Below are 72,089 nucleotides of genomic sequence, written 5' to 3' on the forward strand. Positions count from 1 at the left end.
GTAGGAGAAGGATGTCTGGGATTTCGTAAGGCATATATGACCGAGAGGCTGTCTGTAAGAATATTAATAGTGGATCCTACTGGGGGCTTGTTGACTCGATAGCTTTGCGAATCGCAATTGCTTCAGCCTGGAAAACTGAATTATTCTGTCCCATATGACCTTTCCATGTTATCAGCGTTTCCTTGTTCTTAGTTACTATAAGGCCACAGCCTACTTGTCCGTCAACTTTTGAACCATCCGTATAAACATAATATTGATCCTTTATGTCAGAGTCATCTTTCCATGATGTGCATGCCGAGACTCCTTTTCCGTAGTTAGACGAATGGATGACATTTACTGGCCTTATTTCTTCATGTTAGCTATGCTGAGAGGTGGTGTGTGCTATAACCCCTTTTCCATGGTGTGAAGGATGGGTTGCATTTATGAGACGTTTTGTTTCATACTACTCTGGATCATAGCATAGCAGTCCAAAAGTAGTTCAGAGATGTAATTGGAGAACAGTCGTTACTGCTGCTTCTTGTGCTGCTCTAATATGTAATGGCAAAAGTCCCGCCAGTATTGTGGCTGCCGCTGTCGATGTTGTACGGTATCCTTTTGTAATAGCCAGAGCCAAGGGGCGTTGTATACTACTGAGCAATTTCCTTTTCCTTTCGTTCATTGGAGTTGCCCAGATTGCCGCTCCATAGAGGGCCATTTTTTCCACAACGGACTGATAGAGGATTTTTAGGATATGTGGTCTAAGACCCCAGTCTGAGCCTTGAAGCCTCTTTAAGGTATTTGCAATTGCGTGTGTCCTCGCGCGGATTGCTCTGAGATGAGGCAGCCAGGAGAGCTTTTCATCGATTATAAGCCCCATCAGATACGCTGCTTACTTATTCATTTATTTCTTGTATAAATGGCGAATCACTTTTTAAATTGTTGCCACCAAATATTAGAACCCTGTATTATATTTATAGAAATTAAATAATGAAGAATCTGCATAAATGCGTATTTGTTTCTTGTATTGTGATAAAACAACGGTACCTAGAGCCATGAAATTTTGAATAATGTAATCCTCCAAAGAATATGGTCATCTGAAATCCCTAATTTGGAATTTGAACTTTGTTTTATTATCGATTTCATATTTTGTAACACTTTAACGAATTTTTGATTAACAATCGAAATGTGTATCTAAAATTCTAAAGATATGTTAATTTTAAAATATTTCTGTTGAAATGATTTTTATAGTTTTAGTGCAAAGAACATGATTTTTAATAAATAAATGTAACACTGAAAACGTTAAACGCAAGTTGAATTTCGTCAACCTAGCAGAACGAGAGATATAGAACTGTCTTTTTTTTTTCCCCCGAAATGTACATTGCATACGTTTTATGTTTTGAAATGTGCCTAATGACTACTAATGTGTTGTAACACAAAATTAAATACAGATATTTAGTGATAAATATTTGGTTGAATCTTCAAATTAAGTTTTACAGATGCCAACGATATGATTAAAGCAATTAAAACCAAATAAGATTTAATAAGAAGAGCTATGTTGAATATCACTAGGGATGGGAAAATGAAATTTTCTCAATTTAAACTTCACTAATTCAATAATGGAATTTAAATGTCAAAAATTTAAAAAAAAACGTGATATTCACCAGCTACTGAGAGATCGAGAGATATGTCTAAAAACTAGGAGACTCCCAGTTATGACATCCCAATATTAGTAAAAACACCTATTTTCAGTACAGCAGGAACATTTTCTGAGAAATTTTCAATTTTAGTAGAGTCACCAAGTAGGGATTATTACATAACCATCTATTCTTGATGCCATTGATCATGCAGGACTATTTTCTTGGTATTTTCTTTAGATAGTGCACATTTCCCGTTTACTCATTTCTATGAATTCAATGTTGTGTTTTCCAGTTGTTTTAATGTTCACAGGTATATGATTTCTTGATGATTTAGAGAAGGATTTCCTTCCAGACGTTTTTGAATCAGATAGTGGTGAAGACAGAGCAAGATACGTCCTGGCAACCATCCTTCTGTAATGCTGCAGGAAAACGTTAGCGTTTGTGAAACAAAACAGCTACTCTAGTACTCATTTTGGACATGCGCCAATCCATCTTGTCCATATGCTGTGATCAAATTTTGGTGGAGGGATGTGAACATCTTGTTTTAAAATTCTACTGCAAATCAAATGTGTAGTCGAATATTCCATACACTTTTTCTTCCTCTCTCTGTTTGTCAAAATACAGAACTTGTTCATGGGAACGTTTTCTGTCGCTCCGAGATCAATATCTTGCAAATGTTTCATCAGAGAAAATCCTGTAAAATAATTATCAAAGTAAATAATTTCTGAGCTTTGGATGTCTCTAAAATAGAAATCCTTCTCAGAACAACAGATGGCCGAAGACCAGACACGATTCTAATTCAGGAACTTTTGATTTGCATTCATACACCTGCATGTGATGACAATAACCTATTCCTGAACAGCAGATCACTCATACTTTGAACCCAACCCTTACGGGTTTACTATGTATAAAGTACTTGAGATATTGATGCCCGTAATATTGTAATATTGAACCGTTTGTTTATCAATGCTCAAATTTTCAGAGAACATGCCAAATTTCAGAAAATTTTCCTTTAGTTTGTCGGTCACTGGGTGAATTTTGAAAACTTATCTTCTTCTTCTGGACTTATCCTCTTCTTCTGGAATTTCCAAGAGCTCTGAGTTCCCACTGAGATGGATAAAGTGCTTAACTTTAAGATACCTGTTTCGACTCATTTATTGGACATCCATGTCATCATCTTCACACAAATATAAATTTCTTGAGGAAGATAATGATAGCCAGTAAGAAATATTCCAACAAATTTCTTGATGGAGTCATTTGAAAAATGAAAATGTTCTGTACAGGCAACATGTGAAACAATTATACCATCAAACAGCTTTTCAAAACACTCTTTTAGGGCTTTTCCCTTGAGCTCATGAACGAGATAATTCCTCTTTGTCTCTACAGAATCCAAATTTTGTGCACTTTCAAGCAGTTGGGTCTTTTTTCTTCCACATCTAAATCAAAGACAACTTTTTTCTTTTTATCTGGTTCTGGGCCTTCATCCTCTTTAGTTGTACTTGTCAATGGCACAGCTAAGTCCACCACAGCAGGTTCATCTCTCCCTGTCACACTGTAAATTTCAGTAATTTTAAGTATTTATGTCTTCGTACAAATACAAGTTACACTAACAAAAAAGGTATTATCACAATCAACACTTACCAATAATATAAAAAAAATCACCACAATCAAAATTAGCCTTGATCCACTAAATCCGTCTTCGAAAATCACGTTTCGCTTTTGTAATAAGAAGAGGCGAGTTGAATGGGAAAATGAACACATGCTCAAACTAAAGCACAAATTCAAAATAGAGCACAGATATTTCCGTCTTCAAACAACATCCAGTGGAAGAGTTGAATGCCCTAGTTTTCTTCTAAAAAAACAGAGGGTTTTGCTAGGTGGGTTAAAGTATATGAAACCTAAATCCCTGGCAGCTAATGGGTTAATATTACATAATTACATAGACTGAAATTTGCTAACAAGTTTGCCCTCGAAACAGAAAAGAAAATTCAAAATCCTGCTCCAGAGAACATTCCAGCTGTCAACACTATTGTTATGAAAAAAATAGCATAATTAGATCGGATCTTTTTGATGAAATTAACAAAATGTATGGTATTAATCAACTATACAATCTTCTGATGTCTATTTTCACTTTGTTAAAAGAACATTAATGTAAAAACAAATTTTTAAAGCACATCATCTTGGAGATTAAATAGAATAGTATAAAATGAAATAAAATAACTGCAAATGTAGTGGAATAAAATATGCAAAACTATGTTACAACCATCACGAAATGTCCAAGGCCATTGTCAGCAGCCTACTTATTTCAACTGACTTTGGCAAAGTCTCTCATTATAATACATGTTAGTTTTCCATAGGCCTGCATCCATCCTGCCATTACTGTATTCCCCCTAGCTTTACAGTGCTGAAAATGTTTTAAAAATTAACATAATTTTAAGGTCATACCGAACCTTTCCCTTGTAACTTTTGAACTTTATGCCAGCTTCACACAAGAACTGACCAACCACAATGAAGCAAACACGTACTAACATTCATTCTATGATTTCATACAGTCAACTCCACACACACCTTCTCCAATTATTTATGGTCTAAAGAGTAGCAAAGACAACAATTAAGTTACAGGCAAAATAGAAATGAAGATTATTTTATTAGATATTGTAATGTTAATATTATTATGTATTCTTAGTGGAAGGCAGTTTTATGTTAAAGAAATAACACTATGAAAATTACCCGTAGTTTACTTATGAGTACTTTTCATTTATTACGTCTTACTGTATCCTTCAGAAATTATATTATTTGAACAATTTTCTTTTCTTGATTTTCGGATTATGGCATTAGGCATGTTTGCACTGACTTATACACTACACTAACAATGTTGTGAATTGGCCTCTAATGAACTACAAGCATAACTTTGTATACTACCATAAACATACAATTATAATATCTGACACAGAATTACGCCAAGAGATAGCAAAATCTCTTGCCTGCAGTATCATTTTAAAACTGAAAATCCTCATAGCTGCAAGTGCAATCCTGTTATGCCATTTGCTCGCACACTACAGAGTCTTCAAAACTTTTTGATAAAGGTTACAACATTTTTGGGGGAGGGAATTCAATGAACTCATCTAACTTTCCACCATCTCCAGTCATTAAAACGTTAACAGTCCCTGTATGAAACTATAAAAAATGCAGCAGTCCTACAAGCAAGTGAACATACAAAATTAACTAATCTTGATTAAGAACGACAGCACATCACAACAAAAGCCGCTGCATTTTGCTGCAATTTTTACGTAATTTTGCACATTCGTTATTTCATTCCGCTACAAATAACAGAAAAATTATATTAAAATTGCTTACAATAAAAGAACATATAATGTTAGGCCTTCTGATTTTAATATTTTACGCTTTGGCTCGGCTGAAGATATAATGTTAATGTTTCTGGCTAAGCATGTTCAATTAGAAGTATTAGCTGATTTCCAATAAATGCTGAAATTGAACCAGATAACTAAAGTACTATCTAGTTTAGGGAACGTTTTATTTATTTCCTTAGCCAAACATTTAACATAACTGTTCATCTGATAAAACATAAAAACATAAAGTGCGTATTAGTTCAAAAAAGCGAATAAGTATATAAACAATACTAATTTGTTTTTCTCAACTGCTCACACAAAGTGATAAATTAGATACAGGTAATAAATAATCCCGTGCGGTATATCAGGAATAAACCAATAATTTTGTACTCAAAATTAAATATTTACGAAACAAAATATAAATCGTACTTATCTAATACATCCAAAAATTAAGGAGAAAACGAAATAATTCACCAGTTTGCGGAAGAAAAATTGAATACACATTAAAATAAATCATTAAATTAAAAGGACTATTTAAATGGAAAAAGTATTAGAATTTTAATTTCAGCCTAAAACTAGGAACAATATACATCACTTCAATACTCAATTCCACACCACCCGACTACGTTCGGAAATAAAATCGTGCTTGATTTTCATGACACATTGAAAATATGCTAATGAGCATATTTCGAAAACATGTCTCTGCGAGTCTAGTCGGACATTTAGCAATTTTTACCATGTATGAGGTAACCGTCGGCTCAGGCAAACATTTTGTTCGCAGTGTAGGTACCCGCGCAACTTGGCGCTACCCCGGTGTATCTAGATGCCGATTTTCGATTATTTGAAGCTTCGAACGTAAGGAAGAGTCCTAATTAAATGAATAAAGATGATAGGCATAATCTTACGGATAGTCCTTGACGAAAAAATATGAGGGACGACTGAGACCAGCGTGCTACGGCTGTAGCCGATCGGCAGATTCAGGCGGTGAAAAGTGTGAGTAAGTACAGGAGGGCCATGCAAAGCAAAGAAATGCCAGTAGTTGCAATGGAGTCAGAGAGTCAAATGTGTGACACACATATATACATAAATAAATCTATCTGATGATATTATACAAAGCAAAAAACAAGATTTGGAAATATATACATAAAATACAAATGAGACATAAGTATATACAAAGTGTGCATAGCAAAGTGACAGGTACGTGGATATAGGCACAAGGTATGAAGTACTTATAGTAATAATTGAGGCATATGAGGTATTCATAGAAATAGATAATACATATACAGTTACTAGATTTTTTTTTTTTCATATGCCCGTGAGGGCCTTTACCAATCCATTATTGATCCCTTGTAGGGTCATCTTAAGTGAGAATAAAATTCCTAAGTAATCATGAGATGCTTAGCACCGTAAGCTAGTACCTCCTGCATACTAAGCATACTACATACAGGTAAAGCGCGTCATTTCTTGAGTTTCGGTAGCGTAGGTGGCGCCATCCTTTGACACCCATCGTAACTAAGCAGAACTGCATGCGACCTATGTGTTGCCATCTGTTGGGATTTCTGTGAAGAAATTACTTACCATCAAGTAGAGCAATTTTTAGCAGAAGCATAATTTTTAAGGCATAATCTTTTTTTCTTGACAAATATTTACATGATAAGCATTACATAGTTCACACAATTCTTGAGTAAAAGCATAGTAAAAAAATTTCCCAGATTAAATATGAGAAGAATTTAAATGCATTATATATGCAAGCCCTTTGCGAAGTTAAAGTTCGGCTAAAGAACGAACCGATTTTGTTAAATACGTAAAACGTTCGTTGGTTAAGACCGCTCGGCTGTGAAGCTCTGTGTAAAAAAGTATACCAATTGCTGTTATGATGCACAGTTCTTGGTTGTTTAAAAGGAGGAGAGACTGTAAAATCATATTTTCCAATTTTCTTGAGAACATCGTATTCACTATTGTCAATTTTTGTAAAGGAATTATGTGAGGGTTTTCATCCGCAGAGAACCCGTTGGCGCTTTGGGAAAGAACCCGTTGGCGCCGTTGCATTTTTACTCGCCAAGCTCGCGGTTAATCCACGATGAGCCGAGCCGTAAACGTGATATTTTGTAAACGTGATTTTTAGTGCATGTAAATTCAAGTTAGCAAACAAAACAATATATTAAGCATATGGTAGTAAAAATTCCCGGATAATAAGTATGTAGATGTAAAACTAACCGGTTAAACGTGATATACGAAAATAAATTTGTATTAAATTCAAGTTAGCACAGAAAAGAATGTATTAAGCATAAGACATTTATAACGAAAATAAAAATTCATTTAAAAATATAAATTAGTTTTAATGTACATAAATTAACCGGTTAAACGTGATAAACGAAAAAAATTTGTCTTAAATTCCAGTTAACACAGAAAACAATATATTCCTTACACCAGCAGTGGTTTGCTAAATTTTGATGACCATGGTGATGCATCAAACTATTCTGTTATCTTAGATAATCAATAATATTTTTTATTTCAATTTAATCATCTATTTATGTCACACCTGCCATCCTCTAAAAGATTATTGTTAGAAAAGCATTAACAATTTATTATCTTGTTAAAATTTTACGCCATAAAAATTGATTTATTCTCATAATTTTAGATGACTATAACCAATAATAAAAAATAAAAGCATTACTTAATTATTTAAAATGCACATGCACATTTCTGCGGCCTACGGAAACAAATTATTTTAGATGTTGGAAACCTCATGATTCTAGAGCTGTTAATAATTAAGAACACAACGTGAACAGCCGTGTTACAAATTAGCATTCACCCCTCCTGCCGCATTTTCTTCCTTTCATCACGAACCGAGAACCGGCATCTATCTACGAAAATATTTCTATCTATTCGTTGTTAAAAAATTCAGAAAAAATAATAATAAATAAGAGAAGAATAATATAAATCTGCAAATGCGAACAACGACAGTGATAATTCAACAAAATGAACACAAGATAAATGCTTGCAAACTTCGAACAAGCGAATAGGATAAATCCGCTGGGTTACCAGGTTTTGACTATTATCGCCAAAGTTGGCGATGTTTACATTTACCTTGTTCTCTGCGGAAAGGCTTCCGTATGAGAATTTCTGAATGTAAGGGCTTAATTTTGAGATTTCGATGAATTGTGGAATTTTTGACAAACCATGGAGAGTTAGGTATAATTCGTATAGAGCTTTCTTTTGAAGTCGCTGAAGAATTTGTCTATATTGCTGCTGACTGTGCAGCCCAGGCTGGTGCTGTGTATAGTAAAATAGGCCGTATGCTTTGTAAATATAAAATTCTTTTGGTGTTAAGACTAAGAGTGGAATATCTGCCGATTATTGGGTAAATTGACATGAGTGCTGTGTTAGCTTTATTTCGTGTCTCAGTTATGTGGTGTTTAAAAGCAAGCTTTTCATCTAAGTAGACTCCTAAGTATTTAGTTTGAGTTTCTCTTGGGATAACTACGTAGCGTATTCGGAAACTAAGTACCGTTTCATTCTAGCGCCGTCGCAGCGCTGTGGTAGGCGTCCCGCGCATGCGCACTAGTCTTTCTTGTTCACTGACTTTCAATTTTCGCCATTTTGGTTGCTCTATGTTGTGTTTTCAGTTTGCTGTGCACATTCAAAATGTTTAAGCCCGTTTCCACTGCTGCGTATGCGTTGCGGTGTCTATGCGTTTCTCCAATCAGCGAGAGAATTCACTTTGATTAACATCTGCAATCCGGTCGATGTGCGGTGACGGATGACATACGGATGGAGTTCAACAATGTTCAACTTCTATCCGTATGTCTGCGGATGCGTTGTGGTCACGTGGTAAAAAAGGAGCAATCAGGTGTTAAGGATCAAGGAAGTTAATTTACGGTGTACGCTAGGCTAGGCCTTTAACTCCACATCATCAGAGATAAAATAATTACATCAAAAGAGGAGTTCATCTAATAAGGGAAAATTTTGAAGCCTAATTATAAAAATAAAAGCTTTTCAGATAATGCCTTCCGCATGAGAAAAAAGGAAAACTCTTAGAAAGTCTTTAAATTAAATTTCGTGTCTAAAAAGAGCCAGGAATAAATTTTGAGAGAGGAGTCAACATTCAAAAAGTTTTGAAAAGAATAAAAAGGTGCAATACATTTCCTTGACTCTTGATATCAACAGCAAAATAAAATCCTTAGGACAAGCAATCCGGAGAGTTGGGCAAAAAGGGCTGGGGGCGAAACCCGTTGGGCGGGTTCTAGTAGCAGTTCAGTGTGATGCAGCTGAGAAGAAAATTTTTGGTCGCTATTCAGTGCGACGTTAAAAGGTCCCCTTAGGGGGTCGAAAGCAACCCGTTTAGCGGGTGGAAAAGAAGCTTTTAAGAAGCTATTGAGAAATTAAGTGCAGTCCCGTGCGGCTGCGGAGATAAGTTGTCCCTTGTTAAAGAAACGTTAGAAGACTCTTCTTAAAGAGTTAAAGAACAGGGTTCCTCCAGTCAATGCCTTTACGCATTGTTAACGCGGGGGCGGTTGGGGTTTAGGAACGAGAGGTAAGCATCCACTTGGACGTCTGTATTCCAATGCCGACGCCGTTTAAAAGGTAGTTGAGCATAATCAGGTTGTAAGATTGCTCTGGGTCGCTTTTTAGAAGAGGCAACCGCAGGATCATATACCGGCAGGGTATGTAATACTGGATTTCCAACAAGATGGATGTTTTCGAAAAATCTTTCCGAAAGTCGCTGTATAAAGCGATTAATGGGCATAATTTTGAGGTCGTTATGAATGTCATCGTTCCTTATGAACCATGGAGCGTTTAATATCTGCCGTAAAAATTTTGATTGAAAAATTTGGACGTGTTTACGGTTAGTCAGAGCAACTGAGCCCCAGATGGGACTCGCGTAAGTGAGAATATGCCTTATGATAGATTTATAAAGCAAGATCTTGTTATCAAGTGACAGGTCGCTGTTTTTAGCGAAAAGGGGGGCGCAGGTTGGCTTTGACAGCTTCCGCATTCGCAATAATTTTTTGAATGTGAAGTTGCCAAGTTAATTTTGAGTCTAGTAAAACACCAAGGTATTTGTAAGCAGTAACCCAGGGAATAGGTTCACCGAAGACAATTAGATTATCTAAACGAGGGATGTTTCTTCGGATGAATAAAGTGGCCGCACATTTAGCGACATTAATCTTCATTTTATACAGTCCAAGCCAGAGTTCTAAGGCTGAAAGGTAACTCTGTAATGTAGAGATTACAGTGGTGATGTTGGTATGTTGAGTTAGGATGGCCGTATCGTCTGCATATAAAGCTAAAGCGACACTACGTGCCTTAGGCACGTCGTTGATATAAATATTGAAGAGCAGAAGTGAGACAAGACTGCCCTGAGGACATCCAGCATGGATCGGGCGGGCAGAGGAGAGTTCGTGGTTAACTCGTACGCGGAAGCTTCGTCCGGCTAAGTACGAGCTAATAATTTTAATGATGTGAGCCGGAAACCCAAGTCGCATGAGCTTGTAAATAAGTCCGTCATGATAAATCCTGTCAAAGGCTTTAGCTATGTCAAGATAGACAATTCCAGTATTCTCTCGCTTACGAAAGCCTTCATGAATGAATTCCACTACACGTAGTAACTGGTGTACCGTGGAGTGTTTAGGTCGGAAGCCGAATTGTTCCGGGATGATTAAGTTATCAGGTGATTAAGCAATCAGGTGTTGTCACCAACAATTAATGGCGGCAGAAGTAGCGATGAACGCTGGCTTAGGGAAAGAATGTTTTGCTGAAAAATACATTATAGCTGAATTAACATTATAAGGAGAAATTTGCGTACTGAAAAAGTCAGCAAGCAGCTGAATTCAGTTAAAAAAAGATAAGAAAAATAAGATAACTGCAACTACAGTACTTGTTCGCAGATAAGATCAGGCGGCCAAGAAATTCACTTCAAGAAAATCAGCGGCCAAAAATTATAATTCCAAGTCCATGAAATAGCAAAATTTGTCCTGACAATTATTTCGGAACTACTCTGATATGTGCCCTCAAGTCGCCAAATTTCTCGCCAAATATTTTTGGCGAGAAACTTTACGCTGCCATATTACTATCTAAATGTTTTGTGTACATTTCGAACTTTTAGCCTAAAATGTCTCCAAAAACGCGGTTTTCGCACATGCAAAAACTACGTTTTGAACACACAATTTAGCTAAAAATCCGAAACAAAAACAAAAAATTTAGATAGCAAAAACGTAAAGTTTCTAACCAAAAATATTTGACAAGAATCCATGTACACAGCGACATGTTTTAACTTAAAAAAACATCTACGAATGGCACAATGTAGGCAACGAACGAATCTACAAACTACGCACACCTCGCTTTAATAAATTAACACAACAACAATAAATTTCAAAGAATACCATGTACACAGCATCCTGTTTAAACTTTAAAAAAATTCTACGAATTGCACAATTTAGGCAAGGAAGGAATCTACGATCTACGCACTCCTCGCTTTAATAAAATAGCGTAACAACAATAAATTTCAAATAATACCATGTACACAGCGTTCTGTTTCAATTTTAAAAACATCTACGAATTGCACAGTCTAGACACTAAACAACAAAATAAACTAAAATAAATTTCAAACAATTTAAAAAAACAACAATAACGATAGAAATTCATACTAAAAAACCAATGAACATAACATTCTACAAAATAAGAACAAGGATAAAATAAAATGCACTTACCATGAATTAATGCGTTTTCGAATAGCAGAAATATAAATTTCATACTCTTATTTATTTAAATTTCCCCCCGCAAAAAAGTTTGAAAATTATATAATACTAATTTAAAGCATACCCTGTACATATATATTTAAATTTAACAAACATTCTCTATTCGTAAAAGGCAAATTTAAAGTTAAGTAAATTTAAATGAAATTTAATGCAAATAAATAAAAGATTAATTATTGCTGCGAACTAATCTACAATATCATTTAAATTCTGAGAGCATATGTAAATCAAGTGCAAATATCAAAATCCATGAATAAATATATAATTCCAAAAATTTATTAATTCTAAAAAATTTATAAAAATGCATAAGTGAATAATGGGATAGATTATTAGTCCTAAAAAAATTATAAAAATGCATAAGTGAATAATAGGATAGATTATTAATCCTAAAAAAATTATAAAAATGCGTAAGTGAATAATAGGATAGCTTATTAATCCTAAAAAAATTATAAAAATGCATAAATGAATAATAGGATAGATTTAATCCTAAAAAACTTATAAAAATGCATAAGTGAATAATAGAATAAATAAATTTTTGGAATTATATATTTATTCATGGATTTTGATACTTGCACTTGATTTACATATGCTCTCAGAATTTAAATGATATTGTATATTAGTTCGCAGCAATAATTAATCATTTATTTGTTTGCATTAAATTTCATTTAAATTTAATTAACTTTAAATTTGCTTTTTACGAATAGAAAATGTTTGTTAAATTCAAATTTCATTCCTTGCAGCAATGGCGCAAGAGAATTTTTAAATTTAATTTATTTTGAAACCCTGTAGATATATATATATATATATATAAATTATGTGAATGTATATGCATGTGCTCAGACTTTGGAATGTTTACGTCTCTAAACTTTCATTCCAATTAACATGAGACAGTATTAATGCCCCTTTAATAATTGCTTTTAAATTCAGTCCTCTTCAGCAGAAGCGCAGGAATTAATTAATTAATTAAATATTTCCATTTTCTTTACCTAATGTGTGTATTATATAAAGAGAAAAATCTTATATTTATAACTTCTTCTATAAAAAGAGATATGAATTAAAAATGTTTAAATTAAAAATAATATTTTATGTATTATGCATAAAATGTAACTGTCCATAGTGCATTTTAAAACAAACGAGATTTCTAACAAATTGTCCAGCTATGACCCTGAAGTCAGCGGTTTACAAGCATAGCAAATTTTGTGTAAATATTGTGAAGCTTTCTTTACAGTTGCTCCTGTATTTTTAAAGTACCAACTATTTTTTAATTTCTTTAACTTTTTTATTTTATTTATTTATTTGTTTATTTTTTTACTAACAGTACATTTTAGTTTTAATAATATATATATTATTTCATTAATATTTAAAGCTTCTAGAAACGCAAGAATTTTTTTTTAATTTACTTCAGCTTCTATGGAATTAGTGATGTTCATAATATGCATTATAACCTTACTTATTTAAAAATTGCTAGCGTACTTTACTTTCGCAGTTCATAAGCAGAAATAAAAAATTCCAATAACATGGAATTTAGTAAACAAAACTTTTCTGCGTTTACGTCAGGATCCATATCAAATCCAAAACACTCACTTAAGCGGGAAAAATGCAGATGTTCAGCGTCGTAACTCGCGAACTGCTTGTTTGGCGCCAAAATATTACAGTGACACCTAGCGGCGGAAAATGAAAATATTTAACGAATTCGCGGCAATGGAAACGCTTGTACGGATATGTCTTCAATTGACGCAACGCATTCGTACGCAGTAGTGGAAACGAGGCTTGACTGTGAGATTCGTGCCGTGATTAAATTTTTGAACGCGAGGAATGTTAAACCGGCCGAAATTTATCGTCAAGTGACAGAAGTTTACGGTGAATACGCGATAAGTGATAGAATGGTGAGAAAGTGGGTAAGAATGTTTAATGCAGGTCGAACAAATGTCCACGCCGAGTCTTGGAGTGGTCGGCCTTCTCTTGTCACCGATGATTTGGTAAGGAAAGTTGATGAAGCAATTCATGAGAACAAACGCTTCACAATGGCAACTCTTTCAGAGGCATTTCCACAAATTTCACGTACTGTTTTGTTCGAAATTGTGTCTGACCGCTTGAATTATCGCAAACTGTGTTCCCGATGGGTTCCAAAAATGCTCACTGATGTTCACAAAACAAAGCGACTTGGTAGTGCCCTGACATTTCTCACACGGTAAGGGAGAAAACTTTTAAACCAAATTGTGACAGGTGATGAAACTTGGGTGTGTCATTTCACACCAGAATCGAAACAACAATCGATGGAGTGGAGACACACTCATTCTCCGAAAAAACAAAAGTTCAAAGTGACAATGTCATCACAAAAAATCATGTGCACTGTCTTCTGGGATAGGAAAGGCGTTTTGCTTACTGAATTTCTTCCCAGAGGTGAAACCATTAATGCGGCACGATATTGTGAGACTTTAACAAAACTAAGGCGTGCCATTCAAAACAAACGAAGAGGAATGCTCAGTAAAGGAATTGTGTTGCTCCATGACAATGCTCGGCCCCATACTGCTGGTGTCACTGAATCGTTAATTCGAGAGTTTCATTGGGAGCAGTTCGATCACCCGCCGTACAGCCCGGACTTGGCGCCGCCCGACTATCACTTGTTCCTGCACATGAAGCGCGAGAGCTTGGTGGCAAGCGCTTTGGATCTGACGATGACACGAAAAATGCTGTGGAGTCGTGGTTATCAAAACTGGCGGGAAGTTTCTTTGACGATGGTATACAAAAACTGGTCAGGAAACTATGTTGAAAAATAGTTTAAGACATGTATTTTCATGTAAAAATAAAATTGGATTCAAAAAAATTGTTTTACCATTTTTTTTCTTTTCTTTTCTTCAAAACGGTACTTAGTTTCCGAATACGCCTCGTATGTCTTCAAATTTGATTTCATAATTATTTTAGCGTTGAGATGCTGTTCTTTAAGAAGGTGGCCTTTGATATGGCAGCATTTATTTTAATCTTCCAGCCCCCATACCAGGGGGAACGTTGGTTTATGGCTACTTGGAGTGTTTGGTGTGCGAAATTGGGGTTTATTGATGTGCACAAAATAGCAGTGTCGTCTGCATAGCAGGCTATTACTGTATCTTGGATGGTTAGGATGTTATTAATGGGAAAATTTCAGAATCACCCACTGCTTGGCGCGTTTTTAAGAATTGCACATACTCGGTATCCATGTACACATCGACCTATTTGTAGTTAAAAAAACCTATGAGTTGCACAAAAATGGCATTGCGCACTCCCTTGAATTTATCCATGTATACATCGACTTATTTTCACTTAAAAAATCAAAGAAAATTGACAAAAATCTAATTCTCTTTGTAAAAAGCGCCAAACAAATAAGTCGGGATGTCGCATTTTACCCGTTATTAATATACAGATTGAAAAGTAGGGGAGAAAGATTTGAACCTTATGGAAGACCACTGGTAATTTTCTTGCTATTGGAAATTTTTTCTTTAATTTTGAAATGAGATACAAGTAGCTACGGATGAGAACAATTAGACTGATAGGAAACTGGTAATTTATCAGTTTGATAAGTTTAATTTGGCCGTAGTGCCAAACATTATCAAACGCTTTTTCTATATCTAAAAAAAGTGCTGCTACTGTTTCGTTTTTATTGAAAGAGTCTCTGTACTCCACGATTCTAATAGTTTTCCCAGGCCCCGTACCAGGGGAAGAAGAGATATAGGGCGGTAATCAGTAGTAATTTTCCTTGATTTTCCGGGTTTCTTTATACTTGTTATGGTAGCACTTTTCCGTTGATTAGGGTAGTATTTTAGTTTCAAACAGGCATTTATAATTTTGGTGAGGAGGACTATAGCTTTTTTGGGAAGTTCCTTAATTGCTTTATTGGTGATAGTGTCAAGGCCTGCGACTTTCTTCGGGTTAAGCTCTTTAATCACTCGTTTGACTTTTAAAAGGGTAGTCGGTTGGTGGAATTCTTCATTAGTTGCGAGGATGTAATTGACGTGGTTAATGACATTTTGGTCGTTTGGGTTGGGAAAATTACTATCTGCGAATTGCTGTTCATAGAGGTATCCGCGCAAAAAGATTTAAAATTTTGTCCATATTATGGATAACCTCATTTCCATGTGTGATGGATCCAATGCTATTATCTGAGTTTCTTTGACGATTTGAAAGTTTCTTTGACGAAGTGCTTTGACGATTTTCCAGACTGAGTGATCAATATGGGACGGAAAGGATCCAGTTTTCCTTGTGATCTTTGATTAATTTTTCGTAGTTATCTGTTGCATTTATTGAAGCGGAGGATGTCTCTGGGGTCTTGCGTATTTTGAGAGATCTTTCTTAAACGATTCTTCTGTTTAATTTTAAATTGTATATTCCTGGGGAGGGTGATATTTTCATTTTGGATGGTGGTTTTGCAAGTATTTATAGTTTGAGTAATCTTCTGTGTTAAATAATTGATTGCATTGCTGACTTCTATTTCATTTTAAGGGCTAAAAGTTGGATTTATGGTTGAGTCTATGATATGGGTATAGTTTTTCCAATTCATTTTACTTCTCAGTGGTGTTAATCCATGCTTAAGCCCGTACAGGTAAACCGTACTGGGAGATGGTCTGAATCCAAATTATTGTCGACATATAAGAAAGGCTATTGTGAAATTTTTGAGGTGACTATTATATCTATAACATCAGAGGAATTATGATGAATTTTTGAATAGAAGGTAGCTTCGTTGGGAGCAGAAATTATGATATTATTGTTGAGGCTGGTAATTAAATAGGGTAATGTCAATCTGAATTATTGCTTTTTGAGTTCCAGGTTACATGCTTTGAATTTAGATCCTCGGCAATTATGGTGGGATATCCTAAATTAATGATATAGTCAATATCTTGAATATTGAAGATTTTCCCTGGGGGTTTGTAGATTGAGACTAATAAGTATTCTTTGTATTTGCTTGGGAATATGCGCGCACAGGCTTCGATACTTGAGAAGATGGGAAGAGCAAATTTAGAACTGTTTAAGCATCATTTAATTGCGATAGCTGTGCCGCCACTTCTGTTATGGAGACGGTCGCTTCTATGGATTTCAAAATTCGTTATTTTAAAAGAATCTTCTGGTTTGAGGTGGGTTTCGTTTAAAAGGATAATATCTAGATTGTTGCTAAAGATATTTTCTTTGGTATAGGCATTTCGGCCGCAGCGCCAAACGTCTCCAAGCGCGCTACTTTATTGTAAACTAGAACGGACACAGAGAATGCCGCCGATAGTAGGAGTGTATATACGAATGGATAATGTGTTTTGTACATAATTAAAGTGTCATTTAATTAAATGCAGTGTCTTGCCTCAATAAGTACCCACTAAAGACATAGTAAGAGTTTTTGTAGCTTCGTTTTTTCCTCTAATGAGTGCTCAAGTACTAAAACGAGGCATCCCCACACTTTTTTAATTAGTCTAGTATTTTCAACACCTCACAGCACATTAGGCTTTCATTATTAGGTGATAGGTCACATGGACTTCTTCAGTATTTAATACATCGTCCAATATTTGACACTTATTGCATGTTAGGATACATTCAGGTTAGGCTTCCTCATGCTTTTATTTAATCTTCTCTATCTTGCTTGAGCCCATAATAATTATTATTTTTATTTAGTCTGAGTTTTGTTTTTTAACCCCCCCTTTTTTTTTTTTACCTGTCTTTAACAATTTCGTATCAAGCTATTTTTCTCTCAACTAAAATGTCCCTCTTTCTATTTGCCTTTCCTTCGCTTGATTTTTCGCCCTGCGGGCATAAGACTTAGCGGGTGCAAAAGAAGACGTCTTTCTAATTTGTCTATTATGTTCAAAAGCAAAGCTCTTTAATACATTAAGCATGGTTACTTTATTGGTTTGTTAGCCATGTATTGGATGTTATGTTTGCAGCATGCCCAGTTTCCACTCGTATAGTCCGTGAACTATCAGCACGATGACCATTACTTTGTCTTCCCTTAACAATGCAGCATAGAGAGACGCCGACTGTGGTGCGTCGAACAACAAAACTGGATACAGGAGTGGCACAGTATCATCTTTTCAGATGAGTCCCGTTTCTGTGTGCAGCATTCTGATTGCCATATACGTAATTTGAAATTTTTCAATGTAATTTGAATTTGGTAATTTGAATGCAGATCGTAACATTTCTGACATCTTACGTCCAGTGGTTGTGCCCTATCTTCAAGGCCTGCCAAATGCCATCTTCCAAGAAGATAATGTAAGACCACATGTTACAAGTTCTGTTCCGACCTTTCTCCATACACAGGGTATTCGATTGCTGCCCTGGCCAGCACGGTCTCCAGATCTGTTACCCATTGAAAACATCTGGTCATGGGCTGATAAGAGACTGGCTCGCCAATACGGTTGATGAAGTGTGTCATAAGCTTGAAGCAGCATGGAATGAGTTAGCCGTTTCTGTCATCCAAGCCCAGTTTGACTCCATGCCTAACCAAGTAAGGGCCTTTTTAGCTGCCACAGTGGCAGCTGTTTCTGCTAATTCCGCACAACTGTAAACCCCCAAACTGCTTAGAATCATTTTGGTCTTCATGCCATATTGTTTACATACAATAAATATCTTTTTTTGTATTTGCTTTCATTCATGGTGTTGCAATTTTAATCGAGCAGTGTATATTTACTCTTTATTTAGGTATTTATAAACAGAGGGTTTAGATGTTCTAAAGTGCAGTATTATGGTAGAACACCCTTGCAAAATAAAAAAGTATTCCAAAGAACTCTAATATACAAAAAACAATAAAAATAGATTTGCAACTAATAAAGTTGGCAAAATTGATAAATCCAAACATCGTGATGGTTTAGAAACTGAAACTTTACCAGAAATACAGGTAATGATTTAAAAATTGCTTGAGAAGAGAGAGAAAACGAGGTGTTGACATAATGGAACTAAGATTCTTAGATGAAAAATATATGCACAACAAAGCCAATAGGTTCAAGGAAATGAAAAGTCATGAAAGAGAGAATCCATCATCAGCAGCATGTCAAATTATGATTTGCAATTTGATTGCTGAAAATTAATGTCATCTCATTATTTCTGTGCAATACTGACTTTAATGAGTATAGAAACAAAGTAAGAAATAATAATAATAATAATAAAAAACACTTTGATATTCATTGCAATACCATTGCTTTGTCAGAAGGATAAGTTATTTTCTTTTCATTTATTGCCAATTGTGTGTTTATATTATGTGTTTGATAAAAACTGCCAAGGAATTAAAAGTCACAAAAGTAAAGCATTGAAAATAAGCATTTTTGAATAATATAGTATTTTCATTCCTCTAAACTTCTTTGCTCATAAAAAGAATGATACTGTATATTAAACAAAATTAACTATAAGAATTTATAAAAAGGATAAAATATATAATTTCAGTAATAAATGTAATTACTATTAAATTATGTTTTTATTTTGTAGGAATTTTTTTTAATTATGTAGTTAGATAATTTGAAACTTTTTTTTTTTTTTTTTCATTTGCTTAGTTTTGAAAAAAAAGTAATTGGCAGTGTTTTGCCATAATTAATAACCCATATAGTAATGACAACTATTATTTAGTATTAAAATTTATTACTGAAAATTTTATTATCTCATGCAATTAAAATAACTATATTCATATTTTAAATTCTCTTCTGTTAACTAAATCTGATCTCATGAAATATGCCACTTGAAGCATTTTTGAATTTTCATTCTAGAGTTCTGATCAGTGCTTTTAATAATTTTCATTAATAAGTAATATTTGTCTGGGTTAATCTTTGTATTATGGTAACTTGGCGATTTTTTGGCGACCAACCCTGCTAGTTTTTGTTTGAACGCCATTTTGTTTTCACGAAGTAAAGGCATGTTTTTTTTTTTTTTTTTTTTTTTTTTTTTTTTTTTTTTTTTTTTTACTCAACATTTCCAACATTTTTTTTTCCAACAATCTGCTAGCCGAATTACGCTTATGCTAGAACTTTTATGGAACAAAAGTGCAAATCATGACGTAGATTAGGTGCGAAATTGGGACAAAGTGCAGAATCGCCCACTGCTTGCCGCGTTTTTACAAATTGCACATACACGGTATCATCCATGTACACATTGATCTATTTTCACTTAAAAAAACATCAAAGAATTGCACAAAAATGGCATTGCGCACACTCTTGACTATATCCATGTACACTGCTAAAGTCCTAGCTAGTAACCTTTATCGCCTTACCAAAATGTCGCCAAACTACCTGTTACCATATTCCAAAGATTAGCCTTTGTCTGTTACAGTTGTTGAGGATCATTGTTGATGAAAGAACTAAGGAAAATATATTCATAAGAGAAAAAGGCATGATAAAGAGTAATATCAAAGTAACTTCATCTTAGAGTCTTAGATCTTGCTTCATAGATGTCCTTTCTGGCACTAATAATGATTTTTAGAAAGTAAGTTTCATTTATAGGACTTTTAGAGTATGTTTCTTCTTTTCTGTTCAATGCATTTCAAAAATTGGTACTTTCTGATTATCTGCAGCTCCCTCCCAGAAAGACTAACCATTGGTGACTAATTTTTTGACAAGTGAAGAGGCAAAAGATAACAGCCATTTTCAAAAATAGTGGTGGACTAAGAATTACATAAAATGGTTACCAATTAACAAAATTAGAAATGCAAGAAACATTGGTAAAAATATATTTACGGGTGGGTGCCCCTTGGCGATTTTAGGCGGTGCATAAACACTGAGTTTGTGCAATTCTTTGACTTGTTATTTTGGCTTTGTGTAGCGCAAAAATTGCCGCTACATGAATCCAAAGCAACAAGTCAAAGAATTGCACAAAAATAGGCATTGCGCACTCCCTTAACTATGAATTTACATGTCTTCAGTGAAACAAAATTCCTTAACAGTATCCAAAAACTTCCTAAAATTATCTGAACTCTGTACTAGTCTAAAATTCTAAAACTCTAAAATTATCTGAATCTTTATACTGGTGTCGCCACTTAAATTCACAAAAATAAGAGTAAAAAATATCCTCCATAGTGCTGGTATCCTCCGACGTTCGACCATACGCATTTCCTTCCTACAAACAGGACACTTATAATGGCTACAAAGTAAACCTTCATTTACACACCAGTCAATTAATGCTTTTTCCCTTTTGTTCCAAATCATAGAGAAATTCAAATTAATCTTACCACATTCAACCATTTTACCATAACCAACACGCACACACAGTCCCTTACAAATCTTTTCCTCACCATTCAAATTCACTGCAATCATGCAACGAATTATGTCATAATAGGGTTTCCATAACATTCAAGTACTCAGGTTACCATAAATGAAACAACTTGGTGATAAATGAAACAACAACTTACTGATAATCCAAGGGGCAACTTTAAATCTACTCTAACCAAAAACATTTATAATAAAACACTTTTTTTTTTTTTTTTTTTTTGTTTCTTCCATGTATACATCAATCTATTTTAGCTTAAAAAATCGTCAGAGGATTGCAAACATTTGGCAAGATGCACAACTTGGCCCTGCATACACTGTTAGTTCTCTTTATATACACAGCAATTTGTTTTCACATAAAAACTTCGCGGAATTGTACAAATTTGGTACTGTGAATGTTGTTGTTGTGTTTTATTTACAGAGCATCTGTTTTGCATAAGAACATCAGAGGGTAAAAATATATTTACGGGTGCCCCTTGGCGATTTTGGCGGTACACGGATACCGAGTTTGGGCAATTCTTTGACTTGTTATTTTGGCTTTGTGTAGCGACGATTTTTGGCACAAAAATTACCGCTACACAAAGCTAAAATAACAAGTCAAAGAATTGCACAAACTTGGTATTCATGTACACATCAATCTATTTTCACTTAAAAAGTCAAGGAGCAGCCAGCAAAAAATATATAATCTCAATAAACTTTATTTTAAATTAAACAATGAAATAACATAAAAAAAGAAATTCATCTTACCACTACACAAGGAAATATCAACTTACCTCACTTAGAAATCCCCCTGTCTTCAGTCAAACAAAATTCCGTAACAGCATCCAAAAACTTCCTAAAATTATCTGAACTAGAATTTGTATACTGGTGTCGCCAAATAAATTCTCAAAGATAAGGGTAAAAAAAGTATCCACCGTAGTGCCGGTATCCTCCGACGTTCGACCATATGCATTTCCTTCGTACAAACAGAACATTATAATGGGCCACTAAGTAAACCTTCATTTACACACCAGTCAATTAATGCTCTTTTCCCCTTTCATTCCAAATCATACAGAAATTCAAATTAATCTTGCCACATTCAGCCATTTTACCATCTAAACCACAAAAGAAGCAACTTACTTCCTAACCAACACACATCACAAGCCCTTAAAAATCTTTTCCCATCATTCAAAAAGTTCATCGCAATCATGTACCCAATTATGTCATAATAGGGTTTCCATAACATTCAACTACTCAGGTTACCATAAATGAAACAAAAACTTCGTAATAATACAAGAGGCACCCTTAAATCTACCCTAACCCATCAGAGAATTGCACTAGTTTCAGTCTTTAAAACTTGATTGTTTATGAAATACAACTTCATGGAATATTAATTTTTCTGCTTTCTGCTATGTAAACAAATACGAAGTTTCGCCAAGTGCCGCTTATGGAAATATCCCCCAAAAATGCACTCTGGAACCTTAAGATAACCAGTTAACCTGAAAAGCACCATTCTAAACACAAGAAATTTTGACAGCTGTAATTCTGCAACCGTTATAAGAATAGATTACAACTAATTTTATTGATCCTTTTACTTCTGGCACATGATTTTAGCAAGATATGGCTACAAAAGACATATTTTGCAGAAGTGTTTTGGCATTTTTTAAGAAACTTTAGTCAGGAAATACTGTGCTGTTTTGTGGAAATTGTCCTTGAATATTTACATTGTTTTCCTACATAAACAAATAGCTGTCTCTTTGATGGTTTTATTGGGTCTTCCAATTCAGCCTTATCAATACAAAATGGTTTATATAGTCTAATTATTCAGCAACCTATGTAAAATAGCATAACTCTAACTGTATAGAAACATACTAAAATATGTGAATCTCCAAAGCTTGACAAATCACCTGCCTTGTGCTGTTCTATCAGAAATTACACTGAGTGTGCAAATGTGTATGTGAATGCAGTATAAAATTTGAGATCCAGAATCAGGATTTTGAAAGTTTCCAGATTTTTAGATTATCTTTCTAAATCTAGTAAAATGGGTTGATCTTTACATTATGGTAACTTGGCGATTTTTTGGCGAAAATTTGGCAACCAACTCTCCTACAGCAACCCTCTACTTTTTTTTCCCCGCCGCCATTTTGTCTTCACGAAGTAAAGACATGTTTCTTTTCTTCTTATCTACTGAACACTTCTTCCAACAATCTACTAGCCGAATTACAATTATGCTAGAAATTTTATCAAACAAAACTGGTTAATCATGACAAATATTAACTGCAAAATTGGGAAAAAGTGCACAATACCATACTCCTTACGCGTTTTTCAAAATAACACATACACTTAAACCATGTACACGCCGACTTATTTTTACTTAAAAAAACATCCCAGAATTGCACAAAAATGGCATTGCGCGCACTCTTCACTATATCCATGTACACTGCTTTTTTCTCATAAATTAGAAAAATTTCACGAAAATACATGACAATTTTCTCAATCTTTAAACCCGGTAAAAAGAACATATATGAAATTACCTGATCGCGAAAAAGTATTTATCCTTTACAAATATGAACATTTCCACATATAAAATAAATAAAATATCCAAAAACTTTTACCTCTAAATCATCTATTACATTATACACGTCACCAACGAATTCATACCGCAAGCATTACAAATACTTAGTATCAAATATTTAAATTTTTTCCATGCACGTTTATTTCAACTTAAACGTATACCAAATTCCTACAAACATAAAATTCACAAAATAACTCATTTAATTAAAATATCACTAAACCATGTACACGTCGACTTATTTTTACTTAAAAAAACATCCCAGAATTGCACAAAAATGGCATTGCGCACACTCTTCACTATATCCATGTACACTGCTTTTTTCTCATAAATTAGAAAAATTTCACGAAAATATATGACAATTTTCTCAATCTTTAAACCCGGTAAAAAGAACATATATGAAATTACCTGATCGTGAAAAAGTATTTACCCTTTACAAATATGAACATTTCCACATATAAAATAAATAAAATATCCAAAAACTTTTACCTCTAAATCATCTATTACATTATGCACATCACCAACGAATTCATACCGCAAGTATTACAAATACTTAGTATCAAATATTTAAATTATTTCCATGCACATTTATTTCAACTTAAACGTATACCAAATTCCTACAAACATAAAATTCACAAAATAACTATCATTTCATTAAAATATAATTAAATTCAAAAACACTACTTAAAATATAAATGAGCACATACATTAAATTAATAAAAATTACCTTACAATCCTAATTACTTTAAACTAAATCATTGCTAATAACAATTTTCCCAATAATACCAAATTCCTTTCCACCTTACATTTAGAACAATGCATAAAAATAATATCCTGAAATAATTAAAAATACTAACTTACCTAATCTTCTTCAGAATCTTGATTACGTGGCGGATACACTTTTCTAATTCATTCAATAAAATTATTGAAAGATTTTTTCTGCGAATTTTTCCTCCATACTTCCTCCGCTAAATAAAAAGCAAACTTCTCTTTATCACAATGCCTAAATACCCATTTCGAATTCACTTTAATTAGGTCCATGGGATCCAAAAATTACACAACACTGTTTCACACAACACAGAATAAAGCTAAATACAAAATTTCCACATTTTTTCCCGATTTCCCCCCCTTTTCCGATTAAAGAACCGTAATTCGTCCATTAATATCACATGACATATCCCATGATCTCTCATTTCCCTCACGCAAAATAATGCGTAATCGGAACTGAGTACTGCTCACATTATTACCAAAGCCCCAGGTAGTAACCTTTATCACCTCCAAAATGTCGCCAAACTACCAGTTACCATATTGTAAAGATCAACCGTAAAATGATATGTAGAAATTATGAAATTAAAAGTGTGATCTAAGTAGTTGCTTATTATTTCTATCAATAAAAATTGCATTCTAAACTGTTTCATTTTTTATGCTAATACTTTCTTTTTAATTTTATAGATAGACATAATTTCTTGTTCAGTTAGAAAGTTCTATTGGTAAGTCCTGTAATTATTTTGTTGAGAACGTCGGTCGAAATCTGTTCATTCTAAACAACTTTTTTGAGATTTTTCTTAACTGTTGGTAGTAATATTTTCTGGATTTAAACACATTATGCAGTCAAAAGTCTTTAATCCGGACTCGTCGGGACTTCGGCGATTCTGATTATCGAATTTTCCGGATTATAGATCATCAGTTTAAATCTGGTAAGATAGCACGCAGAAATTATAAAATTAAAAATATAAAACCGTAATTTATAAAATAATGAGCAATTATGATCTAAAGGGTATTGAAATTTACAAAAAAAGAAGCTTAATATTTATTTGTTTACTTTATTAAACATTTCTTTTAACGCACGCATGCGTAAAGCATACCTTACGCATAGCCGAAATTAGAAATTTGCAACCAGAAAACTATTTGATTTGTATTCGTGATACTTATAATGATAGGGATTTGATTTAAATCATATCAAAAACGGAGTACATCGAGATTAAATACTACATTTAGTAAGGAATTATAAGCCGAATAAAATAAAAACATCTACCCTAAAGAGATAACGATAGTGCTGACAGATCAACTTCCAGTTCATTGCCGGCGCCGCGATGCCCCCCCCCCCCCGCAGAGCAGAGTGAAATTGACAAACAGATTTCGAAACCGTTAGATAAACAAAGGATATACCTTTATTCATTTTTTATAGCAATTCGTTTTTTGTTTAATAGACATCGAAGCATACTTTCGTTTTCTAGATCCTTTGGGAGCTCCAGCATCGAAAATTCTAATTTGACGTAATCGAAACTTCAAGCTTACTTTTATAAAATTGCTCTTACAGTCTGCAAAAAATAATAAGCTAGATCCAATTCGAAGATTAAGGAACAACACAATCATCAACATTAACTGAAATAGATAATTAGATAATTTTAGCTTATACCGTCCGTTTTACATTAAACGCGCACGCGAAAACGTATTTTGCACTTGCGCACACACATATGCGCAGTTGTAAATGTCTTGCACGCACATGTAAAACGCCTATGCGCATGCATCAACGCGGCGCATGCGCAGAAAGATTTTAGCTTTGAGGTCCGGATTATGGGTGTCTGAATTAACGACTTTTGACTGTATAGAGTTTGCTGTTCATTAGTCGATTGAGTTAGTGCATTATCATGATAATGGAAAACTTATGTTATAATATTATCTTCATTTATTATTTCTTCTGCACATTTCTTCACAAATTGCATTAATTGGAATATTTAGCATATGGTATATGATATCTAGAAAACTTCAAATTCTTGGCTGTCATCATATCACCATGATATAATGATAGTTGGTCATAAATAATGTCAAACATTTTTTTAAAAAATATATGTAGTCACATCTTTCCATGACCTTGCAGTGTTCCACACAACAGATTTTATGTAACTAGTGGACAAGCCTGCCAGCTGAGAGGGCTGATGCCCGCTATTCATTGTTCGTGTGTATAAGAATTCCTAATGTAATTTGTTTTGGATGCCATTTTGTTTTCATAAAGTAAAGGCATGTTTCTTTTTTATTACTTAACATTTTTTCTAACAATCTGCTAGCCGAATTACGCTTATGCTAGAACTTTTATGAAACAAAAGTGCTTAATCATGACGAAGATTAGGTGTGAAATTGGGAGAAAGTGTGGAATCGCCTACTGCTTGCCGCGTTTTTAAGAATTGCAGATAGTACACGATATCCATGTACACATCGACCTATTTTCACTTAAAAAAAATCTCAGAATTGCACAAAAATGGCATTGTGCACACTCTTGACTTTATCCATGTACACATCGACCTATTTTAACTTAAAAAGTCAAAGAAAATTGACAAAAATCCAATTCTTCTTACTCTTGTAAAAAGCGCCAAACAAATAAGTGGCGATTCTGCATTTTAGCAGTGAAATTGTTTCTAAGTGCTTATTAGCTAAAATCCCGATTGTAATTTTCCGGGAAAATGTCACATTACATGTCTCATGATCTCTCATTTCTCTGAGACAAAATAATCTGTGATTCGAACTGTGTACTTCTCAGATTATTTCTAAAGTCCTATTCTTACCAAAATGTCGCCAATATTACCATATTCTAAAGATTAGCCACCTATTTTAACAAATGTTATCATCTAATGCTTTTTATTACTGATATTAATTACTGCTTTTTATTATCTAAACACAACCATTAGTTTCAATAATTTAAATGCTTTTATTAGCATTTAAAAAAAGATTTAAAAAAAAATATTTTCTTATTTACACATTTAATGTTCTAAAGAAAAATTAATTGTTCAATAACATAAAAAAAATTCTTAATGTGTTCTCATACTGTGTATTTGTTACATGTGATATTTGTTAAGCATTTTTCTAGACCAGAGGTTCACAACCTTTTTTTGCTCCATACACCCCTTTCACCATTACTAGATCATTCTTCCCTTCTGTCTCAAACTCAAAAAGTAATATCAAGAGAGTTTCTCAAACAGAGGGGAATTCCTCCTCCAGTTGAGAACTGTTTAGAAAGGCTGTTTTCAAGTAATTATATACGCAAACATATATGTACTCTGATAACTATAAGTATTTATAAATTTTAAGCAAATATGTTTGCCTGGGAAACTGGACATGAAAATATATTGAAGACAATAAAAAGCAACTGTTATCCATATTTTAGTTTTTTTTCTGGAACATATGCAATCAAATGACATATAGTTATTATGTCGGCAGCAAACTGTTGACATGTTATCATGCATTTCCTTTTTCTAAATCAATTTCAAAGCTATGATTCTTGGTTATTGGTGAAATTTTATTAAATTGTTTGTTAAATATAATTTTATTCTATATTTTATTTAATTTACTTATAGTAAGAAATAATTATAAAAAATTCACATGCTTTTTTTTGCTCTAATTATAGATTTTATATGTTATTAAAATGTTTGTTATCATCAAGTTCTTATGCTGCATATTAACCAATTAACAAGCATTTCTATGTAATAAACAATTTAGGGAATGGTTTTTATATAATTATCCATGTAATGGTTAATCTTCTTTAATGTCATAATGATGCTTTTCAGTGTTGCATCAAACATCTATCAACAACCCCTCAGTCAGTATGGAGATTAGTAAAGTGTCACACTTGTGACCTTGAGTTAAATTCAGTATGAAGTATTGTTATTTTTTATTGTATAATTTTTATAGAATGGGACTTTTAAATCCTGTTCCTCTGAAAGTTCTCTCATGAGATGGGTGACAGGAAGGAAAGGGAGACAATGAACCTCTTAGATTCAAGTCCTTGAAGTGCTTTTGATTGAACTTGAAAGAAAATTTATGCAAATTAGCCATGTATGTATGGCATTCACCAATTCAGTGCTTACAAGTTTTGAAAGAGTCGGAATTCTTGAATCTAGAGCACTAGCGCTCTTTTGGCTTAGTGGTAGAGAATTCCGCTCACATGAAACAGACTTGAGTTCGATCCCCAAAACCAAATGACCTTTTATACTGTGCTTCTGATTAGACCTACAGATGTTGCAGAGTAAGCCTGTGCTAAAACACCAAACACACTGAACAACTGCAAGCCATAAATCACCACAGTCCATCACATATGCTTTGCTTTCATTAAATTACAAATCTGCTACATCACAGACCAACTAGGAAATTATTATTATGCATATTTTAAAATGGAAACAAATTATTTCAGATTGAACTTGTCTGTAATTTCTGAAACTGTCAGAAGGAATTTCTGTTATTTTGCCAATATTCCCGTTCCCAATTTCCCCTCTTAACTGCACAGAATATTTGTATTTTTTATCACAATCTTAAGTAAGATAATGATAAGTGTTACAATATGATTCTATAGTATTTTATGTCAATATTGAACTATCGTAGTCCAAATATTTCTCAAGAATGCCAGTTTATGTCATTCTAAAATTTTACCAAAGACTTGAATAACTTTCAGCTTAATATTAAAAATTATATATAAGTCATGCAACTACGTGCAACAACTTCAAAAGTCAGTATTATGATTGTTTAAATGTATCTGGTAATGGTATGGACATTATCATATTCATTCTAAATATAATAATTTGCTATGTGATCTGTTAAAATAATGCTGTTAACCAATTTCTTGGAAGTGAATGTTTCATTACACATCATAAAACTTTTGTTGTTGCATTTCTATATAAACAACTGAAATGAAAATTTCACTCTAGGGTTTTTCATGCTCTAAATGACATGACAATTTGCAACAATTCATCTTTCCTGACCCGTGACATATAGCCTTTTCATTAAACACCATTTTTATGACATTATTTATAAATTATTGATAAGTAGAAATATGAATAACATGAAGATCAGCTTTTAAGTGATAAGGTTTTTTAATAGTCCCACCAGTTCGAGTAACATAAATATGTCCATTTGTAGAATCTGGTGATACAACACTTCTTTCAGAATTTATTGACACAACACTTCTGTTATGTGCAGGAGAATTAACAGACACATTTAAATTTGAGTATTACTAATCTCAGGTTTGTTTGTATCTTCACCTTTGTGACTTTCATTTTCATAATTTTTTTGGACTGAAAGCTTTCCGATTAGTTTCTGTAAAAATATCTTTTCTATTCCTTACTACAACTCTTCCATCTGTTCTTGTAATGTTGTATGAATGTGGTCTTTCCGCTTCTGCTACAGTTTCACCACTTTTAGTTTTTTCTGTTTTTGATTTTATGTACATGATCTCGTGAAATGATCGTTAAAACCTTCAGTAGTTTTATTGGTCTTGCATTATATATCCAATATTGGTTTTGCATTATGGTCCTATCATAATAACTTTTTTTTAATGCTTGTCCCTTCAGTAAATGTTGCTTTTTTTTTTCTTCATGTTGGTTAGTTTGGACAAAATTTTCTTTTATAGGCATGATTCCATTCTCTTTTTTCCCAATCATCGATTCTGAAAGTGATTAAATTTCAGCTAAAATAGGAGAGTTAGAATATTCTTGTAACACTAAATATAGATGATGTTGCTAACTATAGCTTTTTCTAATATTTCTGTGACAGTCTGAATATGTCTTTCAACCTTTCCATTTGATTGTGGGTAATTTGGACGTGACATTCTAGTTGCAAATTCTATAAATTTCTAGCAATTATAGTGTAGACTATTATCTGAATATACTATTTTGGGGATACCATGCCTTTCAAAAAGTATTTCAGTTGCTTTATCACTGCTGCACTTGACAAAGCTTCCAAATGTCCAATTTCAACATATTTGCTGTAATATTTTATAACTATTAGATAATCTCTGTAAAATAGATCTGTTTGTTCCTAGTACTTCCCATGGAACATTAGATAATTCTTTAGATATCATTTGTTCAATTTGTTTTTTGAATACTCAAACATGTTGGGCAATTCAGAACCAAATCTTCAATATCTTTTGACGTTCATGGCCAATATAATATTTCTGTTGCTTTGTTCGTGCAGTTTTCTACTCCTAAATCACCATAATTAATTATTTTTAACATGTGTTATTGCAAACTTCCAAGTACAGTAGCACAACAGTTCTTAAATATTAATTCATTTGCTTCTTATAGTTCTTCTTTGAAGTTAAAATATAGTTTTGCCAGTTCAAGAACCATACATTTTGTATCTGGTCATCCAGGTGTAATTAATTTTCTTAAAATTTGTAGTTCTTTATCTTTTTCTGTTTCTAGCAAAAAAAAATTCCATTTTTATCTTAAAAATTCTTTTCATGGTTTATATTTATTCTCAAACTGATACAGCTGTAATTCTATATGTATTCTTTGTAATCTTATTGGACATTTATTTAATAGCTTCTTGAAAATGGTTTATGGTCACTTTCAACTGTAAAACATGTACCAAATATTTATTGATGAGCTTTCTTACATGTGAAGACAATAGCCAAAGTTTCCTTTTCAGTTTGAGCCTGTGTATCTGTTAATGTCTTATGCATATGCCACTGGTAAATTATTCTGTGATAAGACTGCTCCTAGTCCTCCTTGAGATTCAGCTACAGATAAAACTGCATGCATGTTTATATCATAATATTGTAATGCTAATTTATTTACTAGACATTTTTTAGTCTTCTGGAAGTGTTTTCATGTACTGTGTTCCAGTTCCAGGCAACCTGTTTTTTCAACAAATCCCCTAAATATGATGTCAAATCTAATACATTAGATATAAATTTAGAAACATATAATCATTCCTAGGAAAGTTTATAATTCTTTAGCATATTTTGGTGTTTTTATATTTAGAATAGCCTTAACTTTTTCTTCATCTGGCCTGGGTCGGGAAAGTCATAATACATTGTTTTAAATTAAAAACATTGGTATTTATATTGAGGTAAAATGTGTGATATTAATCTATATAACTTAAATGGTATTTTCAGTTTCTTTTATACTGTTTTTCTTATGCTCTTCATTGCAACAAAATATTATTAAATGGGGTTTTTTTAAGTAAGTTTATGTTTTTGTTAAAGTGTATAGCTAGGTTCAGATATAAGTCTATTTATCCCTTATTGTGTCTTATATTTTGTTTGCTAACAAATTTGCTCCTCCAAAGCAAGATGTTCTGTTTCTTAGATAATGTTTAGTTATTTCTAACTGAAAACTGCAAAACACATTGCATATACACCGTTAACACAACTGTTAGTCACTTGCTTCATTATGCACCATGTTTCAAAAATAAAAAATAAAAAAAATATTTACTGTAATTTCAAAAATTGTAACTGGTAATAATAATTTAATTAATCTGATAAATGTATTTTATAAAATATTTTGAAAAGTACACTCTGAAGACTTGCTTTCTGAAATTCTTAAATTCAGTAGTAAAGAAAGCTTAGTAGCTAGAAATTCAAAATGTCAAAAAATCCGAAATTTTTGAAAGCTCATAAATTTTTCTTGTTGAATAGACTTTAATAATTACAAGTCAAAAATATTTAAAGAGACAAACATTAACAGTTTTGTTAATCTGTAAAAATTTCCAATGATTAGGATTCTAATTTATGCAGAAATTATAAAGGTATGTCTGTGGTATAGTAGTATGTAGCTATCTCATTAGTGATCTTAATTATGATTTCCAAATGAGAACTGATTTACGTATGTATTGCTTTTATTTATAAATAGAATTTTGAGTGACTTTTAATAGCAGAAAAGCCTAGCAGTGGCCAAATGAATAAGAGCACTAAACACTTTTCAATATGATTTAGAATCAAGGCAAATAAATTGCATGCTTCAATGTTATTAAATTTCCACAATGTGTAACGTAGATACTAGACAGTTCCCTTAGATAATCCTCATAGCCCTTACGTTCAAACAAATAATAATAACTGAAGCTTTTCTGCTAAATATCTTTACTAGGCTTTTGGTCTGCTTTCCTTTTCCCTGGGATTTCAGGTTAACATATGTCTGAGTAAAACATGAACTTTATTAGAGTAATTAACCTCGGGCAACTTCTATTTCCACTTTTGGAGCTATGAAAATGAACCATGCACTTAACCGTAGCTTCTAAATTTCATAAAGTACAATATAAAAAAAGTCTACCTTCTTACGGAAATATTAATTTAAGTTGCACTAAGTATACGTTATTATATTTTAATTTAATCTATTTGTTTTGCTCACTGTATTAAGTGTTCAAAATATATTTTTCAGGAATAATTATTGTCTCTCAATGATAATTGGTTATTAATTTAATGCAGATCACTGTATGAGACAGCGCCTGTAAAATATTGTTTTCAGCATGCATTAATATTATACATAAATGAACATTTAAAACAATTTAGTAAAATTTTATATGAAGGTAGATGATAATACGCTTGCATAGAGTTTTGTGCATCCTTCGTAAATAAAATGCGAAATTCATAAAATTAATTCTTTTGCCATAGGTGTGGATAACAAACCAAGAAAATTCAAGGACAATTTTAATTCCTCTCTATCTTCGTCATGACATCCAAATTCCCAACAGATGTTATCTCTTCCTTCTATTCTAACATATGCTTTGGACATCAGTATTATGTTACTTCACAACAAACTGCGATTTATTAGCGAGGACACCAAATTCACACTCCTCACAAATAATTTTTGACCTCCTTATTCTTATATATTTCCAAAAATGAAAATGTCTGACAGAAAGAAAGTTTCCAGTGTGTTTGACTTCACATATACTATTGGATAGTTTACAATCAAAGTATGGACAGTGCATACTGTTTATTATGCACACTTCTCTGTTGAAATTGAGATGGGAAAGGAAATCTTGTTTATCAGCCTTTCAAAAATTGATTAAGTAAAAGAAGATCTTCAACAAAAGACAATTTACCATTTGGAATCTAATGACACATGTAAGTAATTTTCTAAAAGCCCATAAAATGGCTGAAATTTCTGCTGATGTAGGTATGCTTGGATAATAAGAAACATTCCTCTATTCAAAGAAATAGATCGACACTCTAGCATATTACATGAACAATAGTAATCTGTGGTTAATAACTTGGCACATAATTTCTCTGGCATTATGATTGGTATTTTCCAAAATCATAATTTCTTCATTTGCTAATGTTATAATATTTTCCCCCTGAAAATGCTTTTCTATTGATAAGCTTCTTACTATTTTAAGGGGGATATGTAAGATAAAAAGAATATGGAAATCAAAATTCTAACTTAAATTTGCAATGGCCTCTAACTATCCATTTTAGTTTAGGTATTTTCCCTTTCTAATCTAGAAATAGTGATTTATTATAATCAACTTTTCTGGGCTGTGTCACTTCTAGATTAACCCATATCATATCACTTTTACATAACTCTTATATGAAAATAACTTACATAAGTCTTCAGTCACTAATAATTTTAGAGTTTTATTACTTAGACAATCAAAATGATATCGAAACTGAAATATATTTCAATTATATATTTCAATATATTTCAATTTTTTTTTACAGCTATTCAATAAAATGAAATGAGGACAACAGAAAAAAATTAAGGGGAGCAGAAGGAAGAAAACAAAGGAAGGTTCAGAATGAAAAATGTGCAAAGTCAAGCAAAATTTTGACAGCATTTTTGAAAAGCAGTAAAGATTCTGAATCATCGACATCAAAATCAGTAGAGGATGTAACAATACATACATCACATCACCCTGTGAAAAAATATTTGGGCAAGAAGATCTAGAAGAGAGGAACAACAATGAAATGAATTTAAGTAAAATGGAATGCCAGTGTTTGTCAAATTCTGAAGATGATCTAATTCAACAAGACAAGCCAAAATTTATTGAAAACAATAGCTGATGTGATTCACCACCATGACTTCGGAATCCTGAACTTTGACCAGGCAACAGGAAAAGCAATCATACCAGATGCACTTCAGGTAGAAATACTGGAAAAAGGGTTGTTTTATTTTCAGCATAATGCTTGGCCTTTTGCACACACAAAATAAATAAATAAATAAATAAATAGATGACTTCAGCACAGTTTACCAAACAGTTAGGAAAAAGGGATGTATGGATCTTGGTGAGTGTATTCTCCTTTGAAAAGTGGAGCATTTTGTTTTTCATATCTGCTTATTCCATCAAAAGATGCAGTTAGGAGCTGTTCTTCTTTGGAAACTGAAAGTGGTTTAAATAGCTGGAAGAAACTTGAAAAGAATTACTATACATGAGCCACTGGAATTCTTTCACAATTTAGGAAAGAAATGGAAAGGAGGCTAATAAAAATAAGAAAGTTTAATAGATGCACAGCTTCAAAATCAAATTGCTACAAAGAAGGAAAAATGGCAATAAGTACTTAAGAGGTTGTTGTGCTGCATACAGTATCTAGCCAAACAAAATTTAGCCCTAAGTGGCCACAGAAGAAAGTACCATTGAGAGCCAAAGAAATGCTGGACATTTAATAGAATTTCTGAAGCTTATTGCAGAATTCGATCCAGTTCTGAAGGGCCACCTTTCATATGTGCAGGAAAATTCAAGATCAACTACATATGTTTCACCAGAAATACAAAATGAATTTATTCAGCTTCTGGCAACTATAGTTAGAGATAAACTTGTGTATGACATCCAACATGCTAAATACTATGGTATAATGTTAGATTCAACTCCTGACACTGTTCGCCAAGAGCAAAAGTCGGAAATTATTAGATATGTAGATATTAACTGTAGTTATAAAAGAGTTTTTCCTGGGATTCATTCAAACCCATAAAATAGATGCAGCATGTGTTGCAGGTATAATATTGCAACAACTAGAGAAGGATAAATTAGGTTTCGAAGATTGTCGATCAGTGTGTTATGTCAGTGCACCTGTAATGTCTGCCTACAAATCAGGAGTGCAGCAAAGACTTAACTCCAAAGCTATATTTGTTAACTGTGATAACTGTTCACTAAATTTAATTAGAGTTCATGCTGCTAGTCATGATGTTTTTTAGTACTGCACAAGCTATCTATGTTTATTTTTCAAGGTCAACTCCTTAGTGGGAAAGACAGAAAACTGTTCGAGGTGTATCAGTGAAGTCAGAATCAGAAGCTCATTGGAGTGCTAGAGTAGAAACTGTTAAACCAGTATGTGATCAACTCGAAAAGTTAGTAGAACTATATGAAAATATTGCAGCATATCATGATGAAAATGCAGATACAAGAAGTGATGCAATTCAATTGCTGCATCGGATCTTAACTTTTTAGTTTTGAATTCTTCTTCAGTTCTGGAATACTGTACTTGCCAAGGTTGACTGGGTTCAGAAAAGAATTCTGGACCACACAATGTTGCTCAAGATATTCAAGCTTTACAAGAATATTTTCTACAGAATAGTGATGCCATATGCATGAAATCTCTTGAAGAAGCAAAGGAACTGTGTAATACTTGTGATGTCCAAGTTGAAAGCTGGCAGAGAAAAAAGAAAGAAATGTCTGTCGAAATTGCAGAGGACGTAGTGCTCACAACAGAAAATGAAAATATGCATCATAGTCATCAATCGTAGCAATTGATGACTATGATTCATATTTTGTTCATTATACTTAATGCTACGATGAAGTATAATGGAAAAAATATGCATAGAAATGGGAGACAGATTCATCAGCTTGAAGAAAGTGAACTTAAGCTTTCTTTTAGATATAAATGGAATAATGTCTGCTTGAAATAGAGTTGCATTTTTATAAACTCTTATGATACATACTTGGTTGGTTTGAAGATGTATAATGAAATAATGGACTGTTGAATGTTACTCAAGACAAGAGCTGATGTTGAGCTTTTGACACCAGAGGATCTCCTTTGCTTTATTGTACAGTATGGGAAAGACGTATTTACAAATCTGGGAGTAGGCCTTCAGCTTTTACTGACTATTGGAACCTCCGTCGCCAGTTGTGAAAAATCTGTCAGTAAATTAAAACTTAATTAATCTTGTCCTACCTGAGATTATCCAGGACACAAGAAAGGTTGTTAGCTTTGTTCATTGTGGAGCAGGAAGTTATCCACAGCATATTTGATGAACTAATCGATAATTTTACTGACAGCAGCAAAGGCTAGAAAAAATTTCTCTTTGAAGTTAATAATTATATTAAAAGCAGTATACATCAAACTATTTTTTTACTTTATAGTACCTTCATTTTCAGGTTATTATATCCATTGCAATGTATTAAGTTTTTGCAATATTATATGTGAATAATATTTTAGAGTAGTCATATTTCCAAACTACTATTATTCTCTAATTGATTTTACTTCATTCTAGCTTTGTAAATTTAGTGAAACCTTAAAAATATATGCTTAAAAGAGATTTAAAAAATTAATATACTTAACAATTTTAAATTATTTAAAATTAAAAATTTTCTTTTTCTTCCCCATTGTATTATGGCAAACAAGAGGGGGCACAAAATCTTCACTTATTACCAGGCACTGAAAACCCTAGCTACACAATTTCTCATTTACAATGCCTCTCTGGCATTGTAAATGAGAAACTAATTATGATCCCTATATGTAACTGTAAACTAATGCTCTTATATGTAACTTTAACCATATATGCTTTCCAGTAGTTTTGAGAAATGGAAGGTATTAGAGCTTTCTTTGTGGCCAGGGGGGGGACTATATAAGACTGGAGAGAGTATCAGTTCTCAGCTTTTAGTTCAGAGTAGAATTCACAGTATGCAAACTTCACTGTTTTAGATGTAATATGCATTGAGTTGTGCTTCTTAGTTCTTCTGATTGAAGCTTCTTAGTAGTTTGAATCGGTAATTACTGATTGTGCTCTGTCATACTGAGAAGAAGTATACAAGTACTTCTCTGGAACGTTCCAGAACTGTAAAGCGTTTCTTTTTGGAAAATAAATTTTATCAGTCTGTCATCAGAGTCCATACGGCAGCTTTTAAAAACAATATCTATGTAGTCCATAAGGTAACCCTAAAGAATCTACCAAATGAAGTATGAAATGTAATAAACTGACAACTTGAACCTGGCAGTTTGATTTGCCAAAATGCTTTATTTACATCTAAAATACTAAACACTTTTGCATATTAGAGATGAATTTTTTTCAAATTTTGGTTTCAAAATGTTCTCTAGATATTATTTGGTTAAGATACTGAGGATTTAAACATACTCTTAAACCACCATCCTTTTTTCTTACTACATAGACTGATTAACTTTCTTTATAGTATTCTCTCTTTCCATTCCTGCCAGTTCCTTTTTTAATAGATTTAATAAACTAATAGGAATTTTCCTACTGGTCTCTTTTACCAATAGCATCTAGTTTTAATTTAATGTGATATGTAGAATCAGTTTACTTTCCAATTAATTTCTTGATATCTGTGTAAAGATTTTGGGAACTTTTCATTAGATTCTGGATTTGCTATACATATTCCTTTATATAAAGATAAAATTTTTGTAATATAGGTAGATTAAAATAGCTGGAACAGTTTTATCTCATGCTACTACTTGAAATTTCCACTTCATCTTTATCACCTTTAGATGTCTCATATAAGAATTTAAATTTTCCAATTTCATCCATTTTAGAACCAGCATAATTATTTAAAGTGACTTTTAATTCAGTTTATCTCTTAAATTTATTCATTTAAATTTAGGCAGTGGCAGTATATTACATTGTGAATCAGTATGCAACTTAACAAATAAGTATTTAGATACATTTACATTTAGTTTTTGAAACCATTTTGTTCTGTTTTTAGGAAATGAATTTTTATCTTTTACTGATCTTAAATATGTTCATTATTATTGTAATGTAACTCATGCTCTAAGTTATTCTATGCAATGTTAACATTTTTATTGATGCATACTTTAGAAAATGGATTTTTCTTTTTTCAGTATGAGCAAATCGCATTATAAGCAGAACAGTTGTATAATTTGTTAAAAGTTCCACATTTTCTACTTGGTTTTGAGTTACTGAACTTTTTTTCTTTGATAATTTGATGAAGATGTAGTATTTTGTTGCTTTTGTATTATATGGTATTCTCTATTACGCGATTAATTTTTTTATTCTAAAGGTGAGATTTTATTCTGTGTTAACAATTCTATTTCATTCTTTTTATTTAAAGTTTTGAGCTGAAATTCTGCTAATCCAGCAACTTTACACATTTTAATACATTTCTGTAATGTTACTGAGCTTCCCTTAATAGTCTATCTGTAAGACTTTTAATTAAAATACCACTTACTGTTCTGTTCCTCATTAAACTGTGTTTTAATTTTGCAAATCAACGTTTACTACTTAATTTCTTTAACTCTGTTAAGAAATCATGAAATGATTCATCTGCTTCTTGTATTCTAGAGAAAAATATGTATCTATCAACACTTTCATTTGCTTTTGTTATACAGTAATTTTTTGAAAGCTTCAGTTACTTTTTCAATTTCTTCCTTATATTCTTTACTTAAATCAAAAATATTAAACTTTTGAAGTACCTCTTCACCAGTAACATACAATAATATAGCTACTTTAATTTCAGCTGATTTAGTATTACTACTGGATGCTAAAATGTAAATCTGGAATTTTTGTTTTCACTTCTTCCAATTTTCCCTTACATTATCTTCGAAACTTAGATTTCTGTTGTCTTTAATCCCTCCATATTTAAGACTTTAGATGGTCTATATATGCGTATTTTTAGCAGCTGTAAATGAAAATAAACAATGCACTTACCAACCACAAAAAGTTTCAATTTCATTGTAAATACCTTTCACTTGTATATCAATATTGAGGGTCTCTTCAAGGTTATTCACAAGCGACCCTTGCATGTTTCTTCAAAAGTTTTCATTAACTGTGCCATATAATATTATTTATAACAGCAGTTCTCAACCTTTTGACTAATGAGTACTAAGCAAAAATTGAAAACCTTTAGTATCACCACTACAAAGTACTACAACCACCACCATTCTTGAACAAAGCTCAGATCGCATAAATTTACGAGTGTTAGAGAAAAAACTCAATCAGGATGTTGGGGTTTTAACTTTTGAATTTAATAATGAAAAATACTTTGCGTACCACCTATTTTTCTCTTGCGTACCACCGGTTGAGAACCCCTGATTTATAAATTATTGTTAAGTGGAAATAAAGATTACAAGAAGATCAGATAAACATTATTTATTTTGCACTACTAGCTATTATTCTATATTACAGTTATCGTTACATGTATTATGTTATATATGTGATAGTTTTCTCAAATATCTTCCAGCTTCACATGTAAATTCACACAAAACTGAAAATGAAAACTGATTCTGGACATTTTGTGACAACTGCGTCAAGTACATGAATGTTTGCATGAAGACATTCATATAGAATATGCCACACAAGCGGCTGTGACATCTGCAGTTCCTAAATTGTATGACATATTGATTCCTTAGGGTTTCTGGTAAATGTTTTCTATCTAAGGTTTACAGTTTCAGCTACTTTTAGCTGGTCTTTTGTTTATGCATTGTCTCCTTGATCTTGTGTTCTATTTACACATTTTCTTGTCTGTCGATCCATCCTCCTGTTTGACATTTTGTGAATTTCCATGATGATTGAGTTAGGAAATTCTGAATAAAAAAATATTGTGTTCACTTGTGAGGGCCACATATGTATTTTACTATTACCTAAGGGTTAAATGTGCAGTTATGTGATGTACGAATTTGGAGAGATTGTTTATGAAGATATTTTTTTTCTTTATTTGGAGAGATGTTATGTACAGCCCACAAAATAAAAGGAGCAATTTCTACACAACCTGTTCTAGGCAGCCTAGCTTCTAAAATTCAGCTTGCATTTTTTTTACGTTTGGAAAGTGTTATGTGGGGTATATTTTAGATTTATTTATATCATTCATTGCACATATATATTTTGATACAAAAAAGAACCTTTTTCTGAAAAGCCATGACTTTTCGTACATACATAGTTTGATTCTATAGCCCAAGTACTAAATTTGGTAAAAATAACATGACTTTTAAATTTTTAATTGTATTCAAAATTTTAGTTCTGTTGAGTTAATTGGATTTAGTTTACATTTGCTAATATCTTTTTAATTAATTTTCTTGCATTCTTTTTATATAATTCAAAATTTAGATTTAATGCAAGTAAAGTTCATGTATATTTTCGGATTTTTTTCTAAAAACTTTTAATTTAAATGCCTTCTTTTTAATAATTTTTCAGAAACAATTTTTAAATTATAACATAAAAATTTGAATATTAGCTTTAATGTAAATTTATGCATATTTCCAAAAGCTTAGAATTTTTATTACAAAATTTAGGATATATATCAATATTTATACATTAAAAATATTTGTCAATAGTTTAAGATTTGACAAGTGATACTAATAACCAAATCTTAATGTTGTCCATTGTATCTAGATTTTTCTTACTGGTGTTTATTTTTTGTTCAAAATCATTTTCATTGGAATTTAAAATATACAGTTTGCTGGTGTAATTCTGAATATCTATTTTTAAAATAATATCAAACTAAAAATTTTTACATAATGTATTAAAATTTTTGAGAATTTTATTTAAGGAAATATGTTATTTGATTAAATTTGGAAGATGAAATTTTTGTTTCCTTCCAATAACATATTATTACCTGCACTTTCCATTCCAGATGCCAATGTGTCACATGTATACAAGCCAGTTTCCCTCAGAAAGTCCTGCGCAAAGGCATACGTGTTTTATTCCATACAGTATTACAACTGCTTGCTTTTAAATCATCAAGTTTTTGAATTAAAAAAATCATTAATGTTTTACAAAATAATGAAGATGATAAAAAATTCAGGCTTCCAGTTGTATATATTCGGCTGGAGGACTACATTATTCAAAATTTGATGGCTTTAAGTATTGTTTTTTTTTTTTTTTTTTCACAATGCGAGAAACATACATACATTTGTGCAGATCCTTCATTATTTAATTTGTTTAAATATAAAACTAGGCGATAATATTTGGTGGCAACAATTTGAAAAGTTATTCAATGCTTTTAGTGATTTGACACAAAATGCTGTTTCAAGACTAATAGCCCTTCTGGGCTAATGCATCTGTGGCTTAATGATTAAAAATAATTTGGCAGAAATTACAAGGAAACTGCAGTTCTGTGGAACATCCAAATGTAAGGATATAATATAAATATGTATAATTAAATCCATATAAAATTATGTATGTTATATATAAATACATATGTATGTGTGTGTTCGTTCATTCATATAATATATGTAAGTTTATATGTATGTATAAAGGAAGACCATTATAAAATACAAATGCAGTATCTGTTGTGCTTGTATCTGATAACCACACGTATCTATTGTTATGAATTTTGTATTTAGTTAGATATTTTTAGTAGAATCATAGTTAAAATTATTTTATTTGCATGTGCAACACAGCACAAGAGATATTTTAAGAGAAAGTTATGCTGGAAAAGAAAAATACAGGAGCATGTGCATTTAACATTTAATAAATAGGTATCTCGTAATTTATATTTAAATTGAATAAATGTAATTGACTACCGTGTTAACTGTAACTGTAATTCTTCTCTCTTGTTTTCCAGAAATCTCAAGAAGCAAAGAAATTTTTAGTACACTCTTGCAACCAATTGAAAGCTTTAAAACTCCGTAGAGAAATATCTCAGTTCAATTATTTAGTTAGCTGCTGTTGTTATTGTTTAGAGTTCAGTGAGAGATCAGATTAGCTTTCTTGTAGCATTGTGTTGTATTTTAACATTTTTAGTAGTTTACAGTATAGCTATTGATTATATTGCATGATATTGTGTGAATATCTCTGAGAAAAAATCCAGCATTCTATTATATTTGTTGTGATAAGAATAAATTTTATTAAACTTTTATCGAACTTGTGCATTCGATCTATTACGAACCCGTATGTTTGCAACAATATATATACATACACATATAAACTTGCATATATATGGTAGCTTACATTCATGATAAGGTGTGTAGATTTGTAGATGTATGGAATATATATGTATAAATACATACTTGCATAGACATATGCATTTATATAAATGTAATTTTATATGGTTGCAATTATAATGCATATTATATTTATATATTTGCATGTAGATGCATAGCTGCAGTTTCTTTGCAATTTCTGTCGAATTATTTTCGGTCATGTTTTTATTTTATTTACCACTAATTATATTTTTTATTTTATTTTTGTTAACATAAATTGATCTTCCGATTCACTTGCCATAAATTATAAACTATTTTCTACAAAACCTATTAGTATGAATAACATACACAATAATATGTACTACATAATAATAAAATTATTCCATTTTACAGAGACTATGATGACAAAATTTCAAAACCTGAGGATATATTTTTGTAAAGAAAGGGAAAAGGCAAAGTGAAACAAGGATCCACTGGATTTGTACCCAAGTGGGAACGTTATGTACACCTCCAGATTTTAGATGACTGTTTTGCTGCTATGGCCAGTTGCAGCAATATCGATAATTCTTTTGAGTGTATTATAATGGTAATTTTTAAAACTATATATTTTTATATTAAAAACTATTCATAAAAATCGAAAATTTATATTTGTGCTGTAATATAAAAATCATATAATGTTTCTTTCTGTATGTTTATGGTTCATGTGAAATTCAAAATTTTGTCTCATTTGCCACTCTAGGTTCATATCCTGGCAATCAGGATAGCTGCATGTTTGTTTTTCCCAAGGTGTAACATAAACATTATCCAGTTTCTCTTAGGAAATCTACCACGAAGCCATCTCTGATATATATAGTCCTTGCAGAATTTACCATATTCAATAAAACAAATTTAATAAACTTAGTTTGAATTTATTTTACACTGGTATCCTTTACAGAAGTAGCCTTCAGATCCTTTACCAAAAAAACCAATCAACCTACTTCGAATTACAAAGTAATCTATTTTAATTTGGACATTTTAGCTGCTGCCATAATTTTATATCTAAACATTTTTTAAATACATAATTTTAGTTGAATCAGATTTATTGTTCATTAATTAATATAAGTGATAACAAAAATTCATTTTTTAAATATTTTTTTTCTTTCAGAATTCTGTTCAAGAAACTAAAAGTTCTTTTCCAGAAGTCCTTCTGCCCTTTTGTCAGTAATGAAGCAACAGATAATCCACTGATAACTGAAACTCGAAATTTCTGAAACTTAACTGATTGCTCCAGGCATGAACAGGAAAAGAAAAAAAAAACAGATGTTTGACAAAATGTTTGAAAAGCACTATAGAGGCGAAAGACATAAATCAAAATTTTTGGTGCATATGTTGCTGGTCAGCTGAAGATAGTGAAACGTCCTGATCAGAAACTGTTAAGGAATCCAAGATTTGATTTAGGAATTTAAACATCCAAAATAAAATTCTGTTGAACATGAATAATGGTTTATTTTTTTCTAATATTTTCTCTCTTTTTTTATTATAAATTTGCAGTAATTTCATGGCAGTCATAAACAGATAAAATTTAATAAAGTGATTCAATGTTTTATGTGTGTTTATATATGATTAAGAATATACTAGATATTTTAATAAACTGTTAATAATTAGTAAATATTTAAGATATATAGAGTGTGTTCGCACATTTTTTATAATGATTTTCTACTTGAATTTAAATATTAATTTTAAAATGCAAATGTGACTGGCATTCAGTTGGGATAAGGTTTAATTATAGTCTGCAGCGCTAAAAATATTCTTTTCTTTAAAATATCGCTGAAAAGTAAACGGATGTAAGCTATTTTTTTTTTTTTTTTTTCTATTTAGTAAATGGATCGAAAGCTATTTTTTTGCGCTGTCCTAAGAAAAGTACTCTTATTCAATTACTAAAAGAAAAACATTGTTTTAATATTTCTACATGTAAAATAAATGATATAATTAACCTGAAAGGAAAGAAACATCAAAGTTTGTAGCTGACTGGAGAAAAGGCTAAAAATACATACCCAACAAAGGTATGTGCAACTCTTACTAAAGTTGCATCTCATGCTTTAATGGAAAATCCAGCCCCCCTCCCCCAAAAAAAGCTATCACAAAATCTTTAAATATCTTTGAATGAACTGTGAACAAAACTAAAGAATCTGATTTAAAGCTAATCAAAACAAAAAAACATGATGATCATTACCTAATGCCGAAACATATTTATGATCAGCGTAAGACTGTGCAGATTGCTGTATGAAAATTATTTGGTAGGTAAAAAATGGAAATATATAGTTAGTTGATGAGGCTTGGATATACTTATCTGATTGCAATAGAAAAAGATCAATTTACTACCAAAAAAAGAGGAGAAAAAGATTTAATATGTTGGTTCAGAGAAAATAAGGAAAGCTTTGTTGGAGTCTCTTATAATGGGAAACTTAAAATAAGGATTTGAATTATTATCAGAAATATGTTTTAACACCTATTTCTGAATAATAAATTCCATCTCTTCATCCAAACAATCCTTACTGTATTAGATTCCATCAGGATAAGGCTCTAAGCCATACCTCTAAAGCTACTGCTCTATTTCTTGAAAAAAAAATCAGAAATGAAACCGGAATTGAAGCTATTCTCTTTAAATGCATCGCTACGTCCTCTCATGTGTCTCATGGATTACTGTGCAGATGGATTTTTAAAACTAGCTTTTTATAACTGGCATCCCAAAATATTGGATGGACTCTGAAGGAGAAGTGGAATAAAATCAACCTTGATGTTTTAAGAAAAGGCCTTTTATCTTGGAAATCAAGATGTAATATGATAGTTCAAGAAAGGGTTATCAGAGTGAACATACTAGAAAAAAAAATTCTGAGGTTTGTGTATATATAAATCTTTACAAAAATGTGTGAACACCCCCTATATATGAGTGTGTATTGGAACATACAAGAATACTTTAAAATAAAAGAAAGAGTTGCCATGTCATATTTAATTTATTTTATCTCACAATGAAAAGTAACATCTTGTTAAGTAGGAATTACTAAGTTATTCATATATATATATATATTAGTTCAAATTAATTACACATAAAATATATATATATACTCTCACGCAGATATATTTATTTCATAATTAATTTCTTTCATAATATTAATTATATATTTTAACTATATTACTTCACGAAATTAAAATTACTATTATACAAATTGAGATGAAAAAATTTTTGCCACGAAAAGTGAAAAAAATTATTTGCATTGAAACAAGATGAAAAATAAAAATTAATAAATAACAATGTCATATAAAAAACTATTGATGCATATAACAGGGTGATCAGTGAATAAGCCCCGATTTCAAAATTAAATATATCTACAACAAAGATTGATAGAATTATGCAGTAAAATGTACATTAGTAAAACTGTAAAAATGGTGTTCAAAAGTTTAGAAAATTTAGTTACGAAAATCGTTAACAGATGGCGCTCTGCGCTGAAAACTCTTTCTCTGAAAGGAGTCAAAAAAAAGTATTGCAGTGAAGCAGCCTTTGCAATCAAAATACAATTTTTCCAAAATGTTCACCGTTCGAAACAATTCACATCTTGCAATGTCTCAATGGAAATGGAATCGCATGCGACACCAATCAATGATTCAAGCTCATCTACAGTAGCAGGATTGTTTTGATATACAGTGTCTTTCAATGCGCTTCGCAGAAAGAAGTCACAAGGACTCAAATCGGGAGAATATGGAGGCCAAGCTATTCCTGTGTAAGTAAACTGCCTAACGCAATTACTCTATTCTCAAAGTATTCATGAAGAAAGCGAAAAACTTCGATGTGGTCGAGCCCCATCTTGCATGAACCAGTTGATCCTCCAACGCTAGTTGACTGCTGACAAACTGTTCCAAAATTGTAACGTAACGTTCAGTAGTTATCATTTCTCTTACGAAAAAGGGTCTGATATGCCTCTGGTACATATGCAGCCCATGCAGTAACTTTAGGCAAATGCAGTGCTTTCTCTTCACACAAATGAGGATTTTCGGAACCCCAAAATCTCCAGTTTTGTTTATTAATGATTCTATTCAAATGAAAATGTGCCTCATCTGTGAACCAGATCAGCTCACATCAAATCTGTCGTTGTCGATCATTGTTAGAATCTGACTCACAAAGTCAACCCTTTGTTGCACAGCTTTCATGGGTATAGCCTGGTGACATTGGATTTTGTACGGAAACAGCCGTAGTCTATTTTTTAATATTTTTTGCGTGCTCGTGTACTTCAAACCTGTCTGATGCAATCCGTCGGATGCTTTTCCTGGGATTTTGCTGAACAGTTCCAGAAACTTTGGCTGCATTTTCAGGAGTGACTACAGTTTGCCTAGGCCCAACATTTCCCTTTCGATCTTCAGCCACGCTGCCAGTCCGTTCAAATTTCGCAAAGAGCATGCGAATGGTTTTCTTATCAAGTTCAACTGGAACATTGAATTGGTTTTGAAAACTGTGACGTGTTGCCATAGGACTGTGTTCTAATCGGTGAAATTCTAGAACCAAAAAAACATGTTATTCAATGGAATACATTATTTCACTTTCTAAGCTAGCCTCTTTTCACTAGCCAACAGTCGTACTGGTCACTTTTGACTTCGAAGCACATTTTAAAGGTACACATTGTACACAATTTTAACAGTTTTGCTAATAAACATACAGTTTACCGCATAATTCTATCGATCTTTGTAGAGATATTTAATTTTGAAATCAGGGCTTGTTTGCTGATCACCCTATATGTAGGCTATATATAATACATAATTATTACGCTTTAATGCAAGTCATACATGGCTTCTTGCCAGGGAATAAATCCAATACTATTAAAGAAATTGCAAAATCTATCTCCAACTTCTTTTGCCTCCTGTGAACCATTACGTGCACTTTGCTGCAATGAAATAAATTAAGATGTATTTTCATTCCATATTCCTTTTCTTATACAGTGATATTCCGAATCCTCAGCATCTAAACTATGTTCAGGAGCATATAAATTTGTCATTTCTCATTTGCTGTGCAACAGGTTATGCAGACAGCAAGCAGCTAAAACAAAGTATTAAGCATTTGGTGATGTTAATATTGTTGTTCCAAAGTCAAAATCTGGTAGCTAGAGTTACAAATGCGTTTTCTGTAAGTCATCTTGCTCTCGACAATTTGTAATCGAATTTTTTGTTTTGTAAGATACTTTCCAGAATATGGCTTCTTAATATACTGAGTTAGTATATGTAGTATATGTCATCATACTATGACATATGAGACTTAAATATTTGTTCCTGCTAAAGTGTTTGGTGCTGGCAAAAATTAATCAATTTCAAACAGTGCTAGTAGAACGATATTAAAATCACCCTTATGGTCTAATAAGTTCTCTCAAACCAGGTGGAGGTTTAATTTTAATGTACTTGCCATGTAGGGCACCAAAACACATTGAGAAATTCCATCTTGAATTTGTTGCAGCTTCTACCAGTGCTTATTCGTTGTAGGTGTGTCCATATGTTTGGCTTTCAAAACATCATACAATGCTTTGCACACAGCTGGTAAGACTCCCGAGATGGTATTTTGTGCGATTCTGAACTACACCAATAAGCTCTGAGTTTGTTTAGCTATTATTGGAGAAACCACACTTAAAATTTCTTCAAATATTGCAGTATCTATCTGCAGCCATTTACGATAACCTTCAGTGTCCTAAATATTAAAAACATTATTAAATTTCTAAGCAATGCTTAAGTTAATTAGAGTTCATACCTTAAAAAGTCTGTATTTATGACCAAAACATCAATAGCACAAAAATTGAATATGTATGTAATGTTTATATGTATACAAATATTTAAGTAGATGTAAGTTTCCTTGACATAATACATACCAAAATGTACTAAAATATAAGAAAGTTTGAATTGAAGCAAATATTTTTAAAATGCAAAACTGATAAATATGTTATATATATCATAAAAATCTAAAGAAAATTCTGAAATTCATTGTATGAAGTTGTATTATAACTGCATGTAACCTAGAACTGATTAAAAATTCGAGTACTTGTTAATTAACTGCAACTTTTATGGCTGAGGAAGGATAAATGTAAAATTACAGAGTATATCACATGACTTTGACAGAGTGTATATTTGGTGGTCGTGTGCTTAATGCATGATGTAATTAAAGAAAATAAGAGTAGACAATCTTCTATAACAAAAGAATATATTAAGTACTAAATTACATAGCAGACATCAATGCAGAGATCGGAACACAGTTCATGCTACCGTCGCGTACAGTTGTTTTTCGAGAAGTCTGAGTTAGTAATGACGTCGCTTTGCTGCTCCGATTAAGAACTGGATTTTACACGTGGCGCCATCTCATGAATAGAAGTTGAAGTATCTGTTGGAACGCCACAGTACTCCCTCCCAAGTACCATCGGTACGTTATAAGTACTTTGGGTTAAATTTAACCTTTCTTCCAGATCTGGTAGTTTTAGGTTGATCTTTAACGGGATGTAAGCTTTCTTCCGGGAGTGATGTTGATGAGGAAGTTGTTGGATCTTGCATTAGAAATGCTGGTTTGAGACGATCGATTCCAATCACTGATTGTTTGCCATTCCAGATGATGGTGAAATGTTACGGTGTTCGTTTCACAACTTTGAATGGATCATCATATGAAGGTGTTAAAGTTGGCTTAATTGCATCGTTGCGCACGAATACGTGCGAAGATGTCTCAAGCGCAGGATGTACAAAATAGCTTGGCTGGTTATGCGAAGATGCTGGGGTTGGCGAGATATTGCTCATGGTCTCACGTAAACGTTGAAGGAATGTTGGAGGGTCGATAACTGGAGTAGATTCTGGGTGAAAGAATTCACCTGGCAGAGCGAGGGTTGCACCATATAACATTTCAGCACAAGTGCTACCAATGTCTTCTTTGAATGCTGTGCGAAGACCAAGCAAGACTAGGGGTAAGGCTTCTGTCCAGTGTGTGCTACTGTGGCACTTCAGACCTTGTTTGAGAGATCGGTGAAAGCGTTCCACCATCCCATTTCCAGATGGATGGTATGGTATTGTGCGAATATGGCGAATGCCAAGAAGAGAAGTGAGGGATGCGAACAAGTGACATTGAAATTATCGGCCTTGGTCAGTAGTGATGGTGGTAGGCATGCCAAATCTTGAAAGCCACTGGGAGATGAATGCTCGAGCTACAGTTTCAGCGGATATATTTTCAATAGGAATGGCTTCAGGCCATCTTGTGTACCGATCAATACAAGTGAGGAGGTAAGTGTAACCATTTGAAGGAGGCAATGGGCCAACCAAGTCTAAGTGCACATGATCAAAGCGTCTTGCTGGAAGGTTAAATTGTTGAATGGGGCTGTGAGTGTGACGGGATACTTTACACCGTTGACATCTAATACATGAACGAGTCCATTCTGTGATGTCTTGATTCATTGCTGGCCAGACAAATCTGTCTGAGATCAGCTTTTTGGTGGCACGGATTCCAAGATGTGCCAAATTGTGCAAGGCATTAAACGCTTCACGTCTAAAATTGACAGGAATATAGGGACGTATTCTATTGTTCTCTATGTCACAGTAAATTTTAAGCGTTGGATCAATGTGCAGCGGTTGTAACTGAAGGGAGGTTTGTGGATTTGAGATTAGGTTCTTGAGTTCCTCATCATGCAATTGAGCTTTTGCAATTTCAGAGAAATCTGGGGTAGTGAGGTTGATATTGTTTACCCGAGACAAGGCATAAGCGACACAATTATCAGTACCAGAGACATATCTGATATCTGTACTAAACTGGGCGATGAAATCCAGATGTCGAAGCTGACGAGGAGAACATGAGTCAGAGTTTTTTCTAAAAGCGAAGGTTAATGGCCGATGATCGGTGAAAATGATGAAGTCGTGTCCTTCCAAGTTGTGCCGGAAGTATTTAACAGCACAGTACTCAGCAAGTAGCTCCCTGTCATATGTGCTGTATTTACTTTCTGCAGTAGTAAGTTTTCTGGAGAAGAATGCCATTGGGGAAAGTCCTTTAGTGGTATGGGCTTGAAGCACTGCTCCTATGGCCGTGTCAGATGCATCTACCATTATAGAGAGCTGATCATTAGGTGAGTGATAAGAAAGTGTGGCTGCATTTGCCAGATAGTGTTTGCATTGCACGAATGCTGCAGATGCAGATTCAGTCCAAGGGACAGCTCGTTGATCGTTTTTTTTTGCTATTCTTCAGAAACTCATGTAGGCAGGCTTGTGTTTTTGCAGCATTTGGCAGAAAGCGTCGGTAGAAATTTAACATTGCTAGAAAACGCTTCAGTTCAGAGATGGTTTTGGGCTGAGGTAGGTCGTTAATTGCTTTGACTCTTTCCGGTAAAGGTTTGACTCCATTCTGGGTGATAAGACATCCAAGAAATGAAACTGAGGGTAAACCCTCAGTTTGAACTCCAGTTTGAACCTCAAAACTTGAGGGTTGACCAAGTACACATTTGGATGGATTTAGTTTTAATCCATGATCTTTAAGTAGAGTGAAAATCTGACGCAGATGTTGAAAATGTTCTTCCGCATCTGTAGATGCAACCAGGATATCATCAAAATATGGGATACAGAAATCGAGGCCAGAGAGTACTTGGTGTATGAAACGCTGAAATGTTTGGCCAGCATTGCGAAGGCCAAATGGCATATATAAGTACTCAAAGAGACCAAATGGTGTAGTCACTGCGGTTTTGGGCACATCTTCAGCATGCACTGGGATCTGATGATATGCTCTGGCAAGATCGAGGGTAGAAAATATGTTTGTTCCATGAAAAAGATGGGTACAGTCTTGGATATGTGGGACTGGATATCTGTCAGGGACTGTGACGGCATTAAGTCGACGATAATCTCCACAAGGCCGCCAGTCACCATTAGACTTTTTAACCATGTGAAGTGGACTGGCCCATGGACTTTTAGATGGGCGAATGGTTCCCTGTGCTAGCATGAATTCAAATTCTTTGCGAGCAGCTTTTAGCATCTCTGGAGAAAGACGACGAGGCTTGGAAAATACAGGTGGGCCATGTGTTTCATTGTGATGATACACTTCTGGCTGATGAGTATACTGCCCTGATTTGGATGGGTTTAAAATGTCAGGGAATTCTGCTAATAACCGATGAAACCGTGTGCTGCCCGATACAACACTTATGTTGGTAGGTACGTTCGATATGTGAGAGGCTTGGCCCTGTGATGTCAGCTGAGTTGTAGCATCAATTAAGCAATTATTCTTGACATCCACTAGAAGGTGGAAATGTGTCAAGAAGTCGACACCAATAATTGCTTGAGTTACATCCGCAATAATAAAAGGCCAGTTGAAAGTCCGGCGCAAGTTTAAATCAAGTGTCAATAGTTTGGTGCCGTAGGTTGCAATCTGGGTACCATTGGCTGCATACAGTACAAGTTTATTAAGTTGGTGAGCATTTGTTTTAGTTCTCGGGAGCACTGATATGTCAGCTCCAGTATCTACTAGAAAACATAACTGAGTTGAACGATCAGCCAGTACTATTCTGTCGATGTGGCGGACATTCTGTTGGCCAGCAGAAGACCGCCCATTTAGTTTCCCGCTTGTTCAAAAGTGCATGGAGGGGCACACTTGCGAGCTTGAGCTCCAAAATTCATATGATAAAAACATATGCCACTTGTGGGTTCTTTGTACTGCGTTCGAGTATTGTAACAAGACTGACTCCTGCTTCGGGCACGAAATTTATTACGTGGGCCCTGATTTGATCGATTGTATATCCGTGAAGCATGAAGACTTGTAGAGAGTTCAGATACTTTTTTGGTCAATTCAGCCACTTGTTGTTCGAGGGATGAACTGGAAGGTGCAGCATTAGCAGCACTGACATAAGCTGGAGTAACAAGTTCATTAATTTTGTCAGCCATTGCTGCTAAACGGGTTAGATCTTCATTGGAAGCAGCAAGAATTATTTGTATGTTATTAGGGAGACGCGAAAGCCATAGTGACTTCAACAAGTCGTCACTAAAATGGCTTCCTGCCAGATCACGCATTCGTGACAGCAAGTATGAAGGTCGCTGATCTCCAAGTTCAAGTCCTTGTAGTAAAGTACGTATTTTTGAAGATTCACTTTCTGAATAGATTTCAGTGAGCCGCTGTTTCAGTTTGGAGTATTTATCACAATCAGGTGGTTTGAGAATTAAGTCATGCACTGAATTCAGAATATCAGACTCAATTGTTGCAACTACATGGTTGAATTTTGTAGAATCCTCACTAATGCGAGCTATAGAAAATTGTGCTTCGATCTGAGCGAACCACAATGAAGGATTATTTTTCCAGAAAGGCGGTGGCTTCACCGCAACGCGTGTGATTTGTGGCTCTGGTGGAATATCGTCGAGCATACTGATAGATAATTTTCACTTTAATTAATAAACACTTAACAGCACAAATATTGTAGCAAGATGATACACTATTGATATTTTGCCATAACAATAAATATTTTAACCATGCATAAAAAATTTACGTAACGATACACACACAAATAATACAGGGTCAGCAATTACACACACAAATAATATTTTACCGAAATGCATTTGAAAAGAAGCCCCTATTTGAGAAAAAAAAATGATGCGTTCATTTTGTATTGCGCACACACAAAATCACCACTTCACACTGCTAAGGCACTTTCGAAGGAAATCACTCCTGTAGCACATGGGAAAAAAATTCACTACTTTCGAACACTGAGGGAAGAATTTTGCCGTAGCACGTTGCAGAAAAATTACTGATGTAGCACATTTAGCGAAAATCACTATTGTATCACATTTGTCACAAAAGTTGAATGATCGAAGAATTATTGCACGACTGGCGAAGTCAGCGGAACGGAACAGATCACATTGATGATTTGCTGAAGCTCCTTGCGATGATATGCACGACTTTGAAAAAAACACAAGCAATATATATCAATACTTCTAGAAATAATTGAAGGGGTACGTTTGTAGCATACGTTTAATGTCCATATTCGTTGTTATTTTTAGTCAGTTCTTCACAATGCCTTGGATGCACGTGGCTTAGGGTCGTTGAAAATCCATTTTCAGTAGCGTGCTCAGTCAAAAGGTCACCACTTTTGGTGGTCGTGTGCTTAATGCATGATGTAATTAAAGAAAATAAGAGTAGACAATCTCCTATAACAAAAGAATATATTAAGTACTAAATTACAATTTAAATTACATAGCAGACATCAACGCAGAGATCGGAACACAGTTCATGCTACCGTCGCGTACAGTTGTTTTTCGAGAACTCTGATCGATCCGCACGGTCTCGATCCGCACGGTGAGTAGAATAATTTGCGTATAGCACTTTTAGTGCAGGTTTCAAATGCATTTCCTGTATAAGAATTACATCAGGTTCCAATTCCGGAAGAAGATCGGCAAATTCGTCTTTTTTGTTAAATAGGCTATTAGCATTCCATGAAAGAATTTTGATGTTTCTCAGATTAATACTGCATGGTATGTAAAAGACAATTACTAATTTTGTCAAGAATGTCCACAATTACACCTATTTTATCTATAGGCGAGGTTTGCTTCTTCATAGTTTTGAAGCTTTCTATAATAACACTCCATATTGTTTTTAATGAACCCAAATTAAATAATTCTGAAAAAGTGAAGCTTTTTAAAAGTAGTTTCAAATAGGTTCTTAGTATTTTCAGACTTCGAAGAATCTATTTCTTTGTTGAAAGGGGGAAAGTTGTTGTCTTGTAAATTCCAAGGATTTTTTAGTTGGTAGATTGCTGGGTGTGAACTTCTGCTCATGCTTTGTTGTGGTCTGGCTGGACACTGGGAAAAGTTAGCTGGATGTGGGCCACCACAATGGCAGCAAGTGGCAGGCTGCTTGTCTTTGTCAACTGGGCAGTTTTCAGGTTCATGATTTCCACCACAGCACACACAACCCCAGTCACGAGTACATAAAAGTGACCTGTAGAAGTATTGCTGGCAACGATAACACTGTGGAGGGCCAGGCCTCCGTTATAAGGTTTCAGCAATGAAATTCATATATCGGATGCGCTTGATGTGATAAATGTACATTGACATTGACATGTTATACCTGCTGTAAGGAGGACAATCATCATTCAGCTTCTATCCGTGTGACAGGAGTATATTTAAAACATGTCAGAACCATAGAACCATGGGATTCATAACAAAATCGACCATGTTTTAATCTTGAAAACTTTATAAATTTTCCCGATTTTCTTACGTCCTGGGTTTCACTAACAAGCTATTCATACTTTTGTTCAAGTTCACAAGCAGTTGAGCAATACAATTGCTGAATACTGGTAGTTTGAATCTTCAGTATTCAGTATCTTGGGCCATCACACTGTCATGCCCCCTAAAGTTACTACTGCTTGGCAAAATAACAATCTCACTTATATATCAGCTGCAGTCTCTCCAAAGACTCTCACTATAACAGAGATTTAAAAAGATCTTTCTTAGAATACAAATAGGTTTGTCAATTGTCTAACAAAAATTCTTGAACTTTTCACGCAAAGCATTTACGACTCATTTCAGATACAACATTTTGAGAAGTGTTTCATCTGTCTTTTTCATACATATGGCTGCATTTCAGAAGAAAATGATGTTGTCATGTTTAATTTCATCAGGCCTGATGCAAAGTCTTAAAATACTGAAACTGTTGGTTTTTTGCACATCTGTTATAAGGAGAAATAATTTCAGTGATATTCTGGAACTGGAATTATCCTAGGGTACATATCAATTTGTCAACAGCATTGGTTATTTCATAAATGGAAATCAGAATATTAATTTTTCCATTCTCACTTTGGATATTCTAAATTGCACTAATGTATACAGCATTGAATTATGTTCATTTTAAGGTAAATTTGCGGAACATATCATTTCTTATGTTTCCAAACATCTTTTCAGAGATGGACTTTCTTACAAGATTCAGATAATGAAGACATATTTAGTGATCATCAGTCTGAATCAGAAAAAGGGTACGACTCTTCAGAAGACATTCCTTGTAATTAAACTATTTTATAGGAAAAGATAAAACAACAAAATGGAACAAAGAACCCTTTCGAATTCAAAGACGCATGGCTTCCCATAATATCATAAAAAAATTGCTTGGCAATACACATATATCTAAAGATGTGACTTCACCCATCGATGCATAGAAGCTAATATTTAATGACGCAATGATTGAAATGATTGTGAGATGCTCTAATATTTATGTAAAAAATATTTTGGGAAATTTTAAAAGAGACGCAAAACCTATGGAGAAAGAATGGTTTCTTGCTTTTTTTGGACTCTTATACATAGCTGGATTGCACAAATCCTCCCATGTAAATGTTAGAGAATTATGGGCGACTGATGGAACAGGATTGGATATTTTTCGTAAAACAAATGAACTATAAGCGCTTTCTTTTTATTCTTCGTGCCTTACGATTCGATGATATCAGAGCATGGGATGGCAGAAGAAAGAGTGATAAATTAGCTCCAATAAGAAATTTGTTTGAAAATTTTGTCAAGAACTGTCAGAAATTATATCATGTAGGGGAATACATGACTTTGGACGAAACGCTATTCGAAGACAATGCTCCTTTCGGCAGTATATGCCTAAGAAACCTGCAAGATGTGGTATAAAGATATTTACCGTGGTTGATTTTAGAACCTTCGATACTTTCAACATGGAAATTTACTCAGGTCAGCAGTCAGATGGGCCATACAAGAAAGTCAACAGTTCTCGTGAAAAAGCAAAGCGCATCCTAGCTCCATTATATAATTCCGGAAGAAACGTTACCACAGACAGTTGGTATCAGTTATGAATTGGCCAATTTCTTACAGAAAAATAAAATTTCTATCGTTGGAACAATATGCAAGGATAAGAAGATTATCCCACCTTAATTTGTGTCGAATAAGAATAGAGAACAGCATTCAACCCTCTTGGGGTTTCAAAAGGATATAATGCTACTTTCTTATATAGCTTAAGAGAACAAATGTGTTAACCTTTTGTCAGCTATGCACAATGATGACCATATTAATGAAAGCACGGGAGATTTCAAGAAATCTGAAGTAATTACGTATCATAACATGACAAAAGGAGCAGTTAATATAGTCGACGAAATGGGTGGCACTTATTCTGTGGCCAGAATATCAAACCGATGGCCTATGGGCATATTTTTTTCGCTATTAAATATTGCCGGCATAAATTCAAGGATGTTGTTTTTATCTACTAAAACTCCACCAGAGAAGTTCAGGAATAGGAAGCACTTTTGATTTGGTCTTCGCACTTTTAGATCCTCATTTAAAATCGTAACAGAATCAGAAGGAATACATCGAAGATTCTCTTGAAGATTCGCAAACAAAGAAAAGAAAATTGTGTTACCGGAGATGTTACATGTGCTCAAGAGAAAAAGACAGAAAATCAAAAACTGTATGTGTGAAGTGTAAAAAAAAATATATCAGGAACACTGTGAAATAGAAGCTTCATGTATAAACTACAAAATATCTAATTCATCGAGCCTAATTGATTTGAAAATTAATTATATAACTCATTGTCCATGCAATAATTCTGCATTATTTGGATTATAATTGCATTCAAAAATAAAAAACACAAATTTCTCATAGAAATCAATGATTCCTAGTCATCTGAAGAAAACGTAAGTAATTCTGATTTATTTGTTATTAATTTTAAAATTAACATTATTTTTAAGCTATTTTATATAATAAATGTTGTAATTAATACAGAATGCGTTATTTTACTGAATTGTAATAATTTCATTCGTATGTTTCATTCGTATGTCATTTAATTGCGACGCGCGTTCTTGTGTTACATAATACAGCGCGCGTCCTCCCGGGTAAACTATACACCGCTAAATGTCATTATTAACCTATTTATTTTACTTCTATATGCTAAATATCTTATAACTTGACTGTACACCGCTAAACATCATGGCATCCATATGATAAATATCTTGCAACCACGAAGTATAATGTTCCGTGCTTGCAACATACACCGCTAAAATCATGGCCGATTAGCCGTTGGCGAGCTTGGCGGATAAATACGCACCGGCGCCAACGGATCCGCTGCGGAAGCCCCAACGTATCCTTTGTGGAAGAAAACCCTTAATTTTCATTTCACTCGCTGTATTTATATTTTCAATAACAGGATTTGATGTAGCAGTACGATGTACAGGGTCATCTTTTTTAAAGTGACAGTGTTTGAAGCGCCCTTTAGCGCGATCTAATAGCCGAAATGGCACCAAACTTAATATTTAAACTAATCAAGACATACAATCGTAGAGTTAAACTATTAATGTTTATTTACTACATTAACTTTCCCGGTGAGAAATTAGACCACATTCAATGTGAGCACCGTTCTCAGAAATAACACCGTGCATTCTGTGCACAACTTTTTCCACAGCCGTATGTAACATATCACGAGCCGTATGTAACATATTCCGCACTGTCTTTGTTATGTTTTCCTTTAGAATAGACACATTTGTTACTCCACCAACATAAACTTTAGATTTCAAATAACCGCAGAGCCAAAATTCGCATGGCGTGAGGTCAGGGAAACGAGGCGGCCATGCAACTGGAAAACTGCGACTTATGACTCTATCATCAGTGCAGTTTTGGCGCAACAGCTGCTTTACCTTATTACTAATGTGTGGCGGAGCACCATCCTGCATAAAAATTGTCTATTGGAGACAGTTTCTTTGCTGAAGTTGTGGAATAACAAACGTTTGCAGCATTTCGTGCTATCTTTCTGCATTTATGGTACACGTTTGGGGTCCTGTCGAAGTGATGGTCTCAAAAATGAATGGCCCAATTACGAATTCGGCTGTGAAACCACACCAAACAGTGACTTTTGGGGAATTTAATGGGGTTTTTTTTGAAAGCAGGAAAGATGAAAAATTAGCAACTGCCTTCGCCGGGAATACACGAACGACGGATCTCTGCAATACCGGCCCAGTGTGCAGAAACACTATACCACGAATATTAATATTAGTTTCTTTTTTACGAAATTAGATATTCCTTCAATACACACTTGCGATGGTATGGCCACCATATTCAGCTGGTAACTGAAAAAATTCAACTCCCGGAAAAATTTGGATCAAATTCCTATTCAAAGCACAATCGATTTTCACAGCTTTATTGTTATATGAAATAATTCTTTCCTCTGCTTAAAACGTTTATTTGTAGAGACATTAGGTATTTTTTGGAGGTCGGAGAAATGAAAAATTAGCAACGCCTTCGTCGGGAATCGAACCGCGGACCTTACAATTACGCGCTGAGCGTGCAGACCATTACACCACGAAGCCTCGCTAGGAAAGCGGGAGAAATACCTTATATTACTCCCCTTCTTAAAGGGCGACTTTTATTTAAGGGGACCCAATCGCTAAATCCTGGGTGTGGATATACCTATCCAACACCTTTTTAGTTCGGGCGCCACTGTAGAGACATTAGGATTTTCTTGGGGAAGCCGGAGAGATGAAATATTAGCAACCGTCTTCGCCGGGAATCGAACCACGGACCTCTGAAATACCGGCCCAGCGTGCAGAACCATTACACCACGAAGGCACGCTAGGAAAGCGGAAGAAATACCTCATAAGGAGAACATTTTCCCCCCTAATTACAGGACGGAAAATGTTTTTCTATCGCGCGATCTGTTATTGATATTGAATTACAGTCATACGATAATTTTGCAGTAAAAATAATTCTCTGATGACTATCCAAGATTCTAGCAGCTTTGGTCTTAGAGAAATAATGCTTAATATGAATATTTATTTATAATCTCAGAACTATTGGTCACTTTCAAAAGTGGTCGTTTGAGAAGCGATATTCTATACATTTATTTCCTAATACTCTCAGATTCCAAAATTTGTTTATATTCTCAGAAGTATTGGACAGAAGGTGGTCGTCACATACATGCAAAATTTTACATTTCATTGAAAATTAATTCAGCATTATTTAACTATTTCCGTATTAATTAATTAATGAAATAAAGAAAAAATTATGAAATAGTACTGTTTATTACGGAATAATATAGGAAGTTCTGCAGAACTATATTCTTTCGCGTCATTGCACATTGTATCCCTCAAACTACTAGTTCCTGGTATTCTTCCTCAAATCCGTAAACGTCCGTCTGATTTGAAACGAAGTCCAAGATGGCTGCTCCATGAGGTTTACTTGTTCTATGGATATTTTTTGTTGCATGAAAGATAAGATCATTTGCAATATTTGTATGTTTACTTTTTTGCTTTTCGAATATATGTTATTTATGTCGTTTTGACAATTAAATGTGTTAGCTATCACAGCTTTATGAATTGTTATCGTTCTGTCGTGAATGACGTGTATGGCTGTCTTTTCAAATATCTGATTTGTCCTGCTATCCAAATGTCCTGCTATCCAATGAATTTTTTTAGTCGTTTATGCATTCAGCTTCAAAATATTATGTGTGATCAGATTGCTTATTTTATTGTAGCAATAAACTTATATTAAATAGTTTGAACGATTGTATAAAAATACGTTTGCATTGTTTTGTTCAAAATTTGTATGGTTCAAACATTATCTTAATCTAGTTTGTAATTCAATTTTAAAACATGCAGAATTGGAAGTTTTACGTTTTTTGGGGGGTACTGTTCTCTTATCGGGACCGGATTCGGAAATGTATGAACCTGGGTTTGTAAATATGTGCATAGATGTGTATATGTATACACACACACATACATTTACAAATATTGCGAAAGGTTGATCTAATTCTAAATGAAGCTAAATACTTCAACAATCTACAAAAATAATCATTTTTATTTACAAAGCAACCTGGATTGCATCGATGATTCACCATAGACCTGTTATATACTAGACGGAGCATCGCCATTCAAAACCGGGTGAAAAAGTGGCACAGGAATGAGCTGCAGAAGTTTGGGCATGAAATGGAACTGAATCCAGACTTTGGCGTACTATCGCCATGGCTGGCGATTTTTTTCTCTCTTTTCTCTCAGTTCGAAATGCGAACTTGGAAAGACGTCATTTCGCAGAAGCTGCCGTTGAATTTGCAGAAGAGGTTAGATCGATAAACACCAGCCAAAATTAATAATTTCCCTAAAATTGAACACTTTATTTTAAATTTTAATTTTTAAAATTTAAATAATTTTCATGCTGTAGAATAATATTTTGCAATATGTCCATCGGCGTCTACCAAATTTTAAATAAAATTAAAAAAACTGGAGAGAACAAACTAAATAATAAACTAATAACTAAATAATAAACTAAATAATAAATAATAAACTAATAGCAAACTAAAAAATAAATAAGTAAAATAAATAAATAAAAAAGAAGGCTTTTTAGTACTCAGGACAGAATAAAAAATAAAAAAAATAGATAACATAAGAAGAATGAGTGAAAACAGAAAATAGTACAAAAAGGAAATTTAATGTTAATACGGTGTATTACAGAGAACTACAGAGTAGGCAAATCAAAGTGAGAAAGATATTAAATAAAATGAACTAAAAATGAATGTCAATATAGCAGATATAAGTTAAAAGGAAGAGAGAGAGTGGTAAATAATTAAATTATGAAACAAAAAGTTGGTAAATTAAGACTTCCTTTTACTAGCAAATATATATATATATATTATGCACGTTGCACAATGTAGTCGCACTTATTTTATATAATTTTAGAAGGTAAAATTTAAATAATGTTCATTATTTTTAAAAAGAAACTTAAAACTATTAAAGTTTTGAAATTTAACTGCTATATAATTGCTATTTTCTTAATACTTAACAAATTATTAATATTTGAATAAATGCCAGAAACATGATATAAGAAAGAAAATACATGATTGAAGGTAAACAAATTTGTTATATTTGGATGCAAGAAAAGGATATAAATAAAGTCATTCATGTCCCCCCTAAAAAAACATAATTTTATGCAGTTCTTACACAGTGTTACATCAACATTACCAAGTATTAAATACATACATTACTACTTCGCACATGTCTGCATGAGCAAACGCAAAGAATATATAAACAAACGCATTCAAAACAGTCTGTTGGCGTATAAAAAATGTCGCCAAAGCAGAATACTAGACTAATTAAAATTATATTGTATTACTAAAATTTTAACATTTTTTTCAGAAAGCAGTTATTAGAAACATACATATATATTAAGATACTTTTATTTAAATGTTATTTCAAGTATGCATATATTATATAAAATTAGAAAATCTATTTTTTATTAGAAAAAGGCAAGTAGAGTGGATAAAAAAACCTCTACATTTTATAAAATTAGGTTTTAAAACATTAGAAAAAGCTCAGTTGTGAAATGTTACTCCTCCATCTTTCACATATCTGGAATTACATCCATATGCGGAGCACGAAAGTATCATTTTTGAAGTCTGAAACAATGCGCTTACACGCAAAACACTTGCTTCTCACAAATTCTCCATAGAACTGTAATGGTAAGGAAGATTCGCGGGAAATACGATCTGGGAAATGTACCAAATGTCACGTGGTTCGTATTCCTGTTCCCCTTCAGGGTTGCCGTTTCTCTCTCTAGTACATTACAGCTCTATGTGATTCACTAGCAACTACCTCGCAAACTGAAAAACTAGCATTCTTTCTCAGAAGCAAAGCGCCCTCTAACGGCGATAAATAAATAATTTGGGGGATTTTTCCACACTCCCCACCTGATAATTTTTGCAAAAATTATCACTATTTCAGCATACAAATAATAAAAATATAAGAAAGCAACTTACATATAAAGTACATTCAACTGATGTAAATATAAACTGCAAAAGGAAATTCTATAAAATAAACAAATATAGTTAACTGCATCAATTCAAATATTACTCAATACGTAAATATTAATTCGAATTACAAACAGTAAATTATTAGTAATAACTAAACTAATTATCTAAATTTAATGTTAGTGAACATGAAATATAAAAAATAAAATTAAAAGGTTACAAAATTAGTTCATTTTCTGTCTGATACTTCAAGGGAGTATATCAATTGCACAGGTCTCTTTAAGTCCCCTTTTTTAGTTTTTACCACACACGATCGTACAAGACCGTCACGTCCTTTAAAGACTTGAATTACTCGACCTAAATCCCAGAGGAACCTAGATTTAGTTGTTCCTTCAAGTAACAATTTTAAGATTTTTCTTGGCTTCTGGTGTACCGAAGAAGTGAGCATTTCTTAACTCAAGAAGATACTGATTTTTCCATTTTTTCCAGAACTATTTTATAAGTGTTGTCTGACATTCTTTTCGTTTTATTAGACTCTTTTTTGTTGGAGAGTTATTCAGGATCTCAGCAAAGTTGTATGGATATTCATCTTTATGTACGGTTAATAGAAAATCAGCCGGCGCAAGCTGTTCAAGTTCATGTTGTAAACTTAGGTCAAAGGACGTCTATTCACAATGTTTTCGACCTCTGTCAACACAGTCATAAATTCTTCAAAATTCAGTTGAGCTCTGCCTAATATCTTTTTAAACGGTTCCTTTATGGTTTTCATAAGGTGTTCATAAAAATCTCCCCACCATGGAGCAAGCTCGACGATAAATTTCAAAGTCAAGCTTTCATTTGCTAGAAAATTTTTAAAGTCTGTACCTTTAATTATGCTGTAAAAATACTGTAAATCTTTGGCAGCATATTTGAAGGTTTTCGCGTTGTCTGAATAAAAGGTGCGACAATTTCCTCTTCTCGAAATAAAACGTCTGAGAGCCAAAATGAATTTGTTTGCAGACATATTGGAAATGAGCTCTAGATGTAACGCTCGTGTAACAGCGCACGTAAACAATACGGTGTATGATTTGTGAGTGTCGTTTCCAGACTTGATGTAAACTGGACCTGTGAAATCCACGCCTGTAACATAGAAAGGTGGAGTTTCAACAATTCGATCTTTAGGTAACTGAGCTGTCATTTGTTTCGCTGATTTTACTGCCTATTTCCGACAAATTAAACAGTTCCCTAAGACTTTCTTTACCAACTGACGGCCTTTAGGAATCCAAAATTTCTGTCGTAGTTTGGCTAAAGTTGCCGCAACTCCCGCATGCAGGACGTTATTATGTTATTCGTTATTATGCAGGACTGGTGTGCAAAACTTAAGCAACAGGTGTTCTTTTTGACATAAATCCACGAGATATCATCTGAGAGACATGAAATTCAGAAATAAGAGACAGCATTTTGTATTTAAACGATGACGAAAGCATAATTGCGCAAAAATGAATACAATGTATACAGTATGGAATTAAACAAAAACAGGCTTTATTGAACTCATAGTATTGTTACACATGATTGTCTATATAACAGGAAGAACAACAAGCAGATGTTCCTTAGTATGGGATATGCCCACACTTACTGCAATGGTTGCTTCTCACCGTCTCCCTATACTCAGCACCAGATTGTCCAACAGATCTTGAGGTGAGAGTGCCCATTCCTCAATCAGCATCTGTTTCAGTTGTTAAGTGTCCGCCGGAGGATGTAATCGTACCTTAAGGCGTCTCCCCAAAGTATCCCACACATGTTCTATGCGATTTAAATCAGGGGAGTACGCTGGCCTATCCATTCGAGTGATATCTTCACTTTTCAGTAGCTTCTGAACAGCAGGAGTCCGGTGTGGCCGTGTATTGTCATCCATAAAAACGAAGTCGGGTCCAATTGCACCTGGGAACAGACGCACATAGGGTAGGATCACCTCCTGACAATAGCGATCTCCGGTTACAGAACTTCTGTCGAAAACGTGGAGCTCTGTCCGCCCGTTCAGCATAATGTCTCTCCAGACGAGATCTCCAGGACACCGTAACGGTCTCTTTCTGTGATGTTACTGAGATTAAACCATGTCCTTACCTCTCTCCAAATAAGTTGGCGTTGAGAATCGCTTGGGGCACTAAAACGACTCTCATCCGTAAGGAGGATACGACTCCATTGATGAGATGCCTAGTTTTTGCGCTCCTTGCACTACTCTAAACGGTGGCGCCGTTGGCCAACTTTCAAAAGGATGCAGCGTTCAGGACGGCGGGTGAATAGGCCAATGTGAAGATGTGAATGTGTCTGGACACAGTAAACCACGACAATTGTCGCCGGTTGAGCTTGCTGACTGGTTTTGGGCTCTTTTCGCCTGTAGGACGATATATCGGTTATCTGCTGCGGTTGTTGTTCTGGAGCGGCCACCACCAACCTTTCTAATAGCTGTACCTATGGTTTGGAAGGCTTTCCAAGACCGAGAAACTGTACTTTTGTTGACTTCGAAATCTTCAGCCACTTTAGTCACACTACGCCCCTCCTCCAGCTTTCCGATCATTCTTCCACTCGTGAAATCATCCAGATGATTTCTTCTAGCTATATTTCACGAAAGATTTTGCTTGTACTTACAGCGAATGTCTTTAATTGCGTCTCCGCCCTTCCTTTTATGGTAGTCTCGAGTGGAGCGCATGCGTTTTACGTACGATCACGTAGCCTGTGACGTTTTTTCCTGACATTTGCATATGCATGAACTTTCTAATGTATTGCGTGTTCATTGTACTGATAGCAAGAACCTCTTTTCTGCAACTGCATGGTTATCTGATTAAAATTTGCATTGTTGCTTAAGTTTTGCACACCAGTGTACAATTAATTCAGTAAATTTGGAATCTTTAGGAAGAAGAACTGGATGCTTCTCGTCAACTGTATATTCGGTTTCTTCTAATCTTCCCTTAATTCGAAGAATTTTATTTTCATCAAGAAACGGTGCCTAGCTGAATATATTAGAGCTTGGAGAAACTGACTTGTTAGATTGAAGAGCCTTAATTTCAGGTGTGAAGAAATCCATCTGGGCTTTACGAACACAAAAAATTTCAGTGTCCTGAATTTCAGAAGCACTTAATGTTCCACTATTAGCAGGCATTTTTCTTGCCTTAGCAACGAAACGTCTAATCCATGCCACAATTCTGAGATAGTTCAGCACTTTACTGAATTTTGTTATATTCAATAGTTGATCATCTCTTTTCACAACAATGTCATAAACAGATAACTTACTGCGGCGTTCTAGTTGTTTATCGTTTCCCACGTCAAACTTCGGTTGAACTGACCAGTCTATACGTTTGTTTTGAACCATTCTGGTCCAAACCACCAAAGTGAACAATTTCTTAAATTAGCAACAGTAGTTCTTCGTGATATGAGGTCGGAGGGGTTATCTTTCCCACGGCAATAATGCCATTTATTGCTTTCAGTTAGTTTCTGAATTTCATAAACTTTGTTTTTGATGACAGATTTAAATCTTTCGGGAGATCCATGAATCCAAAAATATGTTATTTGAGAATCAGTCCAGTGGAAGGGGATTACTTCGTACTTTAAACATTTTGCGATTTTATCACTCAATCTAGCGGATAAAAGTGCACCCAAAAGCTCCAATCTAGAAAGTGTAAGTGATTTCAGAGGTGCAACTCTACTCTTGGAAGCAACAAAAACTGTTTGAAAAGTTCCATTGTTCAAAACTATTCTTGGATATACCACGCAGCCATAAGCTTTCAAACTAGCATCAGAAAATCTATGGAGTTCTATTTGTTTCACATCTGCATCTAATATTCCTTCTAAATAGTAGCGGGGAATTCTGAGGTGGTTCAGTTCTTCAATTTCTTCGTACCAGGCTTTCCATTCATAACTAAAATCAGGTGGCAGTTCATCGTCCCAATCAATTTTGGCAGAGCAGATTTCCTGAATCAGACACTTTATTCTTATAGTGAAAGGGCCATAAAATCCGACAGGATCAAAAATACGGCATGCGGTTTGCAATAGAAAGCGTTTTGAGTTGATTGACGAGGAAATTAAATTTGTCAAGTGCTGAGTGTCAAAATAAAAATTATCATTATCTGTATCCCAGTTAATTCCTAACGCTTTGATCGGGACAACTTCAGGAGATACTTGCATCGAAAATTCTTTGCGATGCCAAATATCTTTGAGTTCTTTGGAATTAGTATGTCACTTATGTAGTGACATGCTAACTTCATTAAAATGTTCACAATTTCTAAACTTGTTTTCAGGACTTGTTCTAAATTTTGTTGACCACCAATAATGTCATCAACATACAGGCAGTTGTTTAAGAGTTCTACTGTTTCAGGATATATTTCTGAATATTTTTAAGGTGATGCTTAATAGTAGCAGCTAGGAGAAAGGGACTAGATTTTACTCCAAACAAAACTCTTGTAAATCTAAAGGTTTTCAAACTTTCATTGTTATCATCCGGATCATCCTTCCAAAAGAATCGTGTAACGTCCCTGTCTTCTTCATTTAACTCTATCTGTAAGAATGCTTGTGTAATGTCCGCTGTAAAGGCTATCGAATTTTGTCTAAATTTTATCAATAAATCAAAAATATCAGGATATAGGTTCGGACCAGTATAAAAACAGTCATTTAGAGAGAGTGTTTTTGGTTTATGGGCTGAAGCATCATAAACTATTCTTAGTCTCTTGTTGCTCTATCATTTCTGATGACTGTTCTAGGAGGTAAATAAAATAGGGTTTTATCATTTTGATTGTCTTCCTGAACTGGTTCAATAATATGTTTTAACTCGTAATCCTTTAAAACCTCTGTGTATTGAACAAACAAAGAGTTATCAATTTTAAATTTGTTACTCAATTTCTTAAATCTTTCAAGTGCTATATCCCTATTATCTTCCATTAAATGTTTTGAATTCGGTTTCCAAGGTAATTTTACTTGGTATCTGCCTTTCGTATACTTGATATCAGATTCGAAAGATTTCATAATTTCTAAATCAACAGTTTTGTCGTTTTGAGTATCACTTTCAAAGTTTTCTAGTTTCCAAAACTGTTGTAACTGATGTGATATCAAGTTTTCATTTACTATTATTTTCATAGTTAATAATTCACTATGATCATTATTTACTTTACCCTGCAAACACCACCCAAATAAAGATTCTGTGGCTACTACATTTCTTGAAATACTTTTAATTTTACCAGTAATTATAGAATATTAGAAATCTACCCCTATGAGAATATCAATTTTCTCAATTTTTCTACAACAGTCTGCTAATTGTAAAGTTCAAATCTGGAGGGGAGATAACAGTATTAGATATATTTTCGGTTTCAAGAAGCTCAATATATATATATATATATATATATTAAGATTAGGATCGCTAACATTATCTAGTTTTGCTCTAACAACATTAAAGGTTTTTTCTAACGCAGTTTTATCTCCAAAAGAATAAACAGAAAGCGATTTTTTTCTAACAATCGGAAGCTCCATTTTAGTAGCTACATCTTTTAGTTATGAAAGATCTCACTGAGCCATTATCAAAAAGAATTCTGATATTTTCAGATTTATCATTATTTCGGATCAATGCAGAAGCCGTTTGTAATAATATTTTATTAGATCTATTTTCATCGGAATTATATGACGAAACAGCGGAAATAACTTTCGAATCGGACGTTTCCTTTTCAGGTTTTTCATTATCTTTTTTCTGATGAAATGAATAACAAATGGCTTTCGAGTGTTTACTAAAGGCACAGTTTATTTTTTGTTTACAGTTTTGGATCCGATGAAATCGACCCAGGCATAAAAAACACCGGGATTGCCGTTTCAAAATCTCTTTTTTTCTTTTCTACACTTAAAATTTCGCAATCCGAAGATTTATGATTTGTGTTCCCGCAGAACAGACACTGCGATTCGGCTGACGCAGCTAATAACTCAACTGTAGACGGCTTGCTTGTTATGGCTGGAGAATGTTTAGATTTCAAGGGCAGTTGCTTTACCAATCGCGAATATTTCTCTCTAGAGTTATAATTAACAGAAGCCGCGCGTTCTCTACTGAATACTTCGTTCCTCAAAAAGGCTAACAGACCTTTCAAATCCCAATTTTCGTCTTTAATTTTTCGGATATAATCAAGAACGAATTCATTAGGAAGTAATTTCAAAATTAAAGGCGTTAACAGATTTCCGTAGGTATCGGAGTCTATTTTTAATGCTTCAAGATTTCTTATCTGTACTTCTGCGTGAGTTTTCTTAATCCGTTTATATCGTTAGGATTTTTAACAGGTGAAGTACTTAAGAGTTGTCATAAATGCGAATTAATTAAGATGTTCGTTTGACCAAATCTGGAACGTAACAGTTCAAGAGCAGCTTCGTAATTATTTTCGATGAGAGCGAAACCAGAAATAGCTTTGGCGGTTGAGCCACCAAGAAAGCTTTTCAAGTAAATTCATTTTTATATTTTTGATAAATTCGGATTTTTATCAATCGTATTTTCGAACTGACCTATAAATTCTAATCAATCCGAAGGATCACAATAAAATTTAGAGATGGTTAATTTTGGAAGACGAGTGAATTTGTTACTTTCGTTTTGGAATTCTGTAACGGTTTCATTAGAAATGTCCTTACTTGCATTGTCCGAATTTTCGAGCTTATTCAATTCTTTCAACTTTTTCTTTCCTCTAAACTGCCACACTTGAATTTTCTCTTCATATTCGAAAACGGATGAGATTTCAAGTTCAAATTCGTCCGCTTCGACTTTTAATTCTCGTTCTATTTGAGCGCTAAATTGCTCAAGGACTTTGATTTTTCGTTTAACTGGTCTAAAATTTCTACTAATACATTTACATTTATACTACTATCATCATTATTCAGTTCGGTTTCAATTTTCTTTAATATCTTGGACACTGCGGTCCTCAATACCTTTCGTTTTGATTTCAGTTTAGCAATAAGATCTTCCATATTATATCAAAATAGAAAATACAGGCTTACCTTGGCTGTCTTCGCATAAAATGCTATCCAAAATTAAAAAACACAAACTTCTAAATTGTCCAAAGGTTCCCGGTCGTGGTGCACCATATTGCGAAAGGTTGATCTAATTCTAAATGAAGCTAAATACTTCAACAATCTACAAAAATAATAATTTTATTTACAAAGCAACCTGGATTGCATCGATGGTTCACTACTAACTACGTAGCAAACTGAAAAACTAACATTCTTTCTCAGAAGCGAAGCGCCCTCTAACGGCGATACATAAATCATTTGGGGGATTTTTCCACAACAAATATATAAGCATACATAAATACATTTCTGAACCCGATCTTGATAACAGAACAGTACCTTATTTTTTTTTATCTTTTTTGAATATTTTATAAAGGGATTAAGCATTTTTCAAACTGCATATTATTTTAAGATTCGACTTGCAGGAAGACAAAATATGGTAATTCAATCAAATGCTTATGATTGCTTTTAACATTTTCTCATAAATATTGTTTGAATTTTTATTGTATTTTAGATACTTCAGTTATGTAAAGTGAACATGAGAATATTAGGAAAGCTGAAGAACATGAATAGCTACCATCATCTAGCCCATTGTTTTAGAAACCAATGCATCATTATTATATGCTGGCTTATTTTATAGTTATATGCACTTTAATTTTATGTACATGTTACTGTAGTATTGTCATTATAATAAAAGTATTGATAATTTTTGTTGAATCTTGCAAGTTGACATAATCTGTCTGATAAATAAAATAAAAAATAAACTAGTGTTTAAATTATATGCATTTCTCTTAATGTTTTATTGAAAGTGAGATGGAAATATAAATGCTATCCAGAAAAGTGAATTCGTTTTGCCTGAAATAACAAACTGTACTAAATTATTAATGTTTATATTATTTTAGAAATGCCAATATTAAAGTTTCTCCTCTTTCTCTTCTTTGATTTTGAAATAATTTATAATAAAGTAATATATGCATATGTGTAATTAATTTAAAGTGTCATTCAATAATATAATTTATTTTTACTGATATTTTTATATTTCTTATCTGGGTTTTCTTTTGTTACTACAAAGAGTCTATTGGAATCTGTTCCAGATAAAATACCTATCACGCTTTCGTGCATGTTTTCTTTATAAGGATATCGAATAATAACTGAACATTGGTCCATTTGATTTATGTCAATAATAGTAACAATTTGAAGTGAGTAAAAATTCACTTCTCGAATCTCAGCTTACAATAACCGTCTCATCACATTCTTGATGCTAGTTATGATATAATCTATTGTCATTTTAGATAACAAAGTTACGCTACTTCCTTTACGTTGACGATCAGCATGTTTCGCTATAACACTGATAAAGCCAAAGAAACAATTTTGTGTTTTGAAAGTAATAGTATTGTTTTCAGGATATTTCCATGATCAACATTAACATCTATTAAGGTTTGCGCATTTGCATTCGTATGACTTCGGAAAGCAATTTCTCTTTTTTCCCGATAAATTGAACAACCTCAATAATTACTTTCAAACTCGCTTTAGACCTATTGTATCTTGTTGACGAATCATCGACGTTTCTGAAAACAAAGTACTATATATGTCTTTTCCTTTTACATTTATTATGAATTATACTCGCTTCATGTTCATTCCCTTGTTGTATTATGTGGCGCCAATGTTTCGTTTCTCCATTAACAAATATACTTTCGTTAGAGCTGTAGGAATAAAGTAAACAAATGAAGCAGAATAATCCGTCTGTCCCTTTACAGAAACTCAACCATTTTGTATTACTTCTGTTAGGATGATAAAACACTAGATGGAAGAAAAAAAGGCAAATGTTTTGAAGCTGTAGGCTGGCACGGATGTTTGCTAATAAAATCTTGTCGATCTTAAGCTGCTGTCAATCGTGCGAAGTAGAATAATATATTTATACAAATGTATTAATTACAAATAATGAAAAATAATATGTTAATTACAAATAATGGAAAGGACAATGATGATGCGCTTGCTGTTGCTACGGGAATATTTTTTATATTGGTTGCTTCCGTTGTTAGCAGCACCGAGTTCTCCCGTGGCCTTCGAGATTATCTCGAAGGCCACGGTTCTCCTCACGCGTATTGGATATTTCAGCTTCAAACGTTTCTGAAGTGTTGGCCTCTCCTTTTTGTGTTTGCGCAGTAATTGTCGTGGGAGAACGTGCTGGATTTGGAAACCTAGGATACATATATAAACCTAGAATATTACGCTTATAACATTATGAACAAAGCAATTACATACTATAAAAATACACACCCTTCTTTGTTTATAATGAGAGTTATAGTTTAATCATAACAAATGCTCTTTTCTTAAAAACAGACTAAATTATTACGGCCAACATCTAACTTAGATTAAATGCAATCAAATATAAATAAGTTTAAAAGCTGTTTTATGCTTTTAAATAACGTTTTATTGTGTTGTATAGTAAAAATCAAAACAAGATTATGCATTGAATGTAAAAGTTGACATAAATAAAATTTACTTCACTGTTTTATTTTTCTTGAAGCGGAAATAAATACCTGTTTAGATACATCGTATAATTTGTATATCTACACATACACACACACACACAAGAAATAAAATTCTCTCATTTGGCATTAAAGTAAGTACATAGAATAGAAAATATAGGAAAAAAAAAAAAAAAAAAAAAAAAAAAAACATTTATCTAGATTCTCCAATTATCATGATCAGCTGTGTACAGTTAATCCAGACATTTGGAGTTCTACCACAGCAAATCTGAAATTCCTCGCATGAGCTGAAGGAATGGGAAGATGTTCTTAAGTTAGAATTAACTTCTTACTAGCTTTATACTTACTAAGCAATATTCGTTTTCTAATATAAGTTCTTATCTGCCCCTTCTAGAGCAAATGCGCTGTATTTTGAAAACCAAAAGAGACATAACACACTAAAACTTCAGATAATTTCCTACGCAGCTTAAAATGAGCATCATATACTAACATACATCTTAAATTTTATGCAAATAGTAAATGGAAACTATATCTAAATTTTTGTTAATCTTGAGGTAGAATAATTAATTACAATTTA

The 72,089-nt window shown here is 33.4% G+C and overlaps 1 protein-coding gene across 17 annotated transcripts; it reads left to right on the forward strand.

Moving 5' to 3' along the window:
* Positions 1-17,467: 17,467 nt before the first annotated feature.
* On the forward strand, positions 17,468-43,871 carry LOC118205705 (uncharacterized). 17 transcript variants are annotated; one of them, XM_085818804.1, is made up of 7 exons: positions 17,468-18,184; positions 18,379-18,816; positions 19,993-20,145; positions 24,928-24,965; positions 33,902-34,322; positions 42,680-42,872; positions 43,431-43,871. In XM_085818804.1, the coding sequence occupies exons 1-2, from the start codon at positions 17,960-17,962 to the stop codon at positions 18,484-18,486; spliced, it is 333 nt and encodes a 110-aa protein (XP_085674930.1). In that variant the 5' UTR covers positions 17,468-17,959; the 3' UTR covers positions 18,487-18,816; positions 19,993-20,145; positions 24,928-24,965; positions 33,902-34,322; positions 42,680-42,872; positions 43,431-43,871. The 17 variants fall into 17 exon arrangements, 14 of the variants coding, with proteins under 14 accessions (XP_085674930.1, XP_085674929.1, XP_085674933.1 ...); XM_085818803.1 differs by lacking the exon at positions 33,902-34,322; XM_085818807.1 differs by lacking the exon at positions 24,928-24,965.
* Positions 43,872-72,089: the final 28,218 nt, after the last annotated feature.

This window comes from Stegodyphus dumicola, chromosome 6, assembly GCF_044657685.1.
Source record: "Stegodyphus dumicola isolate Sdum_Otavi_A_Nest chromosome 6, ASM4465768v1".
Lineage (NCBI taxonomy): Eukaryota > Metazoa > Arthropoda > Arachnida > Araneae > Eresidae > Stegodyphus > Stegodyphus dumicola.

Coding starts and splice junctions, on each gene's coding strand:
- LOC118205705 (XM_085818804.1), top strand. CDS start 17,960: ATGTTACAAGTTCTGTTCCGACCTTTCTCCATACACAGGGTATTCGAT. Junction 18,185..18,378: donor TTGACTCCATGCCTAACCAA/GTAAGGGCCTTT, acceptor CTCTTTATTTAG/GTATTTATAAACAGAGGGTT.